Source organism: Heteronotia binoei, chromosome 11 (assembly GCF_032191835.1).
Source record: "Heteronotia binoei isolate CCM8104 ecotype False Entrance Well chromosome 11, APGP_CSIRO_Hbin_v1, whole genome shotgun sequence".
NCBI lineage: Eukaryota > Metazoa > Chordata > Lepidosauria > Squamata > Gekkonidae > Heteronotia > Heteronotia binoei.
Window position 1 is genome coordinate 598,357 of NC_083233.1, and position 70,193 is coordinate 668,549.

Sequence of the window (70,193 nt, forward strand, 5' to 3'; positions counted from 1 at the left end):
TCTACATCCAAGTTATATCTGAGGCTGCCCATTTGTCCACAGTTTATCTTCTAGTGTCATCTTACATTTCTTAGAGTTCCTTGTTCAGCCATTCACCAAAGCAGAGAGAAAGATCCAAAATCCTTTTTACGGATGGCTTTCCAAATCCAGATTCGACGATTGAAGTGCAGTTTTTCTCTTCTCGACATGGCCCGCCTCCTCAACCACCAAAGAAAGAGTTCATCACCATTTCCCCTTCTATAGTTGATCTTATTAGTGCTCAGCATCCAGTGAAGTTTTAAAAATGTGTCAGACGGGGCCATTTTCTTTTTCCTTTGTTTGTTTCACATAATAACAGTTTCCCCTTCTGCTTTCACTGCCACCGATTCACTCTTTTTAGTGCAGGACTCCTGTAGATTTGTGCTTTCATTAGCTGTTAGATCCTCTTCACTCAAATAATTAGCTATAAGCATGAAGTAATCTTTAAGAAGCTGCGTGAGTAAAATGAAATCTTTTAAAGATCTGAAATTTGCACTGATATCTTTTCCATGTGCCATTTCATTAAATGATGCCATTTTAAAACTCAGATTGTGCATAAACTCAGTCTCTTAAAATCAGATTATTTTTTTGCTTCTCTCTTGTTAATTCTTGTTCTACAGCAACTTTAATGGAAGTTGTTAAGAGACATTCTTTCAGCTACAAACAGATGAAGACAGAACTTTCTGTATTTCCCTTTTGTATTCAAATCATATTGCAGATTCTTGATGATCTTTGTAATATATATCCAATTAAAATCCGAGTCAATTTTAATGTTTATATTCAAACCAGTTTGAACAGTTAAGACGGCTCATCACGTTCCAAGGCCTTTTGAAGTAATCCTTGAGCTAGTCTATTGATATGTTGTGACCCATCGGGGGGGGGGGGTAGAGTTAGAAAAAAAACCCCTACTTGTTAGGCAGAGTTGTTGCTTTAGAAGTGGAGAAATGTTGCTTTAAAGGATGTACTGGAGAAAGTGAAAGCTTAAGCAGTCGGGAGTTCTTTTTCTGCTGATATCAGCTTTCATAGCCACAGAGCTTCAAGACGCATGACGAGTCTTGGGTGCCATTGCCTTTGGCCCCACCCCCTCCCCATGGAATTCCCATGCTGAAGAGAAAGCTCTACAAGCCCCCTCTTTTGGAGTAGCACTTTGATGATACCCCTCCAACAACCAGATTCAGAGTTGCTGCGGAGAGCATCTGCAGACAACTCTGAAGCCAAGATGACGGATTCTGGAAGTCCGGTGTGTAGAGTTTACAAGATTAGTTGCACCTCTGCTTGGGCACCCTGAACGGACACTCAGTGATTCAGAAATATAAGATGTTAAAAGAATTGTAAATTGATACAGATACATCAGGGTCAGATGCACATATTAAAGAGGATCTGTATTCTACAGCGGGACCAGATCTGAAGATCTGTTGGGTTTTCCAAACTATTATTTATTTAAATTTCTATCCCGCCCTCTCCTCAAGCGGACTGCGATTGTTCCATGGAATTCTGGGCAATAAGTCAGTCTTATAAAGTTGTGAGGAGAAGTTACAAAAGGGATAAATATGAGGGCCAATTTGAAGAGTCAAAATGAGGGAAAAATGGTCACTAATAATAAAATCTCCCAATGTAAAAACTTTGACATAAGGTTTCAATAAAGGAGAGATTAAGATGTAATCAATTACACTATAGGCCTTCAGGGAGACAAAGGTGAATTCTCCCAAATTTGGGTAGCCAATCAGACCATTTAACCAAATTCTGTTGTATTGCATACAGAATTTGGCAAGACAAATGTCTGCTGAATTTAGAATACTATTCTGGAGGCTTTCAACGGTGGTTGCAATTTCAGTTGTAAGAATATAAAGTCAGAGTGTATTTTGCCTAAATTAGTGAGAATTCTCCTTCATTTTATAGGACTGTTGATCCCACAAATATTAAGAGATGTAACAGGCATTGTGTATTTAAAAAGCAATACATGATGGTTAAACTCTGTATATGTTTTTGTATGGTGTAGATAGAACAAAAATATTGTTCCCTGAGTGTGTGTTGAGTAGTGCTGGGGTCCCCCAGCTCCCCCGGGGTTTCTTCCAAGGCAGCCATCACCCCTAGATGCCCCCACCTGTTCTTCCCACCAGGACAGAGGTCTTAGAATGGGAGGGGGTTGGGTTGCTTCACAATCTAGGTCCTCCTCCCTGGCTTGATGCTTCTTGGCACCCTTTTCTCTCTCTCTTTCTAGTCTCAACACCAACATCAGCCTCCACTTCTCATTGACCTCTCAAGTGGCCTCCTTTTATTGTTTTTCCCTGTCCTCTCCCCCACTTTGACTTCTGTGTTGTTGCTGAGTTGCCTCCTTTCTGCTTGTGCTGCCATGGCTCTGTGAGTGTGTCCTGCTTGCTTGCTGCACCACTCCTATTAGCCACAGGGTATTGATGGAACTCTGGGACAGTGATGCTCTATTTTCTTGGTGCTTGGGGGGGGGGCAACAGTGGGGGTGCTGTTAGTGTCTTGGTCCCACTGATGGACCTCCTGATGTCACCTGTTTTTTTTTTGCCACTGTGTGACACAGAACGCCATTGGTCTGATCCAACATAGCTTCTCTTATGTTTTTAAACTCAGTCTATTTTATTTTAAGCTTACCCAAACAAGATAAACTGTAACAAACGTAGCATGCACACAAAAAAGAACTCTTCGGGAACAGCTATAATTACATGCAAAGAGCCACAGTTAATTCAGTCAATCCTTAGCTTGCTTTTTATAATTAGGGAGGGCATTCAATCACATTTCCTCTTCTGCATTGGTTTCCCAAAGTCAGCAGGCAGTGGGATTTGCAAGGCTTGTAGAAGCAATCTCTGCGACTCCAGATTTGCCGCAATGCAGGATCTTTCTTGGTGGATTACTTGGATTTTTATACGATCTCTCCATCTGTAGGCAAAGTGAGACTGCCTCAGCGCTTCTTCAGTCGGCTTCAACTCATGTCTCTTGGCAAAGACATCAGATGGAAGGTCTGGAAACGGGTGATCTTTTAAAGCAGGGGTGGCCAACGGTAGCTCTCCAGATGTTTTTTTGCCTACAACTCCCATCAGCCCCAGCCATTGGCCATGCTGGCTGGGGCTGATGGGAGTTGTAGGCAAAAAACATTTGGAGAGCTATCGTTGGCCACCCCTGCTTTAAAGGATAGGGAACCTTTCTTCCTAGCAGCATCTAAAATTACATGGCGAAATCTCACATCTAGGATTGTAGCAATAACATCTCCAGGACCCCTAAGCCTAGGATGATGCAGTGGACCCAGTCTATATGCATTCTTAACAGTTGGGGCTACACCTTCCTCTAAGTGCAACTCACTGGAAAGTCATCACATCAGGAAGGTTGAAAAGTCTGTGGTCAAGTTCGTTGAGTCTTCAACCCCACTACATTTTTGGTTAGTTTAGTGCACTAAAGTTTTTAAGGCTGTAACTATAAATTTAAGGTGGCCATTTTCTATGTGGGGATCTTGGAAGCCATTTTGTAGGTTAGTACCAATATAATAAGCAGTCAGCTGAGACTTTGCCAAGTGAAATTTTAAACTCTGCAAATTGATTTGAAAAAGGTTTAATGGTGGCATTAATATTTTATAAGAGTGTGTGCTCCATTTTAGTAAATAGCATGGCAAGGTGATCATCTATTTCTGAGGGAACTGGAGGGCTTACCACACTTGCGTCTGTGGCCATGTTGTCTTTCTCCTCATTTTTTTGTTCTTTTGTGTCACTGATAAAAATCTAGGATCTCTTTGAGATTGTGAAATTGTGCCTATTTTGTCCAGTTTATTGCCCATATTAGGCTAAAGAAAAAATGGTTGAATGAGCAATTTTCAGGGTGTACAGCAGGGTAAGGCAGCAGAGCACATTATTCAGGCATCCATATCCTTCAATGTTGACACTACACACACCCCACCCCCCAGGAAGACTTTGATAAAATGAGCCTATGTCCGGGTGCTCATTGGGACAGACTTTTCTTTGTAATACTGTACTTTTTTACAATGTGACAAAAGATTTATATGATTCTTGATAAAAGTTTTACCAAATGTGTTAGCCAGCATATCACAGTGTTTGTTTGGGCCTAGCAGGAGTCAAGTTGCACCTTTTAAGACCAACCAAGTTTTATTCAGAATGTAAGCTTTTGTGTGCTAAGCACACTTCATCATGATGAAATGTGCTTAGAGAGCACATGAAAGCTTACGTTCTGAATAAAACTTGGTCTTAAATGTGCTACTTGACTCCTGCTTTGTTCAACTACTTCAGACCAACACGGCTGCCCACTTGGATTTGTATGGGCCTGTTCAGCAGCAGTTCCCTTAGGACAGCCAGTGTGGCGTAGCAGTTAGTGCTTCAGAGCAGGGTCTGCCAGACCCAGGTCCTTGCTGTGGAAGCTGACTGGGTGATTTTGGACCAGTCACAGACTTTCAGCCTAACCTACTCACAGGGTTGTTGTGCGGATGAAAAGGGGGAGAGAATGATGTCAGCTGCTCTGGTCATCCCCAGTGCAGAGGACTGCACTTTTCCCAGGTAGAGGCTGAAGAGAGGGGGGAGAAGATGGAAAGCTGAAGTCAGAGGAGCAGGTAAAGGTAAGTTGATGTTTGGTTGGGAAGGAGATAGGGTTGCCATCCCCAATTTGAGACTTCAGACAGGTACAATACCATTGACTCTACTGTCTAAATCAGCCGTCTCCTCCTAGAGAACCACTGTTGCCAATCTTCAGGTGAGGGCTGGGGATCACTCAAAATTACAAGTGTTCTCCAAATGACAAAGGTCACTTCTCCTGGAAGAAATGGCTGTTTTGCAGGGTGGATTCTGTGTCATTATACCATGCTAAGGTTGCTTCCCTTCTACTTTGATCCTCAGTGTGGGGAAAGACTGTCCTTTTCCTAGGTAGAGGCGATAGGTAGTGGGGAGGAGATGAAAAGCTGAATCAGATCAATTCATCTACAGAGAATTGAAGCACATACTCTATGGCAGAGGTGTCCAAACTTGCTTAATTTAAGAGCCACATAGAATAAACTTCAGATGTTTGAGAGCCACAAGGCATGAACGTGGCCTGACTTGCTCTGGCCTACCAGCTTTCAAGATGGTGCCCACATCCCCATCCGATTCACTGTGCAATCAGAGAGAGAGAGGAAGGGAGGGCATCAGGGAAGAATAAAAGCAGCCTTTGGCTGCTGGCACAACATATTAATTTATTTCAATTTTTAACTGATCTTTCATGGTAATAAATGGAACTACAAAATAAGTAGAACTACTTGTTTTCTGATTTTTTTCTTTGAAATGAAATAGTTTGGCAGGCATTCTCTAGCTCCCTCAATTGGAAACAAATGAGAGAGAGAGATGGAAAGAAATCACAGAAAGGAGTAAGGAAAGGGGAAAAGAGAAAGAAACAAAGAAAGCAGAAGGAGGTGTCAAGTCTGGCTTTAACTCTGGCTCAATCAAAGAGCATGCTGGGTAGAACTAAAGTAGAACCAAATGCTGCTAGCACTCCTGTCCTGTTCCTTCCCCCCTCCCTTCCTTAGAAGCTCTCCTTGCTTTGAAATGGTGATGTGTGAAAAGTCTTATCTGAACCTTCTCAGCCCAGGCCTGGGGGAGTCCTAGGAGCCTGAAAGAGCATCAAGGCTAACACGCCTAATCAGCATGAGAATGTATTGGTAACATCTATGTGTGAATGTCCCCTGCACAATTTTCCTGCCCGCAGGAATGCTTTTGAAGTACTCCTTATATGCAATGTATCTACAGTATGTTTCCAGTCTTTTCAAGTTCTGGCCTAGGCCACAAGTAACCAGCATCAATAAACTAGTTTCTTTGTATCTACATCAACTCGTTATTGAATCTGCAGACTTGACAGGAGGGAGGGAGGGGGGGGAAAGGAGAGAGAAAAGAAGGGAGAGAAAGATGGAAAGAAAGCAAATAGATGGGGGAAGGAGGGAGAGAAAGGAAGGCAGAGAAAGATGGAAACAAATAGATGTAGGGGGAGATGGAGAAGAGAGGTGGAAAGCAAGCACCTTTAACTTTAAATGTGTTCTCCAACCCCCGCCCCCCCATCAGCCAGCTTGGCTTGGAAAAGGGATTTAAAGAGACAAATGCCTTCTCTGAGCCCAGCTAGCCAGCTGCAGGACTTGGAGAACACTACAGGTGGAGGGGGGGAGGTAGAAAGGAAGCGACTTTAAGTGCATTCTCCAAGCCGCCAGCTTGCTTGGAGAAGGGATTTAAAGAGACAAGTGCCTTCTCTGACAGGGTAGTGTGGGCTTTGAGAGGCACACAATATGTGTAATGCCTCCGTATAAATCTATGGTGCAGCCTCATTTGAAATTCTGCATACAGCTCATCACCGTATCTCTAAAAGGACATAGCAGAGCTGGGAAAAGTACAGAAAAGGGTAACCAAGATGATGAGAGGGTTGGAGCATCTTCCCTAGGAGGGAAGGCTGAGGAGTCTAATGGGACTTTTCAGTTTAGAAAAGAGATGACTAAGGGGGACAGGATAGAAGTCTATAAAATTATTCATGGAGTGGAAGAACGTGAGCAAGAGAAGTTTTCATCTTAAAATACTAGAACTTGAGGGCATCCAATGAAGCTGATGGGCAGGAGGTTCAAGACAAACAAAAATAAATTCTCCTTTCCACAGAGAGTGATTAAAATGTGGAATATGAACATATGAAGCTGCCTTATACTGAATCAGACCCTTGGTCCATCAAAGTCAGTATTGTCTTCTCAGACTGGCAGCGGCTCTCCAGGGTCTCAAGCTGAGGTTTTTCACACCATTTTGCCTGGACCCTTTTTTGGAGATGCCGGGGATTGAACCTGGGACCTTCTGCTTACCAAGCAGATGATCTACCACTGAGCCACAGAGGATGGTGCAGTTGCCTCGGGAGTAAATAGCTCTAAAAGGGGATTGGAGAAGAGTCAGGGAGGACCGATCCATCAGTGGCTGGCCAGCCCCAAGGGAACGGAATCCCTGACCTGCTGCACCATCATGTTCTGTGCCCAGGGTATAAGCCAGGAGTGAGCTCCCCTCCCCCCACAACCCCCAGTATTTATCCCTCCTGCCTTGCAGACGACTGCACCTCTAGAGCCCAAGAACCTTCCAGCCCAACAGCACCTTCCCTTCCTTCCTTCCCAGAATGGCTGAGCTTCTGAATTGTCATAGTTGGGGGTGCTCTAAGTCAGCTGTGTCTTGATGACACTTACATACAGACACACACACATCTATTACTCCAGTAGGGGTCCCTGTTGTCTAATGATTTCCTGCAGCCCAGACAACTGCTATCCACAGAGGGGAAAATAAGTCAGATTTCTGGAACATGTGGAAAGCAAAGGTTTTTGGGGGAAATTAGTGGTGCCTTCGTGTACCTTAATGAAGAGAAGGATGTTGAATTTGAAAATCCAGGTTGCTAAGTTTTATAACCCACTGTCCAGCTACCCCAAGATGGCAATAAGGCTAAGTTCAATTTCTAAAACTGCCTGATAAATATTTAGTGCTTCCTCTTAAAGAGGGAGAAACGCGTTTTTTTAAACAAATATTTATACCCCATATATCCTCTTTGTCATGGGTGCTGGGGACCCTGCAGAGGAAGTGGAGCCTGCAGAAGAAACTGTGCCCCTGCCACCTGCACCAGTGCCCCTGCCTCCTGCTGGAGAAGATCCCAGCCCCCCTGCCTCGCCCTCTCGGGTGGCGCGTGTGCGTGACTGCCTCCGTCAGGACCTCAGGGATCGGAGGAGGGCGGCACGCTCACAAGCAAGACGCTCCCTGAGCCCTGAGTTTTGAGAGGATTCTGGCCCTTCTAAGAGCAAGGATGCTTGAGTTGTAACAGGATCCTGGCTGCCTCTCTGAGCCAGCAATTAGCCCAAATGGGCAACAGCCAGCAGAGAGCTATATAGCTGTAGGCTTTGGGAGGAAGCTTTGTGGAAGCAACTAGTCATCTCCCTGACGTTCTAGCATCCACTCCGGCTTGACTTTGGTTTCTGGACTCCCTGACTTTTGCTTGTGACTTCTGGACTCCCTGACCTCGGCTTCTGGACCTCGGACCTGCGATACTTGTACAGTGATTCGGATTTGGCGCCTCGGACCCTCCTGCTTACTGGCTACAGACCTCGGACTGCCCCTGGACTTTGCCTGACCCGGCCCCAGCCGTGACACTCTTAATATTTGAGCAGACTTCGGAGGATGGTGTGACTTTGTTCATGGGGTCGCAAAGAGTCGGACTCGACTGTGCGACTGAACAGCAACAACAACAAAATCCTCTTGACTCAAAGCAATACAAATTTACTTAGTTAACAGTATCCATCAACTGCTGCTAATTATTCCAATATTTCTGGACTGCTTTTTTCATCAGTCTCTGTCTTTTATTAAATAGCTTTATTTCATAGGTTGGGATTTTCTTCCAGGTCACTAGAGCATGCCATCCAAGGTTATGGGATCTTCAAAATCCATTCTTTCCCCTCCGGGCTGCCATTCATCATCCCTGGAATTATGCCAAGCAGGGCACTTTTTGCATCATGGGAAGTCATCAAAACTTGGCTTGGATCTCATCAAGGAAGCTGGTGGAAAGATCCACGTAGAGGCCAAGTAGAAACAGCATGAGGGAGGAGAGCTGGAGAGCCTCAGCCCCGTCTAGGGCCGGAGGCAGTTCAGCAAGTTGTGCCCCCAGCATTTCTGTGGTCTTAAGTGCATCATGACAGATCGCTCTATGCCTCACAGGGTCAAGGCGGGCACCAAAAGCCGTGCTCCCCATCAACTGGGGTGACCATTTCACAACCAGCTAGTGAAGTAGAACAAAAAGAGCCTTAAAACAATTTGTGCACAACACACTTCCAACAACCATCCAATTTGCAAAACACAACTCTTACCCCCTTTCCAGAGAACAGGAGAGAGCAGCTCATACTGAGTGAGAATCACAAACTGCACTGAGAAAGGTATTTTATTTTGATTCAGCAGCCAAATCCTTCCAAATAAATGTCCTCTCATCTTATTAAATATTAACATCTTGATAACAGGAAGTTTTAAATTTGATCTTCTAATCTGCTGCTGCAGTACTGCTCATACCCATGTGGGCATGCCCCTCACCAGGGCATCTGGCAACCTCCTGGCAAGCAGAGCCTTGCCTCTCCTCCCCCTCCCCCATTCAGACAGGAAGCCCTCGCCACACCCCGCATGGGAGGCCCTCTGGGCGACTGGCCAATGCTCTCTAGGTGAGCCCCTCCACAAGCCACTGTCAGCCCATGTTCTTCCGATTGCCATAGCCTCTGGGGTGCGTATCCTTCCAGTCGTCCCATTCTCGGGCCTTCCGGACGGCCTCTTCCTCCTCCTTTGCTTGCCCTTCTTCTGGGTCCTTCTGCTGCTCTTCTGTACCACCTGCTGGAGACAAAATCCGAATTCCAATCACAGCTCTCCTGAGCAGAAGAGAGGAGATCTTGTGAGGTCTGCACAGCATCCCTCCCCCAAACAACAAAAGCCCATCTGCTGAAATTATAAGAGGCCCTGGGCAGTCCAGCATCCTGCTTCACGTAGGAGCCAACCTGAAGGACCAACAAGCGGCCCTCCGCTGATGCTGCCCCCCCCCCTTGTACAGAGAAGTATCGACTCAACGCTCCTTCTGACCCTGCTTACTGTCCCTTGAGTAACAAAACACAAGGCAACAGGGTCAGACAACCAGGGGAAAAAAACCCTCTCTCCTCTCAACAAGCCCTATATGATCGGGGGCCTGTCTATCTTTGGGACCGCCTTTCTCCGCATGTTCCCCAGAGAGCACTGCGTTCAGGGACGCAACATCTATTGTCCAACCCCAGACCAAGGGAGGCCAGGCTGTGCTCTACATGGACCAGGGCCTTCTCAGTGGCAGCACCTGAAATGTGGAACGCACTCCCAGAGGCCATAAGGGCCCTGTGGGACCTCTCTCAATTCTGCAGGGCCTGCAAAACAGTTATTTCAAGAGGCCTTTGGCACCAACACTACTGAAAAACTGTGACCACTACGGCTCACTGCTACTAAAGGATGATCCCACCTAGGTTGTAGCTTAACAGCACCATAAAATGTTTTTAAAATGTTTAAATATGTTTTAATTGTATTTACTGTTTGAAGTTATTGAACTGACTGTTAGCTGCTCTGAGTCCACTTGCGGAGAGGGCGGGATAAAAATTTAAGGTAATAAATAATAAACAAAGTACAAAACTATACAAAGGAACAAAGTCCCTAAGTAGAGTAACACCAAGAAGAACAATATGAATATTATAAGTTTTTCAGAGTCTCGTAAACAATAAGGACTTCAAGAACTTCTTGCGGAGCATACACCTATATAGAAATTCACAGCACGACAACAATCAGTACATCTGGCTAAGTGCTCTAAGAGCAGGGGTGTCAAACATGCGGCCTGAGGGCCAAATCAGGCACTTGGAGGGTTCCTATCAGGCCCCTGAGCAACTGGTTGGCATCTGCTTCCTTCTCCCTATCTCTTGCTTCCTTCTGTATCACAGCTTGCTTTGCTGGGCTTGCTTAATCACATAGGCGCTACAGAGCAAAACCTCTATTTTCTCCATTGGCTGAGGCTCCTCCCTTGGGGGAGGAGGCAGAGCTTGCTTTGCCAGGCTCTCTCAATTGCACAGCAGAGTTGCTGAGTCAAGCCTCTCTTCCTTCTACTGGCTGAGGCTCTTCCCCCTCCTGGTCCCTTGGGGAAGGAAGGAAACGGAAGATTCTTTTCACTTACCGTGAAGTCTTCCTTCTCTGTGGTCCCGGAGTGGTCCAGTCCTTACTCTTGGGATCATAGCTCCTCCTTCTCGACAGCAGGGCTTAACAAACTTGACCCGGAGGGGAGGTGCTTGATCCTCAGAAACTCAGATCGTCTGCCAGCTACCACACCTCCCTAAGTATAACTCCAACATAAATAGGAGAAAGGAAACTTCCAGGGAACAAAAACACAACCCTCTCCTACACATATCCTGAGCCCCTGTCTAAAGGACTCTATGGCGGAAAAAACCCAAACCTAACAGTGTACTACACCGGATTCAGTTACGACTTCCAACCCCGAGGTCCCAGGTCAAAGCTGAAACCCATTAAACACAACTGGGTGGGTAGGACTGGACCACTCCGGGACCACAGAGAAGGAAGACTTCACGGTAAGTGAAAAGAATCTTCCGTTCTCCAGTGGTCCCAGGAGTGGGCCAGTCCTTACTCTTGGGACGTAAAAAAGCCGTGTCCCAGGGCGGGCCTCTCAGCTTTGCCCAGAGACCACGTGTTGGAGGACTTTCCTTCCAAATGCAGCCTCAGCCGAGGCCACCTTATCAATCCTGTAGTGCCTAGTGAAGGAGTGAACCGACTTCCAAGTAGCCGCCTTACACACCACCTCCAGGGACGGAAAAGCCCTATAGGCCCCTGAAGTAGCAGCCCCTCTAAGTGAATGAGCCGTCACCCCTACCGGGGGCTCCAGTCCTGTTGCCTTATAGGCCTCACTAATGCACCCCCTGATCCACCTGCTAATGGTGGAGGCCGATACCTTGCGCCCAGTGTCTGCAGCCCTGAAAGAAACAAACAAGGAATCAGACCGGCGAAAGTCCTTGGTTCTGTCCAGATAGAAGCTAAGGGCTCTACGAACATCCAGACAGTGCCATGCCTTCTCCTTCTCATGAACCGGATTAGGGCAGAAAGAGGGAAGCACAATGTCCTCTGCCCTATGGAAACGGGAATTCACCTTTGGCACAAAGGCCGGATCAGTGCGGAGCACAACTTTATCCTGGTGGAATACACACAAATCCTTATGTATGGACAGAGCCTGAAGCTCTGACACTCTACGCGCCGAAGTGATACCCACTAAGAATACCACCTTAAAGGTGAGCAACTTCAGGCTGCATGATGCCATAGGCTCAAAGGGCTTGCCACAGAGCGCCTTCAACACCGTGTTCAAATTCCACGATGGAAATCTATGTACCTGTGGTGGATTAATCAAAGCCACCCCCTTCAGAAACCTCCGGATGTGTGGATGTGTTGAAATAGAATTGCCCTTCTTAGATCCCCTCACTCCTGCTATGGCCGCCACCTGTCTGCGTAGTGTACTGGTACTAAGGCCTTTCTCTAGTCCCTCCTGTAGGAAAGACAACACCACAGAGACCGAGGCCTGTAGAGGATCTTCCCCTTTAATCCCACACCAGGCATGAAAAATCTGCCAAGTGACATTATAGCTTCTGTTAGTTGAAGCCTTTCTAGAGGACAACATGGTGTCTATTACTGGAGTGGAATAACCTAGCCTAACTAACTGCTGCCGCTCAATCTCCAAACAGTGAGCTGAAACATTTCTGGTTGCGGATGCTGCAGGCAGCCCTGAGAAAGTAGATTCCACCTCGTAGGAATCTGCCATGGCTCTACTATTGACAGTCTTTGCAGTTCCGGGAACCAGGCTCTCCGAGGCCAAAAGGGGGCCACCACAATCACCTCCGCTTTCTGTTCCTGGACCCTCTGCAAAAACCTTTGGAGGACTTGGAACGGAGGAAAGACATACAATAGAGTCTTCGGCCAGTCTGAATTTAGAGCATCGATAGCAACTGCTCCCCTGCTTCTTGTCCTTGAGAAGTACTGTGGCACCTGATGATTGTCGTCCGACGCAAACAGGTCTACACTCGGTGTCCCGAATCTTTGACAAATCTCGCGAAATGTCTCGTGGTGAAGTGACCATTCCGACTGGTTCAGCGCCTGTCGGCTCAGCCAATCTGCCACCACATTGTCTTTTCCTGCCACGTGTGTGGCTTTGATGGACAGAAGATGACCTTCTGCCCATCTGAAAAGGGCCTCCGCTTCGTCTTGTAGCTTTCTGTGCCTGGTGCCGCCTTGGCGATTTACATAGGCTTTTGCCGTCATATTGTCTGTTTGTATCAGGACGTGAGTCCCGACCACCCATTGTCTCATGTGAAGCATGGCCAGACGTATGGCTCTCAACTCCAGAAGGTTTATGCTTTCCCTGGCTTCCTGGTCGCTCCACTGACCCTGCGCTACTGCTCCTGACATGTGGGCTCCCCAACCGAAAAGACTGGCGTCTGTGGTCACCACCACTCTCTTGGGTTCCCTCATCTCCTGCCCCAAGGAAAAAAGGCCGGGAGCCTGCCACCACTCGAGGGCTCTCGATAGGTCGGCTGGCAGTGTCAGAGAGATCAGGCTTCTGGCACCTATTTGCTTCTGAAAAGGTAAAAGAAATTTCTGAAGTGGCCTCGTATGAAAACGTACCCACTGAACTATGTCCTGGCACGAGACCAGCATTCCCAGTAATTTTGCCAGTAGCATCAGTTTGACTCGCTTCCTTTGCTTGACTTCTGCCATCAGCTGTAAAATCTTTGTCTGTCTCTCCGGAGTCAGAAAGACCTTGTTCTTGTTGGAATCGATCTGAACACCTAGGTGCGTCAGAGACTGGGAAGGAAGCAAGAAACTCTTCTGAATGTTTATGACGAACCCATGCGCCCTGAGCAGCCTCATGGTCAGGTCGAGGTGTTTCTTCGTCTGCTCCGCCGACGGGGCCTTGACCAGAATGTCATCCAGATAAGGAAAAATCGACACCCCCTGTAACCTGAGGGCTGCCACCAGAGTGACCAGAACTTTTGTGAACACCCTGGGAGACGACTTGAGCCCAAAAGGCAAGGCTCTGTATTGGAAATGGCGCCCGTCGTAAGAGAAACGAAGAAACTTCCGATGACCCCTGGCGATTGGGATATGAAGATAGGCTTCCGACAGATCTATGGAGGCCATGAAGTCCCCCCGCTGGATGGCAAGAAGTATGGACCTCAGTGTCTCCATCCGGAACTTTTTTGTGATAACCAACCTGTTCACCCACTTCAGATCCAGTATCGCCCGAACATCCCCATTCTTTTTGGGTACCACGAAAAAGACTGAGTATGTGCCTTGAAATTTCTCTGACGGAGGTACCGGTTCGATGGCTTCTATCGAAACTAGATGGTCGATGGCTAGCAGTAGTGTTCGATGCTTCTCGGGAGACTGTGATCTTTGTACTTCCAAAAAATGGTGTCGGGGGAGGGAGTAAAACTCCAGAGAGTAGCCGTTGGTCACTGTGTCCAACACCCATCTGTCTGAAACTGTTTGATGCCACACATGGGAGAATCTCTGAAGTCGTCCCCCTATCTGACTTGTGTCCGTGGACTCGTCCCAGTCACGCTGAGGTGGGCTTCTTTTGGCCTTTAGCGGGCTGATTCTGTTTCCCCGTGAAGGAAGGTCTACCATCTCTAGGCTTCAACTGCCACTTTGTTCTGTATGGCTTGAAGGATGCTTGCCTGGACTCTCTCCTATTGCCACGAAAGGACTGAAACCTTTGTCTCGTCCTGTTATCTCGTTGTTTGGATGGCAGAACTTTTTTCTTATTTCTGTCCTCAATAAGGTATCTATCCAAACCTTCTCCAAAGAGTGAGGACCCTTTAAATGGAACTGCAGCAACCTTAGCTCTAGCCGAAGGATCCGCATCCCAATTTCGTAGCCAGGTATTTCTTCTGGCCGTAACGCTACAGGCCATAGCTCTAGCTGACAGCTGAACCGCTTCCAGAGTAGAGTCTGATGCAAAAGCCGTGGCTAATGTTATCTTTTAAAGAGAGTCCTTGACGTCCTTAGGCAGGTCATCCCTCTTAGCCAGGTCAGATAGCCAAATATATGAAGCTCTACAGAAGAGAGACGTGGTGGCTGACACCTTCAAGGAGCTGGCTAAGGCTTCAAAATCCCTCCGCAGAGCCTGCTCAATGCGTTTATCCGTAGGGTCCCTTGGCATTCCATCTGCATCCATCGGGAGTATGGAATTAGAAGCCAAACTATTGACCGGGTCATCCACCACCAGTAACTTCAGCCTCTTGTGTTTTAACAATTTATTGATATCATATGGTAACTTCAGCCTCTTAGCCGCCTCTGGGATGAATGAAAAGAACTTGGAAAAATTAGAAGAAACTGTTTTCGGCTTGGCCGGGTGCTCCCACTCTGACCTGATAATAGAAAAGAAACCTGACGGCAATGGCTCCTGTAGGGGTTTGGCCCCTGATTTTGGAATGATGTCTTCCATACCCAAAGGAAACTCTGTATCCTCCTCATCTTTGCATTTGGGGGTGTACTGAATCTGCAGCGTTCTAATCACCTTTGGGAGTAAGCGTGTATACACGTCCGCAGGAAAAAGTTTGGAATGAGTAGAGGCTACCCCCTCCTCTTCCTCAGAGAGTTCCCCAGTATCTGGAGATGAAGAGGCATCCGATAAGTCAGAATCCTCTTCCTCTTGATCAGAGGGACAGGAGCGTATCTCTGTCCTGCTGCGCTTAAGAGGTCTAGGGGAAAAACTTTCCTCTTCCTTATCAGCCTCTAAGTGTTTAGTCTTGGATGTTCTTTTGAGTGGGGGGGTTGGAGTAGCCACAGAGGCTGCCTGGACCTCCTTTCTAACCAGTTCTTGTATCCAGGATAGAAGATTTGACTTTGCCTCATCTGCAGAAATATCATCATGATGAACTTCTGCCCTTTCTTCCTGTGCTGGTGAATCAGCCAGCTCCAAATCACAAGTGCCCTCCTCCATTACAGCTCCCCTGGGGAATCTGGTGGAAGCGGCCATCTTAGAATGTCTGGCCCTGCAATAACAAAAGAAGGCACAACCAAAATGGCTTCCATTCCCGCCAAAATCAGCCCCTCCATACACTCCTTTCCCCCACCAGCTCAACACTGGGATCCTCTCAACAAAAAACCAAACATTCCCTTGTTTTGTTTCCTTCCCCTTTTCCCAATGGCCAAATACATAGCCAGACCTCTCTATACCAGAGAGGCTAAGGGATAGGGAATGAATGGGAGGGGGGAAGGGGGGGGGAAGCGCTGAAAACCAAAACTGGCTGCCAGTAGCTCCCAACATAAAACTTTCCTCTTCTGGAGGCTTCCTGGGGATGGGATCATAAGGTCTAGGTCAACTGACCTCCTCTAATCCCCCACCACTCTGCAGAGCTTTCCCAATGCAAGCCTTACCGCTGCTGGGTTCCAAACGCTTCTGCCTCCGTCCTTCCAGGAGGGCTGCGTGTTAACACGAGTCCTCTCCCAGCTGCTCGCTCCCTCTCTCCTCCTCTCCCTTAATTCCTTTGTCCCCAAGGCCCCTGGGTTTGCCAGAGTGCCTTTGCAGGGCGACTGGGAGAAGGAACGATCAACAGCCTTCGGCACGTCCACCAGGCTGGAAAGAGCAGAGGGAGGGCTTCGCGCGCTCGTGCCTCACTCCGAGGCTCCTCTGGCGCCGTTGGAAAAAACGCGGGAGGAAGAGAACCTCCTAGAACGGCCACAAGAGGGAGCTCTTGCCTTCCCTTCTGCCGTCCAGGAAATTTTCAATAGGTATGTTCCTCTTCTTCTTTCTTCTTTATTTCTTTCTATAATTTACCGGGCCAGGAGCCACAAAGGGGCTCTATAGCACGTCCTGCTTCGATGGCAGGGCTAAAGAAACTGAGTTTCTGAGGATCAAGCACCTCCCCTCCGGGTCAAGTTTGTTAAGCCCTGCTGTCGAGAAGGAGGAGCTATGATCCCAAGAGTAAGGACTGGCCCACTCCTGGGATCACTGGAGAAGAGCCAGAGCTTCCTTTGCCCAGTTCCCTGGATCCCATGGAAGAAATACAAAGAAAGCACCTTCAATGATTGCTAATGTTTTAAGCATGTTTTATTTTAAGGTTTTTTTAAAAAAAAATCTTTGTTTTTGTGTTGTTTATAAAGTTTATATCTCTGCTACCTCATAACAAATGAGTTTGACACCCCTGCTCTAGAGAGTTCTAAGGGAAACAGTGACTGGCTCCAGGTCACCCAGCAGGCCTCCCGTGGAGGACGAAGGGGTTGGGGGGGGGGGGGAATCCAGCCTGGCTGGCTCTCAACCATCCTTATCCCCACTGCTGTTAACCCGCCCCCACCCCAGCAGCAACATTTCCATTTGCACCAACCAAGCTGATTTTTCCCCAGCAGGCAGGCTCTGCTCCTCAACGCGCTTAATGATTCTCTTGGACCACTGGATTCTAATAACTGATCCAGAATGCACATTAGTCTTGCTGGCCTGCAATCTCTTAGTTCTCTTCTGGGCCCCCTTTTTTTTTGAAAAAAAATGAAGTTACCATTGCTGCTTTCCAGTCCTCTGGTACACAGGCCCATGTCAGCAAGAGGTTCAAACATCAGTTAGAAGTTTACCAGCATTTCACATCTGAGTTCTTTAAGAGCCATCTGGACCCGGACACTTACTTTTAATTTTGCATATTAACCCTAGAATTTCATTTGCATTGTATGTGATGCTTGTTACCTTCACACCAGAAAGGGAAGCCACCCCCCATTGATGAGATGCCTGTCTGGAATTGAGACTGGCAGGTAAGATCCCCTCTGTAGCCTTTCCTCCTCTACCACCAGCACCACCTGCTTGTTCTGCTCCGACACCAATTACCTGTGGCTGTCTGTGAGATGCCCTGGTCAGGCAAGGCGCCTCGCTTGCGGTGCTGCTCATACCATTCGTCCACCGACATGGTGGCCAGGCTAGGGTAGCCGGCTCCAAACACCCTGCCAAATAGAGCCAGGTCAGAGTCGCGATTTGACACAAGCACAAAAGGTGGGATTGTTGGGGTCACCAAGGAGAGCGGAGGAGCCTGGTGCAAAGCCAGCAACTCTGAAAGTGATTGCCAAAGCTGCTAAAATGTACTAAGCGACATACAACGCCCCCACCCCCCCACAACAGAGTGGGGCATACTTTGCCTGTGCGGCATCCCGGGTGAGGAGGAACGGCTTCATTGGAGGCCTGGGAGCCCGTGAGGGTTGAGTGGCTGCAGCACCCTGGAGGAAAAGAAAGCATTTCTACACAGCTCTTCCACCCATGGAATAGGCAGAGGCTTCCAAGCAAGGCCCCTTGCAGCCCCCCCTTATGCTCTCTCCAATTCTCTGCCCCCCCCCCACCCTTCACTCAGTGGGTCACAACTTCCTCCTCCCTTCATTGGCCCAATTGAGGGGGGGGGGTCATTATTTAATGTTTCATGAAGCTATTGCACGCATTTCCCTACTAGCTGCAATATATATATTTATATTTAATTTTCTGTGTATACTTACCTTTCTCTTGCCAAAGCTAAGGAAGCAATATTCAGCACAACATTTACAAAGCGGCTCTGAGGCACAAGAACTGGTTTATCATATTGTAGAATAAAGTTTGAAGAGGTACCTGAAGACTTGTGCTTATTGTCAAGCATTGTCTATTTCTTTATTATTAGAGTTACCAAAGTATAGAAATGTTACTAACCATGAATTGAGCCTATGCACATCAAAGTAGAGAACCCCCCTTTGTTCCTTTTGCTTTTACTAACAAATGCAGGAATGTAATAATAATAATAATATTAAATTTATTTTTATATCCCGCCCTCCCCCGCCAAAGGCAGGAATGTACTCTTTGAAGATAAAACCTCCTCGGACTAATTCCTATGCCAGCAAGGCTGGAACCCAGGATGAGCTGATCGCAATAGAGATAAGGAAGTTACAGTGAGAAGTTTCACACGTGAATGTAGAATTGACATGGATTATCAATAAACCAAACTTCATTTCAAAATTCAAGGACGGGTTACTTTGAGATCTAATGCTTGACATTTTGGAACTGATCCTTTATTAAGAGTTTATCTGCTCTGGCAACTTTTAAGCCGGATGGCTGAAAAAGGGCCGGATAACAGAGAACCTATTGATCCATTCGAAGGAGTAGAGGTGAAGACCCACCCACCCCCCCGCACATCATTGGAGCTTGGAGGACTGGGGGGGTACAACAGTTGTTCATCACCCCTCGGAAGTGGGAGCCACGTAGGTCTACCACCCTGATGGACGAGGCACCAGCATGCCACAAAATCATCCTGGTGAGACCCGGACGAGGTGGTAAAGGCGGTGGGAACCCCGGCGAAAGAAAGGAGGAGAGCCCTTGTCGAGATGAGGACGAACGGGGTGGCCCGCGGTCCGATGACGACCGTGCTGGTGGGTCTGAGTCGGAGGGGGAAGATGGGAGCCCCCCAAAAGAGACAGGCATCCTAAAGACAGTGAGGGGTGAGATGACCACCATGGTGAGGAAACTAAGGGATGAAATCCAAGCGAACGCCACCTTCATGGCGCGAGAGATGCAGAGGCAGATTGACCGACTGCTGATGTGGGACTTCGGGAGAGCTCCTCCGGCTCCACCCGCAGTACTAGCCCCGCAAGTGCCACCAGCAGCACCAGCACCAGCGGTGCCCCAGTGGTCCCAGCATCAGCAGGGCTGCCAGCCCTGCGACCCCCACTCCTGGGGCCCCAGGACTATGGGAGGGGCAGAGAACTGGATTCCACTTTTGACAGGGATCCTTAAGAAGTGGAGTACTTCACCATCCAAGCGAATAGCTACATGCATTACTGGGGGAACACCTTCCCTGATGACTTCAGCCAGGTGGATTACCTCGGTTCCAAGCTGAAGGGAGCAACCAAAAGATGGTATGTGAGTCTATACGAGACAAGAGGGCCAGAGCTCGACACCATGGCTGGGTTCCTGAAAGCCCTATTGACCCAGTACGAAGACCCCCTTCAAGAGACTAGAGCCATCATGGCCTTGCGCGACATGCAACAGGGGGCAAAATCAGTGAGAGAATACGCTGCCGACTTCAGAGCACAATCTGCCAAAGTTCGGGGTTGGAGCGAGATGATGAAGATTGAGACATTCCAGAGAGGGCTGAATGCGAGCCTACTGGATCGGGCCCTGCAGCAAGCCCGCCCCACCAATCTCGTGGGCTGGGTACAGCTGGCAGGGGAGGTGGAGACCAACATGAAACGAGTGGCCCTACAACACCAACTGCAGCAAGGGAGTAAGGGGGGATGAGAGGCTCGGTCGGCGACTAAAGCAGATGAGAAGAAGGGAGTGACCCAGGGGGGAGCCACCAAGAACACTTCAACCCAACCCAAGGAGCTGGTCCGGGGAAGCACCGCAACCTCGATGGTGCTAGACGAGGATACTATAATTCTAGACGACTTGAGTGAAGAGTCGTGGGAGATGGAGTAGGCGGGAAACGAGAGCGACCTGCACCAAGGTGCCAGGAGGTAGGTCGTGGGTCTAACGGCACCATTGCGGGTGAGAATAATTGGATTTTTGTTTTTTGTACCATTGACTCTGTTGAACCACAAGCTCAAACGCTTTATTTATGCCCGGGCCCTAATAGATTCAGGATGCACATGGGAAATTATCACCCCAAAATTAGTGGATTCCCAGAAACGAAAAGATGTGTGTGTCCGTAGAGGAGGTCCAAACGATCCCAAGAGAATATAGAGACCTGAGGGGGGTGTTCAGCGAGGAGGAGGCGAATGAGCTTCCCCCGCATTGAAGCACCAATTGCGCCATCGAGCTGATCCCCGGACAGGAGATACCTAAAGCTAAACTTTACCCCATGGGGTGGGCCGAGAAAGCCGAACTGAGAAAATTCATAGACAAAAACCTCAAGAGAGGCTTCATTAGACCGGCCACTGCCCCACATGCGGATCGGGTACTGTTTCGGAAAAAGAAGGACGGGAGCCTCAGGCTTTGCACTGACTTTCGCGGGATAAATGGGATTTCCATGTCCAACGCCTATCCCATTCCTGTGATCAAAGATCTGTTAAGTACAGTGTCCGAAGGATCCATTTTCACCGTTGGATCTGAGGGATGTGTACTTTAGAGTACGGATTAAAGAGGGGGACGAGTGGAAAACTGCCTTTAACACACCAATGGGGCAGTTTGAATACCTGGTGATGCCGTTTGGATTACAGGGGCCTCCGGGGGTGTTTATGAACTTTATAAATGAAGTCCTGAGAGAGTACTTGTACAAGGGGGTGGTGGTGTACCTGGATGACATCATTATTTACTCAAAAGACATGGCATCCCATGTGCAATTAGTGAGGAAGGTGCTCACTACCCCTGAACAAACAAGTTGTATGCCAAACTGTCCAAATGCGAATTCCATCAAACAGAGTTGGACTATTTGGGGTTCAGAGTGTCCGGGAAGGGGCTGGCCATGGACCTGGCCAAAATACAAGCGGTGCTAGACTGGGATTCCCTGAGGACACGTAGACAGCTACAATCTTTCCTCGGATTCGCAAATTTCTACAGAAACGTCATTCAGGGGTTCGCCCAGGTGATGTTACCCCTGACAGACTTACTTAAGACTAGGGGGAAGGGTCCCGAAGCAAAAAAACCAGTGACAAAACTAATTTGGACTCCCGCCTGTCAAAAGGCATTTGAGAAGCTCAAACGGTTGTTCATAAGCGAGCCAGTGTTAACCCATCCAGATGAGCTTAAGCCTTTCGTGGTCCAGTGTGACACCTCCAATGTGGCTGTTGGAGCAATATTAATGCAGAGAGACTCGGAAGGGAGGTTACGGCCATGTGCTTACATTTCCAAAAAGTTTTCCCAACAGTGCAACTGATCGGTGTGGGATAAAGAGGCGTTTGCAGTGACTTTTGCATTAAAAAGTCTTGGCTGGAGGGGGCGAGAGTGGAGGTCTTGGCTGGAGGGGGCGAGAGTGCCATTCAAAATGTGGACAGACCACAAAAATTTAGAGATGCTGACAGGGCGTAGGAAACTGACAGAGAAGCAAATCCGGTGGGCAGGATTCTTTGCAAAATTCGACTTTACCCGAGGCACATCCCCGGGTCGAAGAATTTCTTGGCCGACGCTCTATCTCGATTGCCCCAACACGAGAGCCAAAAGGAGGAGGTAGTGGATTCTATCATCCCTCCCAGCACCGTAGCGGGCGCGGTGACCACTTGCTTGGGGAGGAAAAAAGAAATGCCGGAACCGTGGGGGGGAGGGACAGACTGATTGAAGAAACCAAACGGGAGGGGGAAGAAAGACCCGAAGGACTGATAAAGGGGGCCGGTGAGTTTTGGTACCATGATGAGAAATTATATGTTCCAAAGACCCTGAGGCAAGAAGTGTTACAACATTGTCACTGTAATAAATTGTCTGGCCACTTCGGGTACATGAAAACACTGCACCTAGTCAACAGACAATTTTGGTGGCCGCAAATGAAAAAGGACATTTCTGAGTTTGTGAGTACTTGCCCAGTGTGTATAATGAAATGAGGTGGGAAACCCCCTGGCCTTCTCCAGCCCACCCCTATGGCGGAACACCCTTGGTCTGTAGTCTCTATAGATTTTATAGTGGAGTTGCCGGTCTCCCAAGGTCGGACCGTAATATTGGTGGTAGTAGATACTTTCTCAAAACAGGCACATTTCATTCCTTGCAAGAAATTTCCTACAGCAAAAAAGCTAGCCTATTTGTTTTTACAACACGTGGTTAAAGTCCACTCCTTCCCGGATACGGTAATTAGTGACCATGGCCCGCAGTTTGTTGCCAACTTCTGGCGGAAGTTCTGTAAATTAACAGGCATGGAGCAAGGATTAAGCTCCGCCTACCACCCACAGACAGACGGGCAGACGGAACGCGTGAACGTGCTTCTGGAGCAGTACTTGCGGTGCTATGTGAACTATCAGCAGACCAACTGGGTGGAGCTATTGCCGTTTGCAGAATATGGGTACAACAATAGCCTCCATAGCTCAACTAAAGCAACCTCCTTCAAGGTCGTGAATGGCTATGAAGGGGGCTTCCGGTTTGAGGCACTGACAAGAACTACAGCCCTCTGAATAAGGGGGATTTTTAAGCCTTTGTTCAGGGTAGAAAAGACCCCCCTGCGGGGTCTCTGCCCACTAATCTTAGTCAGAGATTAGACCAGGATGACATCAGAACACCTTTGCCATTGATCTCGGCTGAAAATTGGCAGCTGAAACTGCCTTTTTGAAGCTTGGGAGAGCCGGCAGGAAGAAGGGAACATCTTCTATTCATCTACAAAGGTTTAAAAGCCATAATTTTGGCTTAAGTCTGTCGGACCTTGTGGAGAAACACCATCTTAGAGTGTTGGTGCTTCATTGGCAGGGATCAGTAAATTCCTCAGCAGGCTTTGTAGCCTTCCCCTCACTCCCCCCCTCCCTTCCAGAGCCAAACCAACAACTCTAGGGGGAAAGCCTCCTAGAGCGGCAGGAAGTTCTTTTGTTCTTGGCATGTGTTAGGCAGGAAGAGAGGGCAGATTTGAACTGGGGCTCGAGCGAGCATGTGGTGAGCATGGAGGCTCCTGCCTGGGAGGCCCCAGGCAGGCAGACCAAGTAAGTAATTCTCAAGACAGGACAAGTGTAGACCAGGGACAGTAGAAAGCGTTTATAAACACCTTTCTTTTGTTATGCTGTTTGCTGTGCGTGTGCTGTGCTGTGCTAACTTTTTAAAGGCAACTGTTTTTGTTTTGTTTTTCTTTCCCTATCTTTTTCTATTGTAAATAAATAGTTTTTCTGTTTTAAATGCTGGCAGTCAATCTCTGTACCACATAGATCCCCAAACCGCTTTAGACCACGCTGTGTTAGGAAGGGGGCCCCGGAGGAGGGGGAAGGCATGCAGTTGGATAAGGTGCCAATCCTCCAGGGGTGCCCCAAAGAAGCGCTGAGGTCTCTGTGAAACCCAAGTGCAGGGTGGCAGAGGACCTGGAGGCCTAGCCTCATAGCGGGAGAGGGGGATTGGGAGTCCTGTTCCTCTCAATCTGAACCCCGGGACTGAGCAGGTGGTGGCAGCGCGCCCAAGGGGCAGGAGGAGAAATAGCTCCCTCCAGGAGTTGGCGACTCAATAGGGAGCTGATGGGACCGGGTCTGAAGGCAGAATCGGGCCGGTTCCGCCACAGACCTCATTACCTTGTGGGACTGATTTACGTTTTAAAGATCAAGAAAGGACGAAGGTGCAAGAACATAGCTGCCAAGGTACTTTGATTTATATCTCTGCTCCAGGACGTTTCTAAGCTAATTTTAAAAAGTGTGTTCTAAAAATAGTCTGGACTGAGGCGAAATAAGGGGGAAGATATTTATTTTTATTTTATTTTATTTTATTACTTTGCATTTATATCCCGCCCTCTCCGCAAGCGGACTCAGGGCGGCTTACAGTATCATAAAAACAATCAATCAATAAAGATCTGCTTAACTGGGACGCTATTAATCTAAAGGCTTCAATAGAATTTGGAAAAGAAGGAATTGTTTTGAATACCTGTGGTTAATGACGCAGACTTCTGTGTTTCTCGCTCCGCACTGGCAATCAACATAACAAGCTTCAAAGACTGTGATATCTGGTGGATGAGACTAAGCAGCATGACCCAGGAAGTAATAGGTTGTTGACGAATGAAATAAAGATTACAAGGACTACAAAGATCATGACAGTTGAACCAGGAAGGAGATAAGACCAAGACGGTCCTCACTAGGAACTCTCTTTAACCATAGAGAAACAACGATCGCCATTTTAAAAGGAGGGAAAACTGCCAAATTTGTTAAAAATCAATATCTCAGCCCAGGAAGGGGGGAGAAAAACGAAACTGGTTTTGTTTTAAACAGCAGGCTCTAAACTACTGGACTGGGTGTTGAATTTGGACTTGGAGACTTTTTAAGTTTTGGTGAGGTTTTTATGTCAGAAGGAGGAGTAACACGTGCAAGGGCTCACTCCTTTGACAAGATGCAAAGCCAATTTGATACCTTGAAAAGCCAGGATCATGAAAGGTGTGGATAAAATGCTAACGACCTTTAAAAAAGAAATTAAAAAGGATATTGGAGATCTTAGAAAGGACCTTGAGGATTTTAAAGATGAACTGGGTATAGTCAAGAATAGAGTTAAAGGGGTTGAAGAGAAAGTGGATACACATGCCTCTACCCTGCTAAAACTTCAAGAGAAAGTTACAATCCATGACTGTAAATTAATGGAAACACAAGTGCGTCTGAGAGGGCTACCTGAAGGGGATGAGACGGATTTAACGGATTATATGGTGAAAATCATTGCTGAATACTTAGAAGAAGACCCTGAAAAATTCAGAAATATGTTGGATGATGCTTACAGAGTTAACTCAGCATATGCAAAAGGTAAAGGCCTACCAAGAGACATTGTTATTAGATTAAGGTCCAAAGATATAGCAGGAAAAATCTTAAATAAAGGTTTTCAAAAAGCCTGGATAATAGAAGGGAGCAAAGTCAAAATAATGAAAGAGCTACCAAGACAGGTGATAAATGACAGGAAGAAGTACAAGAGATTAACAGAGAAACTGCGCGCGGAAGGTACAAGATACAGATGGATTTTACCTGAAGGTCTTGGCTTTGAACAGCATGGAAGAAGGATTACAATAAAGAATGAGCAAGAGATGTATAGCTTTTTTGAAGAGAATAAAGAATCCGCATCATAATGGAGTACAAGTTACTATCTTGGAACATAAATGGACTAAATTCACCACAAAAAAGAAAAGCATCATTTCATTGGATTAAAAAAGAAAGATGTAATATAGTTTGTCTACAGGAAGTTCATATACAACAAAAGGACTATAAATTTTTGTGGAACAAGAATTTGGGATTGGAATTTTTTTCATTGGCAGAACAAAAGAAAAGAGGGGTAGTCTTTTATATTAAAGAACATTTAGAACCAAAATTGATATTTAAAGACAAAGAAGGAAGATATATTGCAGTGGAAGTGATGATGGAAGCAAAAAAAACCGTTGTTAGGATATGCGCCCAATGGAGCAAAAGATAAGTTTTTTAAAGACATTAATCGGCAGTTAGACGAAATGTCATATGATCAGATTTTGATGATGGGTGACTTTAATGGGACAATACAAAATAATATAGACAGATCAAGCCTAAAGAAAAAGGACAAAGAAGGAAAACTACCAAATTCTTTTTTCGAGTTGGTCATACAAGAAAATTTGGAAGATATTTGGAGAAAATTTAACTCTGAAGTAAGAGACTATACCTTCTTTTCAGCAAGACATAATTCTTTTTCCAGAATTGATATGTTATGGGGTTCTAAAAGCCTGGGCCTCATAACTAAAAAAGTGGAGATTCTACCAAAGGTTTGTGCAGATCATAATCCAATATGTTGGACTACAAAATTGCAAAAGAAAACAAGAAGATGGAGAACTAATGAGGACCTGCTACAAGACAAAGACATTGTGACGTTCCTAGAAAAAGAAACTGCAGCGTTTTTTTCAAATAAATTTGACTGACGACGTGGAAATTCAGACAGTTTGGGATACTTATAAGGCAGTAATGAGAGGACTATTATTTACACTGAATAATAAAGATAAGAGGGCCAAAGAAGAGCGGTTACTAGGCCTACAAAATGAAATAAAGAAAAAAGAAGGGGAGCTAAGAAAAAGGCCAGGAAAGAAGAAGCTAATTAAGGAAATCACAATATTACAATCCCAAGTAAGACATTTGTTGAACAAAGAACTAGAATGGAACCTAAAAAGTTTGCCACAAAAATCGTTTGGAGCAAATAAACCTGGGAAGTATCTAGCTTGGCAACTGAAGAAAAAGAAAGAAAATAAAACTATCAACAAAATTATGGTAAATCAAAAAGAGATAGTTGATCAAGAAGGAATTAAAAGAGAATTTTTAAATATTATGCAAATCTATTCAAGGGTGTGAAAATCAAAAAAGGAAAAATGGAAGAGTACTTATGAAATATCCAAATAGCACCCATGACTGAGAATATGAAAAAGACTTTGAATGATCCAATAGAAAAAAATAAAATTGAAGCAGCAATAAAAGCAATGGAAGAAGGAAAAGCTCCTGGGCCAGATGGGTTTACAACTAAATTTTCTAAAGTTCTGAAAGATGAGATAGTACCCAAACTGCAGAAATTGTTGAATATGATGAGGAAAAGGGAAAATTCCAAATACCTGGAAGGAGGCTATAATTTCGTTGATCCCTAAAGAAGATAAAGATGTTACAAATGTAAAGAACTACAGACCAATTTCGTTATTAAATAATGACTATAAGATTTATACAAGAATTTTGGCAGAGCAATTAAAGCAATATCTGATTAACTTTATAAAAGAAGATCAAGCTGGATTCCTCCCTAAAAGGCAAATAAGAGATAATGCAAGAGCCGTTATTAATATTGTGGAATATTATGAGAAACATCCAGAAAAAGAAGCCACTTTATTTTTTGTGGATGCAGAAAAAGCCTTTGATAATTTGAACTGGGACTTTATGTCTGCAGTAATGGAAAAAATAAATTTGGGGGAACATTTTGTAAGGATGACGAAAGCAATATACACAGAACAATATGCAAAACTGTGTGTAAATGCAGATCTTACAAAAGAAATGAAGGTGAGCAAAGGTACAAAACAAGGATGACTCTTGAAATTTTATTGCAACAAGTTCAGAAGGATAAAGAAATAGAAGGATAAATCAGAGGATTTTCTTATAAATATAAAGCATTTGCAGACGATATTGTGTTTATAACTGAGAATCCGATTCAAGTGATACCTTTGTTGTTAGCTAAGATAAAAGAATACGGAGAAATAGCAGGATTGTATATAAACAAAGAGAAGTCAAAGTTCTTATGTAAAAATATGCAACCAAATAGACAGAAAAAATTGCAGACTTTGACAGGATGTGAAGTTACCACTAAAGTTAAATATCTGGGCTTAGAAATAACTACGAAAAATATTGACTTGTTTAAAAATAACTATGAAAAGCTATGGTGTAAGATGGACAAAGACTTGATGAAATGGAACAGACTTAACTTGTCCTTGTTGGGCAGGATTGCTGCAATTAAGATGAATATTTTGCCAAGAATAATGTATTTGTTCCAAACCATTCCAATTGTGAAGGATAGCAAACAATTTAACAAATGGCAAAAGAAGATCTCGGATTTTGTTTGGGCCGGGAAGAAACCAAGGATTAAGATGAAAATCTTAACAGATGCTAAGGAGAGAGGAGGTTTTCAGCTTCCGGATTTAAGACTGTATCACGATGCAGTTTGCTTGATTGGATAATGCTGTTAGATAAAAAGCTTTTATGGTTAGAAACTCATGGGAATAAATTCGGCTGGCACGCTTATCTATACTATGGGAAAAATAAGGTGGACAGTCTTTTCTCTCACCACTATGTTAGAAACAGCTTACTAAACACTTGGATAAAATATAAAAAATATGGTGATGAGAGAAAGCCGCTTTGGATAGTGCCAGCAGAAGTAATAAAAAAAATGACAGCTGAATCTGATGAAGAAAGAGCGATGTCATATAATCAACTGCTAAAAATTCAAGGTGACAAAGTTGAATTAAAGTCTGCAAAAGAATTAAGCAATAAATATGATTGGTTTCAAATGCAACAAATAAAAAGCTTGATGGAAAATGATATAAAATCTGATGGAATTAGACGTGAACAAACAGAATTGGAAAGGGTTCTGCTTGGAGACAATGAGAAATTAATATTGAAAGTATACAAACTATTACTGAAATGATCTACAGAAGAAGAAGTAGTAAAAACTCAAATGATTAAATGGGCAATTAATGTGAACAGAGAAATACAAATGGATACATGGGAGTACCTTTGGAAGAACTCGATGAAAATATCAACATGTCAGAATATTAAAGAGAATTGTTTTAAGATGATGTATAGGTGGTATATGACTCCAAAAAAACTGTGGTGGACTTGTGAAAAAGTGAAAAAGTTTTGGCAGATGATACAAGAAATTTCTAAAATTTTGGGATATAATTTTAAGAAAGTTGCAGAGACTTTTCTGCTTGGATTACAAATAGAAAAATTTCCAAAAGAAGATAGGACTTTAATTTGGTACTTGCTTTCAGCTGCTAGGACATTGTATGCGGAGCTGTGGAAACAAGAAAAAATACCAGAGAAATGGGACTGGATCGTCAAAGTTTTATCGTGGAGTGAGATGGACAAATTAACAAGAACTTTAAGAGACTATGATTTGGACGTTTTTAAAAAGGAGTGGAAGAAATTTAGAGGATATCTAGAACAAGAGTGGAATGTAAAAAGACATTGGATAATTTTTTAATACGAATGTGAGAAAAGAAGGATATTGAACTTTGATTGATTAAGGGTACCTTTATAATTGAATTTAAATATATAACCTCGGCGGGAGTCTAGTTATGGAGGGAGGGGGGATTGAAAATACCATGTGGGTTAGACTTAGCAAGGATATAATTAGATATTATAACCATGTTATCAATACATTGTTTTAAAAATGTGAATGGCTATGAAGGAAAGCCCTTTCCCCTATTACCCAGTTGCAAGGGAACCAATCCACCTACTTCTTGTTAACAGTGGGGGGAAACTTTGGGAAACGGGTGGGCCATCATCCAGGAGAACCTGGAAGCAGCCAAACGGGACTATAAAGCTCAATATGACAAAAAACATACCCCAAAGTGGGACTTTAAAGTACGGGAAACTGTGTTTTTGTCCACCAAAAACTTACCCTTACCACAAACCTCCAGGAAACTCGCTTACAAATACCTAGAGCCATTCAAAATCAAAAGGGTAATAAACAAGGTGACAGTGGAATTGGAGTTACCAAAATTGTTTAGTAAAATTCACCCTGTTTTCCATTGCAGCCTTCTTCGGCGAGATCCGGGGGCTACGAGCTGGCACCCCCGCCCACCAGAGCCCAAACCTATTCAGGTGAAGGGTCAGTCACCATGAGGTGCAGGAGATACTGGATGTTAAAGAAAAAAGAGGGATGCTGTATTATTTAGTTCGTTGGAAGTATTTCCCCCCCAGTTGTGATGAATGGGTGAAATCATCCGATCTCCGAGCCCCCCTCCTCCTGAAAAGATTTTACCTACTGCACCCAGACAAACCTCGAGCAAGAGTTTAGGGGGGGGGGCAGTATGTCAAGCATTGTCTATTTCTTTATTATTATACCAAAGTATAGAAATGTTACTAACCGTGAATTGAGCCTATGCACATCAAAGTAGAGAACCCCCCCTTTGTTCCTTTTGCTTTTACTAACAAATGCAGGAATGTACTCTTTGAAGATAAAACCTCCTTGGACTAATTCCCATGCCAGCAAGGCTGGAACCCAGGATGAGCTGACCACAATAGAGATAAGGAAGTTACAGTGAGAATGCTCTCTACATGGGGCTACCCTTGACGCTAACCTGGAGACTGCAGCTAGTGCAGAATGCTGCGGCACGGCTGTTAATGAGGCTGCCGCGATGGGAGCACATTCAGCCAGTGCTGAAAGAGTTGCACTGGCTACCTGTTGTGTTCCGAGTTCGCTTCAAGGTGTTGGTATTGACTTTTAAAGCCCTTTATGGTCAAGGACCTGCTTATCTACGGTACCGCCTTTCTCCATATATCCCCCAGAGAGCACTGCGTTCAGGGGCAAAAAACTCACTGTCCGCCTCCGGACCAAAAGAAGCCAGGTTATGTGTGACAAGATCTAGGGCTTTTTCGGTGGCAGCACCAGAACTTTGGAACACCCTTCCGGAGGCCATAAGGGCCCTGCGGGATCTGTCTGCGTTCCACAGGGCCTGTAAGACCGAATTGTTTAAGCAGGCCTTCGATGCTTAACTGAAAGAGGGCTGCCACTGGACATCATATAGAATGCTGGTGATCGCTGTTCGAAAATTCAATGCCGCCTATATTGTACTGATGCAGCACCACAGAACTGGTTTTAAAAATCGAAAATGCAAATTATGGTTTTATATGTTTTATTGGTTTAATTGTATTGACATGATGTTGTGAGCCGCCCTGAGTCCGCTTGTGGAGAGGGCGGGATATAAGTCGAACGTAATAAATAAATAAGTTTCATACGTGAATGTAGAATTGTTTAAGAGAATGTAGAATTGTTTATAGAACCTTTGATGGGAACCTTTGATAGAATCTTTAAGTAGGCATTTTACTGTTACACTGTATCAGTTCCAATACCTAGCTCGGCTGAGCCACATGGATTATCAATAAACCAAACTTTGTTTCAAAATTCAAGGACTGGTTACTTTGAGATCTAATGCTTGACATTTATGCATGAACGCTTACTGTACCTTGAATGCAACTCTGTTGGTCTTAAAGGGGGCCCTGGAGTCAAACTCTGTCCTGCTGCTTCAGGCCAAAAGGGCTGCCCCTCACCTGGCTCTATCCCCTTATGTCAGGGCTGAGAGCTCCCATGTCCCAAGTGGAGAAAGAAGACAGAGGCACCTAGCCTGAGACCAGCCAGTCATCCTGTCAACCAGCCTGATCAGGGCCCACTGGGAGGGCCAAGGCCCTCCCAAAGACTCTGCCCGACCAGCGTCTCAGGCCCAGCCTGTCAGGTCTGCTTTAACTTTGGTCAGGCCTGCACTCAATCTTTGGTTCAGGAGAGAAGCATCCTGGGTAAAGCCATACTGTATTCCAATGCTGCTAGCTTGAACTCTCCTCACCCCCCTCCTTTCCTTTGTTATGTAGTTGTGCTTTGAAATGGGAATATGTGAGATTATCGGGCCTTCTCAGGCTGGGCATCGGGGGAGGTTGGAGCCGAATAGACGCTCAATGCCAAAGCAGGCCTGAGAACGAAACTGTAACATCAATGTGTGAATGTGCCCTGCATAGTACCCCTCCCTCAAGAATCCCTTTGAAGTGTACCTTATATGATGGCATTCTACTGTATGATCTTTAGTCTTTCAATCTCCTTGTAGTCGAGAACCATGATATCAATAAACTAGCTACTTTGTTATCAACAAAGACTCGTTATTGAATCTGCCGACTTGACACAGCCCACATCCTGTGGCAAAGCCATTCATGGACTGCATCGTTTGCATCTGTAGGACAGAATCCTTTCTTCATAAAAAGTCTTAGGGCGTTTTCACACTGACCTTAATCGGCAGCGACGTCCCTCTTCACCACGCAGCATCTGCGTGGATTTCGCACCAATTGCTGCGGAGCACCCGGAAGAGCCGCAAAGTCCAGCGGCTTTTGTGGCGCAAATGGAAACCGCCAAAAACCAGTTTCCATTTGCGCCGCAAAAGCCGCGGGACTTTGCGGCTCTTCCGGGTGCTCCGCAGCAATTGGTGCGAAATCCGCGCAGATCCTGCACGGTGAAGAGGGACGTCGCTGCCGATTAAGGTCAGTGCGAAAACGCCCTTAGATACAGAAAGCGATCATAGCCACGAAAGCCCAATCCCCATTGTGCTGGTTTTCTACAAGGGCAGTTTTTCCCCAGGACGCCACTGGCCGTTCTCCACCAGCAATCTGGAGAGGTACAGCCAAGAAACATTGAGGCAGGAGCCCACCAGCCCCCCCCCCCTTGTGAAAGTCTGGAAGGATGGTGTGTTGAATAAGTTTTCCCCTGCAGAACATTATTTTGACTCCTAAATAACCTGCTGAATGCTAGAACTTTCCAAACAATTTTGGGTCAGTTAATCAGCAAGCAGAAGGAACCAACTAACCGTCTACCCCAGAGCCTGGTCCTCGCTCCACGTATTTTCAATCTGAGACACAAAATCACAAAACTCTGTTCTAGGGAATGAACGACTACTGCAAACATGGATGCCATCAGTTCCACCTGACATCCATAACCGGATAAGCATCACCAAGAGCCCTCAGGATTTGACTAACCACATAAAGCACAGGAGATGGATAATAAAATACAAACAGGCAGCTAGGCAAACCTGGTGTTTAAATGGGGCAGAATACCGGGACCTGGAAGCCATGGTGGCACAGCCTGCCAGGCTATTGTCCATCTCTCACAGGAATGCGAGCATTGTGCATTCCCAGGAGCCGTGACGGAGCTCTGTAAGGGGACTGCTGAATGGGCCTGCATCCCTCTTATACCAACCTGGCTACCTCTTTTCTATAGCGATATTCTTCCTGCATGTAATTCTGCTCTGTGACAAACACATCACCAAATGGCCAGAGGCCGAGATGGGCTGCCCCTTGCAGAAGACCTGCTAGCCTCTCGAGCATCCCCACCTGCTTCAAGGCATCTCGCCGGCTGAGCACTGCGATTTCTTGGTCAATGCTTTCAATCTCCTCCAGGCTGACAGTGACCCACATGCTTATTTGCAGCAAGTAGTACTCCCGGATCTGCTCCTCCTCTGCTTGCCCGCTCTCCACGCAGGCCTTCAGGGCGGCCAGCCGGTTCTCTGCCTCCTTCTTCTGCTTATACCTGAGGGGCAGAGAGGGAGGAAGGGCAGCCACCAGGCTGGGCATCCACCCCCAGACGAGACAGGCACCCGGGAAGGGGTGTCAGGGGTCTGGCGCATTGGAGAGGGAGGCTCACCTCCGGATCGTGGCCTGTGGGGCGGCTGCCCTGGGGACTGGGGGGGGGGGGTTCTGGTGCTCCCTCGGGGAGTCATGGGGGGCTTCTCTGCTCTCCTCTGGATCGTGGCCTGTGGGGCGGCTGTGGTGGCTGGAGAGGGGGCTGGGGGGGCTCCTGCTGCTCCCTCTGGGAGGGGGTAATGGGGGGGCCTTCTCTGCTCACCTCTGGATCGTGGCCTTTGGGGCGGCTGCCCTGGGGACTAGGGGGTTTCTGGTGCTCCCTCGGGGGGGGGGGGGGTTAAAGGCTTCTCAGCTCTCCTCTGGATCTTGGCCTGTGAGGCAGCTGCCCTGGGGACTAGGGGGCTTGTGGTGCTCCCTCTGGGTGGGGGGTTAAAGGCTTCTCTGCTCTCCTCTGGATCTTGGCCTGTGGGGCGGCTGCCCTGGGGACTAGGGGGTGTCTGGTGCTCCCTCGGGGGGGGGGGGTTAAAGGCTTCTCTGCTCTCCTTTGCATCGTGCCCTGTGGGGCGGCTGCCCTGGGGACTAGGGGGTGTCTGGTGCTCCCTCTGGGGGGGGGGTTAAAGGCGTCTCTGCTATCCTCTGGATCTTGGCCTGTGGGGCGGCTGCCCTGGGGACTAGGGGGTGTCTGGTGCTCCCTCGGGGGGGGGGGTTAAAGGCTTCTCTGCTATCCTCTGGATCTTGGCCTGTGGGGCGGCTGCCCTGGGGACTAGGGGGTGTCTGGTGCTCCCTCGGGGGGGGGGGGTTAAAGACTTCTCTGCTATCCTCTGGATCTTGGCCTGTGGGGCGGCTAATCTGGGGACTAGGGGGTGTCTGGTGCTCCCTCTGGGGGGGGGGGTTAAAGGCTTCTCTGCTATCCTCTGGATCTTGGCCTGTGAGGCAGCTGCCGTGGGGACTAGGGGGTGTCTGGTGCTCCCTCTGGGGGGGGGGGGGGTTAAAGGCTTCTCTGCTCTCCTCTGGATCTTGCCCTGGGGACTAGGGGGTGTCTGGTGCTCCCTCTGGGGGGGGGGGTTAAAGGCTTCCCTGCTCTCCTCTGGATCTTGGCCTGTGGGGTGGCAGCCCTGGGGACTAGGGGGCTTGTGGTGCTCCCTCGGGGGGGGGGGGGGTTAAAGGCTTCTCTGCTCTCCTCTGGATCTTGGCCTGTGGGACGGCTGCCCTGGGGACGAGGGGGTGTCTGGTGCTCCCTCTGGGGGGGGGGGTAAAGGCTTCTCTGCTCTCCTCTGGATCGTGGCCTGTGCGGGGGGGCTGCCCTGGGGACTAGGGGGTTTCTGGTGCTCCCTCGGGGGGGGGGGTTAAAGACTTCTCTGCTCTCCTCTGGTTCGTGGCCTGTGGGGCGGCTGCCCTGGGGACTAGGGGGCTTGTGGTGCTCCCTCTGGGGGGGGGGTTAAAGGCTTCTCTGCTCTCCTCTGGATCTTGGCCTGTGGGGCGGCAGACCTGGGGACGAAGGGGTGTCTGGTGCTCCCTCTGGGGGGGGGGGGTAAAGGCTTCTCTGCTCTCCTCTGGATCGTGGCCTGTGGGGCGGCAGCCCTGGGGACTAGGGGGCTTGTGGTGCTCCCTCTGGGGGGGGGGGGTTAAAGGCTTCTCTGCTCTCCTCTGGATCTTGGCCTGTGGGGCGGCAGACCTGGGGACTAGGGGGCTTGTGGTGCTCCCTTGGGGGGGGGGGGTTTAAAGGCTTCTCTGCTCTCCTCTGGATCTTGGCCTGTGGGGCGGCTGCCCTGGGGACTAGGGGGTTTCTGGTGCTCCCTCGGGGGGGGGGGTTAAAGGCTTCTCAGCTCTCCTCTGGATCTTGGCCTGTGAGGCAGCTGCCCTGGGGACTAGGGGGCTTGTGGTGCTCCCTCTGGGTGGGGGGTTAAAGGCTTCTCTGCTCTCCTCTGGATCTTGGCCTGTGGGGCGGCTGCCCTGGGGACTAGGGGGTGTCTGGTGCTCCCTCGGGGGGGGGGGTTAAAGGCTTCTCTGCTCTCCTTTGCATCGTGGCCTGTGGAGCGGCTGCCCTGGGGACTAGGGGGTGTCTGGTGCTCCCTCTGCGGGGGGGTTAAAGGCTTCTCTGCTATCCTCTGGATCTTGGCCTGTGGGGCGGCTGCCCTGGGGACTAGGGGGTGTCTGGTGCTCCCTCTGGGGGGGGGGGGGTTAAAGGCTTCTCTGCTCTCCTCTGGATCTTGGCCTGTGGGGCGGCTGCCCTGGGGACTAGGGGGTGTCTGGTGCTCCCTCTGGGGGGGGGGGTTAAAGGCTTCCCTGCTCTCCTCTGGATCTTGGCCTGTGGGGCGGCAGCCCTGGGGACTAGGGGGCTTGTGGTGCTCCCTCGGGGGGGGGCATTAAAGGCTTCTCTGCTCTCCTCTGGATCTTGGCCTGTGGGACGGCTGCCCTGGGGACGAGGGGGTGTCTGGTGCTCCCTCTGGGGGGGGGGGTAAAGGCTTCTCTGCTCTCCTCTGGATCGTGGCCTGTGCGGGGGGGCTGCCCTGGGGACTAGGGGGTTTCTGGTGCTCCCTCGGGGGGGGGGGTTAAAGACTTCTCTGCTCTCCTCTGGTTCGTGGCCTGTGGGGCGGCTGCCCTGGGGACTAGGGGGCTTGTGGTGCTCCCTCGGGGGGGGGGGTTAAAGGCTTCTCTGCTCTCCTCTGGATCTTGGCCTGTGGGGCGGCAGACCTGGGGACGAAGGGGTGTCTGGTGCTCCCTCTGGGGGGGGGGGGTAAAGGCTTCTCTGCTCTCCTCTGGATCGTGGCCTGTGGGGCGGCAGCCCTGGGGACTAGGGGGTGTCTGGTGCTCCCTCTGGGGGGGGGGTTAAAGGCTTCTCTGCTATCCTCTGGATCTTGGCCTGTGAGGCAGCTGCCCTGGGGACTAGGGGGTGTCTGGTGCTCCCTCGGGGGGGGGGGGTTAAAGGCTTCTCTGCTCTCCTCTGGATCTTGCCCTGGGGACTAGGGGGTGTCTGGTGCTCCCTCTGGGGGGGGGGGGGTTAAAGGCTTCCCTGCTCTCCTCTGGATCTTGGCCTGTGGGGCGGCAGCCCTGGGGACTAGGGGGCTTGTGGTGCTCCCTCGGGGGGGGGGGGGGTTAAAGGCTTCTCTGCTCTCCTCTGGATCTTGGCCTGTGGGACGGCTGCCCTGGGGACGAGGGGGTGTCTGGTGCTCCCTCTGGGGGGGGGGGTAAAGGCTTCTCTGCTCTCCTCTGGATCGTGGCCTGTGCGGGGGGGCTGCCCTGGGGACTAGGGGGTTTCTGGTGCTCCCTCGGGGGGGGGGGTTAAAGACTTCTCTGCTCTCCTCTGGTTCGTGGCCTGTGGGGCGGCTGCCCTGGGGACTAGGGGGCTTGTGGTGCTCCCTCTGGGGTGGGGGGGTTAAAGGCTTCTCTGCTCTCCTCTGGATCTTGGCCTGTGGGGCAGCAGACCTGGGGACTAGGGGGCTTGTGGTGCTCCCTCGGGGGGGGGGGGGTTAAAGGCTTCTCTGCTCTCCTCTGGATCTTGGCCTGTGGGGCGGCTGCCCTGGGGACGAAGGGGTGTCTGGTGCTCCCTCGGGGGGGGGGGGTAAAGGCTTCTCTGCTCTCCTCTGGATCGTGGCCTGTGGGGCGGCAGCCCTGGGGACTAGGGGGCTTGTGGTGCTCCCTCTGGGGGGGGGGGTTAAAGGCTTCTCTGCTCTCCTCTGGATCTTGGCCTGTGGGGCGGCAGACCTGGGGACTAGGGGGCTTGTGGTGCTCCCTGGGGGGGGGGGGGTTTAAAGGCTTCTCTGCTCTCCTCTGGATCTTGGCCTGTGGGCGGCTGCCCTGGGGACTAGGGGGTTTCTGGTGCTCCCTCGGGGGGGGGGGGGGTTAAAGGCTTCTCAGCTCTCCTCTGGATCTTGGCCTGTGAGGCAGCTGCCCTGGGGACTAGGGGGCTTGTGGTGCTCCCTCTGGGTGGGGGGTTAAAGGCTTCTCTGCTCTCCTCTGGATCTTGGCCTGTGGGGCGGCTGCCCTGGGGACTAGGGGGTGTCTGGTGCTCCCTCGGGGGGGGGGGGGGTTAAAGGCTTCTCTGCTCTCCTTTGCATCGTGGCCTGTGGGGCGGCTGCCCTGGGGACTAGGGGGTGTCTGGTGCTCCCTCTGCGGGGGGGTTAAAGGCTTCTCTGCTATCCTCTGGATCTTGGCCTGTGGGGCGGCTGCCCTGGGGACTAGGGGGTGTCTGGTGCTCCCTCTGGGGGGGGGGGGTTAAAGGCTTCCCTGCTCTCCTCTGGATCTTGGCCTGTGGGGCGGCAGCCCTGGGGACTAGGGGGCTTGTGGTGCTCCCTCGGGGGGGGCATTAAAGGCTTCTCTGCTCTCCTCTGGATCTTGGCCTGTGGGACGGCTGCCCTGGGGACGAGGGGGTGTCTGGTGCTCCCTCTGGGGGGGGGGGGGTAAAGGCTTCTCTGCTCTCCTCTGGATCGTGGCCTGTGCGGGGGGGCTGCCCTGGGGACTAGGGGGTTTCTGGTGCTCCCTCGGGGGGGGGTTAAAGACTTCTCTGCTCTCCTCTGGTTCGTGGCCTGTGGGGCGGCTGCCCTGGGGACTAGGGGGCTTGTGGTGCTCCCTCGGGGGGGGGGGGGGTTAAAGGCTTCTCTGCTCTCCTCTGGATCTTGGCCTGTGGGGCGGCAGACCTGGGGACTAGGGGGCTTGTGGTGCTCCCTCGGGGGGGGGGGTTAAAGGCTTCTCTGCTCTCCTCTGGATCTTGGCCTGTGGGGCGGCTGCCCTGGGGACGAAGGGGTGTCTGGTGCTCCCTCTGGGGGGGGGGGTAAAGGCTTCTCTGCTCTCCTCTGGATCGTGGCCTGTGGGGCGGCAGCCCTGGGGACTAGGGGGCTTGTGGTGCTCCCTCTGGGGGGGGGGTTAAAGGCTTCTCTGCTCTCCTCTGGATCTTGGCCTGTGGGGCGGCAGACCTGGGGACTAGGGGGCTTGTGGTGCTCCCTGGGGGGGGGGGGTTAAAGGCTTCTTTGCTCTCCTCTGGATCTTGGCCTGTGGGGCGGCTGCCCTGGGGACGAAGGGGTGTCTGGTGCTCCCTCTGGGGGGGGGGGGTAAAGGCTTCTCTGCTCTCCTCTGGATCTTGGCCTGTGGGGCGGCAGACCTGGGGACTAGGGGGCTTGTGGTGCTCCCTGGGGGGGGGGGGGGGTTAAAGGCTTCTCTGCTCTCCTCTGGATCGTGGCCTGTGGGGCGGCAGCCCTGGGAACTAGGGGGCTTGTGGTGCTCCCTCGGGGGGGGGGGGGTTAAAGACTTCTCTGCTCTCCTCTGGATCTTGGCCTATGGGGCGGCTGCCCTGGGGAGTAGGGGGTGTCTGGTGCTCCCTCTGGAGGGGGGGGTTAAAGGCTTCTCTGCTATCCTCTGGATCTTGGCCTGTGGGGCGGCAGCCCTGGGGACTACGGGGTTTCTGGTGCTCCCTCAGGGGGGGGGGGGTTAAAGGCTTATCTGCTCTCCTCTGCATCGTGGCCTGTGGGGCGGCAGCCCTGGGGACTAGGGGGCTTGTGGTGCTCACTCGGGGGGGAGGGGGGTTAAAGGCTTATCGCTTCTCCTCTGGATCATGGCCTGTGGGGCGGCAGCCCTGGGGACTAGGGGGCTTGTGGTGCTCCCTCGGGGGGGGGGGTTAAAGGCTTCTCTGCTCTCCTCTGGATAGGGGCCTGTGGGGCGGCTAGCCTGGGGAGTAGGGGGTTTCTGGTGCTCCCTCGAGGGGGGGGGTTAAAGACTTCTCTGCTCTCCTCTGGATCTTGGCCTATGGGGCGGCTGCCCTGGGGAGTAGGGGGTTTCTGGTGCTCCCTCGGGGGGGGGGGGGGTTAAAGGATTCTCTTCTCTCCTCTGGATCTTGGCCCGTAGGGCGGCTGCCCTGGGGACTATGGGGCTTGTGGTGGTCCATCGGGGGGTGGGTGGGGGGGGTTAAAGGCTTCTCTGCTCTCCTTTGCATTGTGGCCTGGGGGGCGGCAGCCCTGGGGACTAGGGGGCTTGTGGTGCTCCCTCGGGGGGGGGGGGGTGGGGGGTTAAAGGCTTATCTGCTCTCCTCTGGATCTTGGCCTGTGGGGCGGCTGCCCTGGGGACTAGGGGGTTTCTGGTGCTCCCTCGGGGGGGCGGGATTAAAAGCTTCTCTGCTCTCTTCTGGATCGTGGCCTGTGGGGCGGCTACCCTGGGGACTAGGGGGTTTCTGTTGCTCCCTCTGGGGGGGGGGGGTTGAAGGCTTCTCTGCTCTCCTCTGTATCTTGGCCGGTGGGGTGGCTGCCCTGGGGACTAGGGGGTTTCTGGTGCTCCCTCTGGGGGGGGGGGGTTAAAGGCTTCTCTGCTCTCCTCTGGATCTTGCCCTGTGGGGTGGCTGCCCTGGGGACTAGGGGGTTTCTGGTGCTCCCTCGGGGGGGGGGGGTTAAAGGATTCTCTTCTCTCCTCTGGATCTTGGCCTATGGGGCAGCTGCCCTGGGGAGTAGGGGGTTTCTGGTGCTCCCTCGGGGGGGGGGGGGGGATTAAAGGCTTCTCTGCTCTCCTCTGGATCTTGGCCTGTGGGGCAGCTGCCCTGGGGAGTAGGGGGTTTCTGGTGCTCCCTGGGGGGGGGGATTAAAGGCTTCTCTGCTCTCCTCTGGATCTTGGCCTGTGGGGCGGCTGCCCTGGGGACTATGGGGCTTGTGGTGCTCCATGGGGGGGGGGGTTAAAGTCTTCTCTGCTCTCCTTTGCATTGTGGCCTGGGGGGCGGCAGCCCTGGGGACTAGGGGGCTTGTGGTGCTCCCTCGGGGGGGGGGGGGTTAAAGGCTTATCTGCTCTCCTCTGGATCTTGGCCAGTGGGGAGGCTGCCCTGGGGACTAGGGGGTTTCTGGTGCTCCCTCGGGGGGGGGGTTAAAGACTTCTCTGCTCTCCTCTGGATCTTGGCCTATGGGGCGGCTGCCCTGGGGAGTAGGGGGCTTGGGTTGCTCCTGGGGGGGGGGGGGTTAAAGGCTTTATCTGCTCTCCTCTGGATCGTGGCCTGTGGGGCGGCTACCCTGGGGAGTAGGGGGTTTCTGGTTCTACCTGGGGGGGGGGGGTTAAAGGCTTCTCTGCTCTCCTCCAGATATTGTCCTGTAGGGCGGCTGCCCTGGGGACTATGGGGCTTGTTGTGCTCCCTCGGGGGGGGGGGGGGGGTAAAGGCTTCTCTGCTCTCCTTTGCATTGTGGCCTGTGGGGCGGCAGCCCTGGGGACTAGGGGGCTTGTGGTGCTCCCTCGGGGGGGGGGGGGGGTTAAAGGCTTATCGCTTCTCCTCTGGATCTTGGCCTGTGGGGCGGCTGCCCTGGGGACTAGGGGGTTTCTGGTGCTCCCTCGGGGGGCGGAATTAAAGGCTTCTCTGCTCTCCTCTGGATCGTGGCCTGTGGGGCGGCTACCCTGGGGACTAGGGGGTTTCTGGTGCTCCCTCTCGGGGGGGGGGGTTAAAGGCTTCTCTGCTCTCCTCTGGATGTTGGCCAGTGGGGAGGCTGCCCTGGGGACTAGGAGGTTTCTGGTGCTCCCTCGGGGGGGGGGGGGGGGGTTAAAGTCTTCTCAGCTCTCCTCTGGATCGTGGCCTGTGAGGCAGCTGCCCTGGGGTCTAAGGGGTGTCTGGTGCTCCCTCGGGGGGGGGGGAGTTAAAGGCTTCTCTGCTCTCCTCTGGATCTTGGCCTGTGGGGCGGCTGCCCTGGGGACTAGGGGGTTTCTTGTGCTCCCTCGGGGGGGGGGGTTTAAAAGCTTCTCTGCTCTCCTCCGGATCGTGGCCTGTGGGGCGGCTACCCTGGGGACTAGGGGGTTTCTGTTGCTCCCTCGGGGGGGGGGGGTTAAAGGATTCTCTGCTCTCCTCTGAATCTTGGCCATTGGGGAGGCTGCCCTGGGGACTAGGGGGTTTCTGGTGCTCCCTCGGGGGGGGGGGGGGGGTTAAAGGCTTCTCTGCTCTCCTCTGGATCGTGGCCTGTGGGGCGGCTGCCCTGGGGACTAGGGGGCTTTTGGTGCTCCCTCGGGGGGGGGGGGGATGGGTTAAAGGCTTCTCTGCTCTCCTCTGGATCTTGGCCAGTGGGGAGGCTGCCCTGGGGACTAGGGGGCTTTTGGTGCTCCCTCGGGGGGGGGGGAGGGGTTAAAGGCTTCTCTGCTCTAATCTGGATCTTGGCCTGTGGGGCGGCTGCCCTGGGGACTAGGGGGCTTGTGGTGCTCCCTCTGGGGGGGGGGGGGTTAAAGGCTTCTGTGCTCTGCTCTGGATCTTGGACTGTGGGGCGGCTGCCCTGGCGACTAGGGGCCTTGTGGTGCTCCTTCGGGGGGGGGGATTAAAGGCTTCTCTGCTCTCCTCTGGATCGTGGCCTGTGGGGCAGCTGCCTTGGGGACTAGAGAGCTTGTGGTGCTCCCTCTGGGAGGGAGGGGATTAAAGGCTTCTCTGCTCTCCTCTGGCTCGTGGCCTGTGGGGCGGCTGCCCTGGGGACTAGGGGGCTTGTGGTGCTCCCTCAGGGGAGGGCATGGGGGCTTCTCTGCTCTCCTCTGGATCGTGGCCCGTGGTCTAGGGGGCTTGTGGTGCTCCCTCGGGGGGCTTCTCTGCTCTCCTCTGCATTGTGGCCTTTAGGGCGGGGTCTAGGGTGCTTGTGGTACTCCCTTGGGGAGGGGGCAAGGGGGCTTCTCTGCTCTCCTCTGGATCGTGGCCTGTGGTGCGGCTGCCCTGGGGACTAGGGGGCTTGTGGTGCTCCCTCAGAGGAGGGCATGGGGGCTTCTCTGCTCTCCTATGGATCACGGCCCGTGGGGTGGGGTCTAGGGGGCTTGTGGTGCTCCCTTGGGGGCTTCTCTGCTCACCTCTCAATCTTGGCCTGGCGGGCGACTGCCCTGGGGACTAGAGGGCTTGTGGTGCTCCCTCGGTGGAGGGCATGGGGGCTTCTCTGCTCTCCTCTGGATCGTGGCCCGTTGGGTGGGGTCTAGGGGGCTCGGGGGGGGGGGCTTCTTTGCTCACCTCTCAATCTTGGCCTGGCAGGCGGCTGCCTTGGGGACGAGGGGGTTTCTGGTGCTCCCTCAGGTAGGGCATGGGGGCTTCCCTCCTCTGGATCGTGGCCCGTGGGGCGGGGTCTAGGGGGCTTGTAGTTCTCCTTCAGGGGCTTCTCTGCTCACCTCTCAATCTTGGCCTGGCGGGCGGCTGCCCTGGGGACTAGGGGGCTTGTGGTGCTCCCTCGGGAAGGGGGCATGGGGGCTTCTGTGCTCTCCTCCGGATCGTGGCCCGTGGGGCGGGGTCTGCTCACCTCTCAATCTTGGCCTGGCGGGCGGCTGCCCTGGGGACTGGGGGGTTGTGGTGCTCCCTCAGGGGGGGGGGGCTTCTCTGCTCACCTCTCAATCTTGGCCTGTGGGGCGGGGACTAGGGGCTTGTGGTGCTCCCTCGGGAAGGGGGCATGGGGTCTTTTGTGCTCCCCTCTCAATCTTGGCCTGGCAGGCGGCTGCCCTGGGGACTGGGGGGCTTGTGCTCCCTCGGGTAGGGCATGGGGGCTTCTCTGCTCTCCTCTGGGTGGGTGCCCTGGGGACGAGGGGGTTTCTGGTGCTCCCTCGGGGGAGGGCATGGGGCTTCTCTGCTCTCCTCTGGATCGTGGCCCGTGGGGCAGAGTCTAGGGGGCTGGGGGGGGGCTTCTCTGCTCACCTCTCAATCTTGGCCTGTGGGGCGGGGACTAGGGGCTTGTGGTGCTCCCTCGGGAAGGGGGCATGGGGTCTTTTGTGCTCCCCTCTCAATCTTGGCCTGGCAGGCGGCTGCCCTGGGGACTGGGGGGCTTGTGGTGCTCCCTCGGGTAGGGCATGGGGGCTTCTCTGCTCTCCTCTGGGTGGGTGCCCTGGGGACGAGGGGGTTTCTGGTGCTCCCTCGGGGGGGGGGGCTTCTCTGCTCTGCTCTGGAGTGTGACCCATGGGGCGGGGTCTAGGGGGCTCGGGGGGTGGGCTTCTCTGCTCCCCTCTCAATCTTGGCCTGGCGGGCGGCTGACCTGGGGACTTGGGGGCTTGTGGTGCTCCCTCGGGTAGAGCATGGGGGCTTCTCTGCTCTCCTCCGGGTGGGTGCCCTGGGGACGAGGGGGTTTCTGGTGCTCCCTCGGGGGAGGGCATGGGGCTTCTCTGCTCTCCTCTGGATCGTGGCCCGTGGGGCAGGGTCTAGGGGGCTGGGGGGGGGCTTCTCTGCTCACCTCTCAATCTTGGCCTGTGGGGCGGGGACTAGGGGCTTGTGGTGCTCTCTCGGGAAGGGGGCATGGGGGCTTTTGTGCTCCCCTCTCAATCTTGCCCTGGCGGGCGGCTGCCCTGGGGACTGGGGGGCTTGTGGTGCTCCCTCGGGTAGGGCATGGGGGCTTCTCTGCTCTCCTCTGGGTGGGTGCCCTGGGGACGAGGGGGTTTCTGGTGCTCCCTCGGGGGGGGGGGCTTCTCTGCTCTGCTCTGGAGCGTGACCCGTGGGGCGGGGTCTAGGGGGCTCGGGGGGTGGGCTTCTCTGCTCCCCTCTCAATCTTGGCCTGGCGGGCGGCTGACCTGGGGACTTGTGGTGCTCCCTCGGGTAGGGCATGGGGGCTTCTCTGCTCTCCTCCGGGTGGGTGCCCTGGGGACGAGGGGGTTTCTGGTGCTCCCTCGGGGGAGGGCATGGGGCTTCTCTGCTCTCCTCTGGATCGTGGCCCGTGGGGCAGGGTCTAGGGGGCTGGGGGGGGCTTCTCTGCTCACCTCTCAATCTTGGCCTGTGGGGCGGGGACTAGGGGCTTGTGGTGCTCTCTCGGGAAGGGGGCATGGGGGCTTTTGTGCTCCCCTCTCAATCTTGGCCTGGCAGGCGGCTGCCCTGGGGACTGGGGGGCTTGTGGTGCTCCCTCGGGTAGGGCATGGGGGCTTCTCTGCTCTCCTCTGGGTGGGTGCCCTGGGGACGAGGGGGTTTCTGGTGCTCCCTCGGGGGGGGGGGGGCTTCTGTGCTCTCCTCTGGAGCGTGACCCGTGTGGCAGGGGCTAGGGGTTTGGGGGGGGGCTTCTCTGCTCACCTCTCAATCTTGGCCTGTGGGGCGGGGACTAGGGGCTTGTGGTGCTCTCTCGGGAAGGGGGCATGGGGGCTTTTGTGCTCCCCTCTCAATCTTGGCCTGGCGGGCGGCTGCCCTGGGGACTGGGGGGCTTGTGGTGCTCCCTCGGGTAGGGCATGGGGGCTTCTCTGCTCTCCTCTGGGTGGGTGCCCTGGGGACGAGGGGGTTTCTGGTGCTCCCTCGGGGGGGGGGGGCTTCTCTGCTCTGCTCTGGAGCGTGACCCGTGGGGCGGGGTCTAGGGGGCTCGGGGGGTGGGCTTCTCTGCTCCCCTCTCAATCTTGGCCTGGCGGGCGGCTGACCTGGGGACTTGGGGGCTTGTGGTGCTCCCTCGGGTAGGGCATGGGGGCTTCTCTGCTCTCCTCCGGGTGGGTGCCCTGGGGACGAGGGGGTTTCTGGTGCTCCCTCGGGGGAGGGCATGGGGCTTCTCTGCTCTCCTCTGGATCGTGGCCCGTGGGGCAGGGTCTAGGGGGCTGGGGCTTCTCTGCTCACCTCTCAATCTTGGCCTGTGGGGCGGGGACTAGGGGCTTGTGGTGCTCTCTCGGGAAGGGGGCATGGGGGCTTTTGTGCTCCCCTCTCAATCTTGGCCTGGCAGGCGGCTGCCCTGGGGACTGGGGGGCTTGTGGTGCTCCCTCGGGTAGGGCATGGGGGCTTCTCTGCTCTCCTCTGGGTGGGTGCCCTGGGGACGAGGGGGTTTCTGGTGCTCCCTCGGGGGGGGGGGGGCTTCTGTGCTCTCCTCTGGAGCGTGACCCGTGTGGCGGGGGCTAGGGGTTTTGGGGGGGGGCTTCTCTGCTCACCTCTCAATCTTGGCCTGTGGGGCGGGGACTAGGGGCTTGTGGTGCTCTCTCGGGAAGGGGGCATGGGGGCTTTTGTGCTCCCCTCTCAATCTTGGCCTGGCAGGCGGCTGCCCTGGGGACTGGGGGGTTGTGGTGCTCCCTCGGGTAGGGCATGGGGGCTTCTCTGCTCTCCTCTGGATCGTGGCTCGTGGGGCGGGGTCTAGGGGTTTGGGGGGGGCTTCTCTGCTCACCTCTCAATCTTGGCCTGTGGGGCGGGGACTAGGGGCTTGTGGTGCTCTCTCGGGAAGGGGGCATGGGGGCTTTTGTGCTCCCCTCTCAATCTTGGCCTGGCAGGCGGCTGCCCTGGGGACTGGGGGGCTTGTGGTGCTCCCTCGGGTAGGGCATGGGGGCTTCTCTGCTCTCCTCCGGGTGGGTGCCCTGGGGACGAGGGGGTTTCTGGTGCTCCCTCGGGGGAGGGCATGGGGCTTCTCTGCTCTCCTCTGGATCGTGGCCCGTGGGGCAGGGTCTAGGGGGCTGGGGGGGGGGCTTCTCTGCTCACCTCTCAATCTTGGCCTGTGGGGCGGGGACTAGGGGCTTGTGGTGCTCTCTCGGGAAGGGGGCATGGGGGCTTTTGTGCTCCCCTCTCAATCTTGGCCTGGCAGGCGGCTGCCCTGGGGACTGGGGGGCTTGTGGTGCTCCCTCGGGTAGGGCATGGGGGCTTCTCTGCTCTCCTCTGGGTGGGTGCCCTGGGGACGAGGGGGTTTCTGGTGCTCCCTCGGGGGGGGGGGGGGCTTCTGTGCTCTCCTCTGGAGCGTGACCCGTGTGGCGGGGGCTAGGGGTTTTGGGGGGGGGCTTCTCTGCTCACCTCTCAATCTTGGCCTGTGGGGCGGGGACTAGGGGCTTGTGGTGCTCTCTCGGGAAGGGGGCATGGGGGCTTTTGTGCTCCCCTCTCAATCTTGGCCTGGCAGGCGGCTGCCCTGGGGACTGGGGGGCTTGTGGTGCTCCCTCGGGTAGGGCATGGGGGCTTCTCTGCTCTCCTCTGGGTGGGTGCCCTGGGGACGAGGGGGTTTCTGGTGCTCCCTCGGGGGGGGGGGGGCTTCTGTGCTCTCCTCTGGAGCGTGACCCGTGTGGCGGGGGCTAGGGGTTTTGGGGGGGGGGGGCTTCTCTGCTCACCTCTCAATCTTGGCCTGTGCGGCGGGGACTAGGGGCTTGTGGTGCTCTCTCGGGAAGGGGCATGGGGGCTTTTGTGCTCCCCTCTCAATCTTGGCCTGGCAGGCGGCTGCCCTGGGGACTGGGGGGCTTGTGGTGCTCCCTCGGGTAGGGCATGGGGGCTTCTCTGCTCTCCTCTGGGTGGGTGCCCTGGGGACGAGGGGGTTTCTGGTGCTCCCTCGGGGGAGGGCATGGGGCTTCTCTGCTCTCCTCTGGATCGTGGCCCGTGGGGCAGGGTCTAGGGGGCTGGGGGGGGGGGCTTCTCTGCTCACCTCTCAATCTTGGCCTGTGGGGCGGGGACTAGGGGCTTGTGGTGCTCTCTCGGGAAGGGGGCATGGGGGCTTTTGTGCTCCCCTCTCAATCTTGGCCTGGCAGGCGGCTGCCCTGGGGACTTGGGGGCTTGTGGTGCTCCCTCGGGTAGGGCATGGGGGCTTCTCTGCTCTCCTCCGGGTGGGTGCCCTGGGGACGAGGGGGTTTCTGGTGCTCCCTCGGGGGAGGGCATGGGGCTTCTCTGCTCTCCTCTGGATCGTGGCCCGTGGGGCAGGGTCTAGGGGGCTGGGGGGGGGGCTTCTCTGCTCACCTCTCAATCTTGGCCTGTGGGGCGGGGACTAGGGGCTTGTGGTGCTCTCTCGGGAAGGGGGCATGGGGGCTTTTGTGCTCCCCTCTCAATCTTGGCCTGGCAGGCGGCTGCCCTGGGGACTGGGGGGCTTGTGGTGCTCCCTCGGGTAGGGCATGGGGGCTTCTCTGCTCTCCTCTGGGTGGGTGCCCTGGGGACGAGGGGGTTTCTGGTGCTCCCTCGGGGGGGGGGGGGGCTTCTGTGCTCTCCTCTGGAGCGTGACCCGTGTGGCGGGGGCTAGGGGTTTTGGGGGGGGGCTTCTCTGCTCACCTCTCAATCTTGGCCTGTGGGGCGGGGACTAGGGGCTTGTGGTGCTCTCTCGGGAAGGGGGCATGGGGGCTTTTGTGCTCCCCTCTCAATCTTGGCCTGGCAGGCGGCTGCCCTGGGGACTGGGGGGCTTGTGGTGCTCCCTCGGGTAGGGCATGGGGGCTTCTCTGCTCTCCTCTGGGTGGGTGCCCTGGGGACGAGGGGGTTTCTGGTGCTCCCTCGGGGGGGGGGGGGGCTTCTGTGCTCTCCTCTGGAGCGTGACCCGTGTGGCGGGGGCTAGGGGTTTTGGGGGGGGGGGCTTCTCTGCTCACCTCTCAATCTTGGCCTGTGGGGCGGGGACTAGGGGCTTGTGGTGCTCTCTCGGGAAGGGGCATGGGGGCTTTTGTGCTCCCCTCTCAATCTTGGCCTGGCAGGCGGCTGCCCTGGGGACTGGGGGGCTTGTGGTGCTCCCTCGGGTAGGGCATGGGGGCTTCTCTGCTCTCCTCTGGGTGGGTGCCCTGGGGACGAGGGGGTTTCTGGTGCTCCCTCGGGGGGGGGGGCTTATGTGCTCTCCTCTGGAGCGTGACCCGTGTGGCGGGGGCTAGGGGTTTGGGGGGGGGGGCTTCTCTGCTCACCTCTCAATCTTGGCCTGTGGGGCGGGGACTAGGGGCTTGTGGTGCTCTCTCGGGAAGGGGGCATGGGGGCTTTTGTGCTCCCCTCTCAATCTTGGCCTGGCAGGCGGCTGCCCTGGGGACTGGGGGGTTGTGGTGCTCCCTCGGGTAGGGCATGGGGGCTTCTCTGCTCTCCTCTGGATCGTGGCCCGTGGGGCGGGGTCTAGGGGTTTGGGGGGGGCTTCTCTGCTCACCTCTCAATCTTGGCCTGGCGGGCGGCTGCCATGGCGACGAGGGCGGCCTGCTGGGGTCGGGGGGCCGCAGGGGGCGGGTCGGGGGCCTCCTGCTGCTGGGGGTCCTGGGCGGGCGGGAGGGCGCCGCGGTGGAGGCCGTAGTCGCGGCAGAGGCGGAGGAAGGCGAGGAAGGAGTCGCGGGCGCGGCGGAGGTGCTGCAGGCGCTGCTGCTCGAGGTCGGCTCCGGGCGGGCTGGTCTGGCGGAGGACGAGGGCGCCGAGCAGGGCGGGCACCAGCATGAAGCGCAGATCGGCCGAGGCCACCTCCTCCAGCTCCTCCTGCCGGCTGCGGGGGGGGGGGGAGAGAGAGATGGCAGGAGGAGGGGGAGGAGGCGCCTCCCTCCCCCCCCCGTGCCGCGGGGCATGTGCAGAGTGCTCGGCGGGGCTTCCTGCCTACCTGAAGAGGTCCAGCTGGGCCAGGGCGTGGGCGGCGCGCTCGAGCAGGGCGATGCCGCGGCGGACCTTGGCCTGGAGGGCGGGGGCGCCGGAGGAGGGCTCCGTGCTGCCCTCCACCTCTTCCAGCAGCCGCCACCCGCCCCGCAGCAGCTCCCACAGCGGCTCCGAGCCCTCGGCCGAGGACCCCGGCGCCGCTTCCTCCTCCGCTGCAGACGCCGCCGCCATCTCGGCCCGCCTGGGCCGGAAGGGGGGGAGCCGCGCCTGGAAGCCCCGCCCCCGGGAAGGCCAACAGGGAGGGGGCGTGGCTGAGGCTGCGCGGCCAGGGAGAAGCTCCGCCCCCGCCTCAGCCCGGCCTCCTCCCAGGCAGGCCCCGCCCCCTGGTCTTCTGTAGGGCGTGGCGGAGGCCGGGCTGCCCGGGGCTCTGGCTCCTCCTCCGCCTGCTCGCGGGGCGGGGCCTCCGGCAGATCGCCAGAGCTCTGCGAAGGGGTTTTCTCTTCCGGGGCCCCAGCTCTGCCTACCCCTCCCAGGGGGCCTCCAGCTGTTGCTGCCCCCGGGTGGGCGGGACACTCTCCTAGCCCCTCCCGCTGGCCTTCCCAGGGATCCTTGGGACTCCCCTGGAGAGTTGGCAATCCCTCCGGGATTCCCTGCCCCTCTCCTCGTGGGCCAGGAGAACTGTGTGGTTCAGAGGGACTCAATCTCTTAACGTTCAAAAGATTTATTTAAAGATATACAGGCATTAAATCCAAGCAGGCCAGAACCGCTGCATCTCTCTTCCTGCTTAAACTCCTGCCCCGAGTGCAGGGTAGGCCCCTTTCTGAATGACATTTGGATAAGATGGCCGCACCTGCTCGTCAAAAGAGAGTGGGCAGAGCTGGGTCCCCTCCTGCTAGCTTTCCTGCCCCCCAAACACTCACACAAGCAGTAGTTCCTGCCCACGAACTGCTTTTCCCTCGTGCAGCATTGTGGGACAGGCCCTGATGGACTCCTGTCTTCTCTAGGCAGCTGCCCTCCTCAGACCGCTGGTTGCATGCAGGAGGGGGGAAAGAGGAGGAGACTAGGCCGAGGGGGGAGTGTGGTGGACAGTTTCTCCCCCTTCCCACTCACAGTTGAACACAAACAAGCTGGCATTTCTCTATAAGGATATTGGTCTGTAGCTAGAGCAAAGAAGTGGGCCTTCATACACTGATTCTGGCAGGATGCCCAAGTTTTGAGCACCTTCTGCACCTCAAGCCAGAAGTGACATCTGTTCATTACTGAAGGGAGTTCATACCATTTCTCAGGGGGCCATCATCAGGCCTGGGGAGGGGGCCTTACCATTCATATTCATGAGCGCTGATTCATTTTCCAGGGCTGCCAAAATTCTTGCTTACTCAAAGCTGCATCTCTCCTTGCTGTGAGCTTTTGTCTTGGGTCTCTTAGCTGGCAGTTCTGACAGACGTCGTCATTGGATGGGTGGGGACTGCCATCTAGATTGGACCGCCTGGTATTTGGACCCGGGCAATGGCAGAGCAGGTTGGTCATATCTGAGGACGGCTCCAAGGACTTCTTTGGAGCTGCTGATGACTCAGATGGGGAATCCGTGGGTTTCCAGGCTTCCCTCCAGATTGCTGCATTCAGGAGGAAAGCAGGAGCACACTTTACAAGGAGAGATGTTGTGTCCCTCCCCAAGCAAAACAGACACACAAATTGGGTTCATCTGTTTGAGCCATTTTGGCACTGTACCAGGCACATTTTTTATATAAAACTCTTTGCACCATCCCACAATCAGGGCCAGGGAGAAAACAAGTGGCCCGCCACACAAATGGAGGGGAAACAGTGGAGTCGACCTGGGAATATACTCCAAAGAAGAAATCCTCTGGAGTCCTAGAAGTGAGAGAACTGGGTGTGAGGCTCATGGTGACCTCTGGGCCAGGTAAACAGAACAATCCATTCCAGCCCACAACGCCCCCTGGAGGCTTACAACTACAAAAACCTCTCCATGGTGGGCCTGCTCATGGGAGACTGCACAGAAGAGACTGGATGATGAACATGTGGTTTTGGGATGTTTCCCTGCATAGCTCAAAGTGCCTCTAATAGGCTACCAGGAACTGTGAAGCAAGCTTGCAAAACAAGGTTTAGAGTTTATTTAAGGAACTTTCAGAGGCACCAAGAAGACCGCAGAGGCACCAAGAAGACCGCAGACTGGCAGCCTGCAGTGGGGGGCGGGAGCAGTTGGCCAGGCTCAGCCCCACAGACAAACCAGGGCCAGACAAGCCACAGCCAATTCCGTTGGCAACCGCAGGACAGCAGGCGGAGCAAAACCCTGCTTGTGGGTGCTTCAGACTCAGCCTGGAGGAGTCGCTGCTGGGGCTGGGGGAAGAGAGGAGGGGGGCAAACATGAGGAAGGCCCTTTCCCTGTGGACTTGCAGGCATGCTCCACAGGAGCCCCCCCCCCCAAGCAACAAGGCAGATGCTCTGGCCAGACTGCCCACATCCTCCTGGGGGGGGGGGTGGCCCGAGGGGAGGGTCACTTGCCTGTCCACCATGGCTGTAAACAGTGCACAGGTGTTCAAGAGAGCCAGCCTGGGGTTTCAGTGGTTTCCATGTCAGCCCTGAGGATGACCTGGCAAGCCCGAGTTTGAATCCCCCCTCTGCTCTGGACATTTGTTGACTGACCTTGGGCCAGTGATGCACTCTCAGCTGAACCTCCCTTACAGGATTTTGTGAGCATGAAAAGGAGAAGGGAAGAGTACTGCAGCCCCTCAGGGGGAAAGCGGAGGATCTAAATGAAGTAGAATAAATCAAGCCATACATTTATTTACATCATAAAATTATTGATCTAATTAAGAGTTTATCTGGCTTGTCATTAATAACTGTTTTTGTCCCCGAGGACTGGAAGGTGGCAAATGCATGAGGTCTAGAGGGAGCGCTGGGGTCACGGGTAGGGGTATGTATTCGGTTCGGCCGAACTGCATAGACCACCAAATCACCCCTGATTCGGAAGTATACGGCACCGTATACTTCCGATTCATTTTCAGGCCATTAAACGGGAGCCGTATATTGCTCCACGTATACTTCTGTATAGATATTCAGAAGTATACGGAAGTCAATGGAAAAGGCGGGAAAGGAGCTTCTGCAGCCTCAGGGGAGCTGCTTGCTTCCTTTCCCACCTTTGGAAGCCTTTTCCCGCCTCTCCCATAGCCTCCCTGGGATCAGGGAGGGAGGGGGAGGGGGAGAGGAGCCCCAGCAGCCAATCCAAAGCATGCATTTGCAAAATGCATTGCGAATGCATGCTTTGTAGGGCTTTTGTGTAGCTGATGGCTGGGCTAATCCCTCAGCCATCAGCTACATTGTTATTCTTTTGTTTACTTGGGTATCCAAGTAAACAATGTTCTCTGACCAATCACAGAGCAGTGCTATTTTTTGAAACTGCTCTGTGTAGGGTCAGAGAACATTTTTAAGGAGTCTGCCTGGTTGGTCTCCATTCCATTACTGTTGTGTTGGTGTTAGAGAGAGATTGTGCTGCGCTGACCCTTGGCCACAGCTGCTGCTGCTCTCTTTCAGCCTTGCCGAACCTGCCTTGAGAAGAGAAGACGTCTAAGGTAAGACAGTCTTGGGTTCTTGTTTTTATTTTAGTTAGTAAAAGGACTTTTTAAGACTCAGAGTCCCTTTACTTCTCCAGATTTGGGTGGGTGAGTACTGGGTAGCTTATTTGGGGTTAGGGGGTTCTGCTGGGGGTGGGGGCGTGGGGTGGGGTGGGGGGTTTGCCAATTTGCCCATATCTTACTTTAGTGAGAGAACTTTTAAAAGTGCAGTGTCCTTTTACTTTTCTTGATTTGGATGGCTTGGATTTCTTGGGGTTAGGGTGAAGGTTTTTTTGGGGGGAGGGGTTGGTAAAGTTCCTATGTTGTTAAAAGTTAAGTTTTTTACTGTTTTAAAAGGATTCTGTGTTTGATTTGTTGCTGCTGTGTGTCAGACGATGGAGGTTCAAAGTAAACGGACTTCCATTTGTTGCAAAAGTTAAGACGGTTATTTGATATCTCAAGGTTCTGAACGGGCAAGCATTGCAACTGATATTGTTTAGTGAGAAAGACACAGTTTTAAACACTCACATCAAAGAGTTTCTAAACAATACTACATTCTCACACTTTTGAGCTACAAGTAACACCTTCTCTACTTCTTATCGCTTGTGGTTCCTTTTCTCACAGAAGAGCCCTGCTGGCTCTCCTTGAGGCATGCTATCTTCAAAGAACTGTTGCTTTTGCTAGTACTATGCAGAGGAATTCACAGCGGGAATTAGTAACATCTGTAGAGCAGTTTGATATGCAAGGTCTCTGTCTCATGGTTCGTAGCCAATGCTCAAAATGGGGTTAGCCATGTCAAGATGCAGGTTACAGTTTAATCACATTCAGCATAATATCATATTAAGATTCTCCAATGTCTGACATACTGCCCCCCCTAGGCTCTTGCTCAGGGTTTGTCTGGGTGCAGTAGGTAAAATTTCTTTAAAAGAGAAGGAGCTCGTAGGTCGGTTGACTTGACCCATTCATCACAACTAGTAGGGAAGTACTTCCAGCGGACCAGATAGTACAACACCCCCCTTTGGATTTTTGAGTCCAGCACCTCCTGCACCTCATGGTGACTCTGACCCTTCACTTGAAAAGGTGTTGGCTCTGGAGGGCGGGGGTGCCAAGACGTAACTCCAGGATCCTTGCAAAGAAGACTGCAATGAAAAACAGGGTGAATCTTACTAAACATCTTAGGAAGGTCCAGTTCTACTGTCACTCTGTTTATCACCCGTTAGATTTTGAACGGACCCAGGAATTTATACTCCAATTTTTTGCAAGTCTGCGGCAGAGGGAGGTTTTTAGTGGACAGGAACACACTCTCTCCTTCTTTGAAATCCCACTCGGGGGAGTGCTTCCTGTCAAAGTATGCTTTATAGTCTCGTTTGGCCATTTCTAAGTTTTCTTGAATGACCGCCCAGCCCTTTTTCACTCCTTCCCACCATTGCTGGCAAGAGCTAGGTGGCGCTGTCCCCTCAGGGCTGGGAAGCAAAGGGAACGGCCTGCCTTCGTAGCCATTCACTATTTGAAATGGCGAGGCTTTGGTGGAGCTGTGCAGACTGTTGTTGTAGCCGTACTCTGCAAATGGGAGTAGCTCTACCCAGTTGGACTGCTGGTAGTTTATATAGCACCTTAGATACTGCTCGAGAAGACTGTTTACACGTTCCGTCTGTGTCAGCAAAGGGTTCATTGAAGTTCCAAAATGATCAGACTCGTCTTTGTTAAAAAGTTTCATTTATTGATTACAACAATGTTACTCTCTACCGGGATTCATTGAAAGTGATAAGGGATAGCTTGAAACATTGGCATATATGGGTACACATCAAAGGAAGGGTCTTTAAACCATTTCTCATAATAAAACTACAGTCAGTTCTGTAAGTGATACTTTCACATGCCGCCTTATCTCTTCCTGGAGATGGCTGCGCTCTCCCCCCTGGTGATGTCCTTGCTCCGTTTAGGAGGCGCCAGAGAGGCTAGCTTGGCGCTTTGCACTTCAAAGGTTTTACTGGCCTTTGGAGTTCTGGCAACCTCAGTTCCCACCCCTCCCTCTTCTCTGGCAGTGCACAGGGGTTAGTAAGGTATAGGCTTATTCAGCAATGGGGGTTAGTAAGATGAAATACATAGGATAACACAGTATAGTTGCTTCAATGAATCACAAGCTGACAGTCTGTCCGTCCATCTGAGGGTGGTAAGCGGAACTCAAACCTTGTTCTATCCCCGCCATTTTACAAAACTCCCGCCAGAAGTTGGCAACGAACTGCGGCCTGCGGTCGCTAATGACCTTGTCGGGGAATGAGTGGAGTCTAACCACGTGATGGAAAAACAAGTAGGCTAGCTTCTTGGCTGTTCGTAATTGTTTGTAAGGAATAAAATGCGCCTGCTTGGAAAAGGTGTCCACCACCAGCAGCACTACTGTTTTTCCCTGAGACACCGGGAGCTCCACTATAAAACCCATCGAAACCACTGACCAAGGTCAGTTAGCGGTGGGAATAGGGTGCAGTAGTCCCGGAGGCTTTCCCCCCCTCCGCTTGGCCATGATACAGATGGGGCACGATCCTACAAACTCAGAGATGTCTTTTTTCATTTGAGGCCACCAGTATTGGTGATTTACTAGAAGCAATGTCTTTACATAGCCGAAGTGGCCGGCTAGCTTGCTGCAGTGACAATGCTGCAGGACCTCTGATCGGAGGGACTTTGGCACATAAAATTTCCCTTTGTAGTACCAACCCCCCCCCCTCTCCCTTTAGTATGCCATCCGGCCTCCCCTCTCCCTCCTTTTCTGTTTCTTCGATTAGTTTGCTGACCCCCCATGGTTCCGGCCGCCCGGTTTTCTTCCCGGACCAGGTGGTCACTCCCCCGGCCACAGCAGAAGGAGAGGTGATTGAATCTATGACCTCTTCCCTCTGGCTCTCGTGCTGGGGCAGGCGCGAGAGAGCGTCGGCCAAGAAGTTTTTGGAGCCAGGTATGTGCCTAAGCACAAAGTCAAATTTCGCAAAGAATCCCACCCACCGGATTAGCTTAGCCGTTAATTTTCTCCGGCCTGTTAGGGCTTCCAGGTTCTTGTGGTCTGTCCAGATCACGAATGGTACCCTAGCCCCTTCTAACCAGGACCTCCAAGTCTTTAGGGCATATGTTACAGCGAACGCCTCTTTGTCCCAGTTGCGCTGCTTATGGGAGAATTTGCGCGAGATGTAGGCGCATGTTCGGAGTCTCCCCTCCTCATCTTTTTGCATTAATATGGCTCCTACGGCCACGTCGGAGGCGTCACATTGGACCACGAAGGGCTTTAGTTTGTTCGGGTGGGCTAGCACTGGTTCACTAGTGAACAGCCTCTTAAGTTCATTGAACACAGCTTGGCATCTAGGGGTCCACGGCAGCTTTGCCCCCGGTTTCTTGGCTTCCGGCCCTTTCCCTTTCATTTTTAGGAGATCAGTTAAGGGCAGCATTACCTGGGCGAACCACTGTATGGACCCCCTATAGAAATTTGCAAACCCGAGGAATGATTGGAGCTGGGGGGGTTCCCAATCTAACACCGCCTGAATCTTGGCTGGTCCATTGCTAATCCCTTCCTGGACACCCGAAATCCCAAGTAGTCGAGTTCCTTTTGGTGGAACTCACACTTTGACAGTTTGGCGTATAGCTTGTGCTGATACAGGGTTGTCAGTACCTTCCGCACCAGGGGTACGTGAGACGTTAGATCTTTCAAATAGATAATGGTGTCATCCAGGTACACCACCACCCCCTTGTACAGGTATTCCCGTAACACTTCATTTATAAAGTTCATAAACACCTCAGGCACCCCTTGCAAGCCGAAAGGCATCACTAAGTACTCAAACTGTCCCATGGGTGTGTTGAACGCCGTTTCCCACTCGTCCCCCTCTTTGATTCTGACGCGGAAGTAAGCGTCCCTTAGGTTTAATTTGGCAAATACAGACCCCTCCGACACTGTACTTAACAAGTCTTTGATCAGGGGAATGGGGTAGGCATTTGACATAGAAATCCCGTTTATCCCGAGAAAGTCTGTGCAAAGTCTCAGACTCCCGTCCTTCCGGAAGAGGACCGGGGCGGCATGGGGGGCAGTCGCTGGCCTAATGAACCCCCGCTTCAAATTTTTATCGATGAATTTCTGTAATTTGTCTTTCTCGGCCCACCCCATCGAATACAGTTTGGCTTTGGGTAATTCTTGCCCGGGGATTGGTTCAATCATGCAGTCTGTGTCTCAGTGGGGTGGCAATTCATTGGCCTCCTCACTAAACACTTTGCGGAGGTCTCGGTACTCCTTTGGGATGGAGCAGACCTCCTCCACCCACACGCATGTTTTTTCGTTCACCGGGGGTGGCATTGGCCCCCATCGCCCCTGCCAGTGGTGGTGGGTGCACCTCCGATTGGTAAAGTCTATCGTCTGTGCTTCCCATTGTATGTCCGGCTGGTGGCAAGCCAGCCAACCCACCACCACCACCACATCAAAAGACAAGGAGGGGGCAATGATGAAGACTTCCACCTCCCAGTGTCCCTGGATCCCCACTGGCAGCCCCTGGGTCTCTTCCGTGCAAGGCTCCCCCCTCATAGCTGTCACGTCCATCTGTTCAAATTGGATCGGGTGGGGGAGTGGGACCTTAGACAGTCCTAGGGCGTCCACTCATCTCGGGGTGATGATTTCGTGGGTGCAGCCTGAGTCTACTAAGGCTCGGGCGTGCATGAACCGCTTCAGTTTCGGGTTTAATAAAATCACTGGTACAAAGAGCAGGGCCACCGTTATTCTCACCTGTAGTGGTGCCGTCAAATCCATGACCTGCCATCCGGCACCTCTCAGTGCAGGTCACTCCCGTTTTCCTCCAGCTCCGGCTCCCAGGATTCTTCGCCCAAGTCCTCGGTTATTATAGAATCCTCGTCAAGTGCCATGGATGTGGCGACGCTGCCCTGGCTGGGCTCTTTAGGCTTGCTCCCGGTCTTCTTCTGGCCAGCAGCAGTCGGTTTTGGAGTCAGGGGGGGAGCGCGGGGCTTCTCCGGGCAATTGGCTGCCAAGTACCCGGGGTCACTGCATCAAAAGCACCGGCGCCCAGTGGTCGCTTTAGGGGTCCCCCCCTGGGGCGCGGCCTTCTTGGGCTCAGTCTTAGTCCCTGTTTTGGTCTCCCGTCCCCCTCTCACCCCCTGTTGCTGCTGCAGGGCCACATGCTTCAGGTTGGTCTCAACCTCACCGGCCAGTTGTATCCAACCCACTAGGATTCTCCAGCCCACTAAGATTCTCCAGTGTCTGACACTGTGTTGTGCTGCTGCTGTTCCTTTTCTCTTCTGGTTCTTGGGGGGGGGGGGGTTCTGTTTGGCCTAATTTTCATTGTTTAAAAGGCCACTTTTTTAACAGTTGAGTTTGTTGGCCTTCTGTTTGGATCTAGTCTCTATTGCTGCAGGTTTTGCATCCTCCTGTCCTGTTGTCCCTTTTCCTGGTTCTGGCTTTAGGGGGGGTGTTGTTGACTGATTTGGCCTGAGGTTTCTTATTGGTGAAAAGGCCACTTTTTAACAGTTGAGTTTCTTGGCCTTCTCCTGGTTCCCTTTTCTGGTTCTGTTTTTTTTTTGGGGGGGGGGAAGCTGGCACCTGGGTGAGAGACTCAGAACCAGCAGGCTTGTTGTGCTTGGCCAGCTCTCCCCGTGTTATTTGGGGCAGAGCTGGAGAGCTGGCATTTGTAGATTATGTGTTCTGTGGCAGGGAAACTGGCACCTGGGTGAGATACCCAGAACCAGCAGGCTTGTTGTGCTTGGCCAGCTCTCCCTGTGTTGTTTGGGGCAGGGCTGGAGAGCTGCATCTATAGATCATGTGTTCTGTGGCAGGGAAAGTGGCACCTGAGTGAGAGACCCAGAATGTCAAGACATGGAACTTCAAACAGAGACGGATCATAATGTTGCAAAATTAATCCATTTATTTGAAAACAGCCTAGTAGAGAGGCAGATTGAGTTTGATACCTTTCAAGGCTGAAGCCAGCCTTTTGTACATTTCAAAAGAAGGAAACAATACACCATTTTCACACTCCCAGAGACAGTCGGTGCTTCCCATACCCCTTATCTCCTTCCCAGGAAGGAGATTCACCAGTCACCTTGAATATGTTAACTTCAAAGGCCCCAGATGGTTTCTAGGCCGAGTGTGAAATTCTTCTCCTTGCGGTTACAGATTGCTTTGGAAAAAGATGCCTGTTACTGTTCTCACGGTTAGTAAAGCAGGGGTAACACTAGAATACAATATGGCATTAGTCATGTCAAGCTATTCTAATCTGCAGTTCATTCCATGCAAGTTACACGTCTGACACAGAACCAGCAGGCTTGTTGTGCTTGGCCAGCTCTCCCTGTGTTGTTTGGGGCAGGGCTGGAGAGCTGGCATCTGTAGATTGTTTGTTCTGTGGCAGGGAAGCTGGCACCTGGGTTAGAGACCCAGAACCAGCAGGCTTGTTGTGCTTGGCCAGCTCTCCCCGTGTTGTTTGGGGGCAGGGCTGGAGAGCTGGCATCTGGGTTTGCTGCAGCCAGGTCTGCAGAGCAGACCTTGAGCAGATTGTGTTTTGTGTGGCAGTGACGTTGGCAACTAGGTTTATATTGGTTCCAGGACTGCAGGGTTCATAGAGTAGATAGAGGGATGTAGTGCATTTGGGTCCTATAGAGATTCTCTGGTGTGAAGTTAGGTTTGGCTTTGGGTGCCCCAGGAATTGGACCCCCCGTCCAATTTTTTTTTTGGCCTTGTGGGTTTTGTGTGGGACAGTGCCCTGAAGCTGCACAGCAGTTTGGGGGGCTCTCCTCAAAACCTCCTGCTCCCCAGAGCCACTTTTCCCACGACAATTACAGTGAGGAAGTGGCTCTAATTGGTTTTTTCTCACCATTGGGAGCAGTGTTCCTTTTGGGGTGCCCACAGATGGATGCAGTCTTTTTGGGCCAGGGGGGTTTCACGCTGTGGAGTCCCCTGAAGCTGCGCTGCAGTTTTGGGGCCTCTCCCTCAAACCCCCCTCTGGCTAGAGCCACTTTCCCCAAAGCAATTATAGTGGAGGAAGTGGCTAATAAGGCTTTCACCATCATTGGTGGCAATGGGCCTTTTGGGGAGCCCAAAGACAGGGACCCCCTGGCCCAATCTTTTTGGGACTTGGGGGTTTTATAGGGGAGAGTTTCCTGCGGGTTCCCTGCAGTTTTTGGGGCTCTCCCTCAAACCCCCTGCTCCCCAGTAGCCTCTAATTATGCCCAATGTTGCCATTGATTTCAGTGGCCCATAGGGTATAATGGTGGAATAGGAGCACCTTCTTTGGGTGCCCCTGGAATGGGACCCCCTGGCCCAATCTTTTTGGGACTTGGGGGGTTTGTAGGGGAGAGTCCCCTGCAAATTTGGGGGCTCTCCCTCAAACCCCCTCTCCTCCAGGGGGCTTCCAATATACCCTATTTTGCCATTGATTTCAGTGGCCATAGGATATAATTGGACCATATATTCGGAAATAGCCGTGCATCTACCGTATATGCGGCTATTTCGAGTACGGTAATAGGAAATACTCGGTATTCCGTATTTTTTTTGGCCCCGTGTATTTCCGAATCCGTGTAATTCCTTTTTTTTTTTTTTTTGCACACCCCTAGTCACAGGCTGGTTAGCCAAAGGTGTGTTCCAGGTCAATCAGCAGAAACGGTTGTGAGAGACCAACTGAGCCTCCTGGGGAAGGGAGCCCGGCTTCTGCAAAAGTAGGGCCAGCAGGAAGGGGCCAAGGGGTGCAGCCTGTCAGCCCCCTGTTGTCCTGGTGGGGAGGGGCACTGTTCCTGGACTCAGTGGGGATCATCCTCATTGTATGGCAGTGTGTGGAATAGCCAGGAGATCCTCAGAGTCTCTGGCAGCCAGAAGTTCAGGCTCTTTTAGCATTATGCACCCCTAGGTGGTGAGCTAGACTTGTTTTTCAAGGCAAGAGAGGTGTCAGAGCTGGTCTGCCATTGCCTGCCTCTGCGTCACACCCCTGGTATTCCTTGGAGGTCCGCCTTCCAAATACTAGCTGGGGCCCCTCCTGCCTGCTTCTGGCATCGGGTGGGATTGCTATCCGGGCCAGGGGGCTTGCTGTGGGTTTTCCTTGCACAGCTCTGAGCCCTTCTCTGGCTGGAGTGGTGGGCGGGGGGCAGCTGACTCCCACCATGCTCCTGGTCCAGAGCAGGAAACTGTGCCAGTGACACTGGGGGAGGGGGGTTGCCAACCCATCTTCTGGCCTGCCTCCTTTCTTTCTCCTTTGGGGAGAAAGAAATCCCCAGCTGCTCCTGTAGAGTGGGACACTCGTGACTTCCCAACAGACAAGGAACACCACAGGAAAGTTTTGCAGAGGTTCTGGGCAGCACTCGCTGGTGGCGGCAGCAGAGTCTCCCCTCCCCAAAGGAACAGAAACCTCTAAGGACTGAGATGGCCTCCTGATCAGAGAGCAGCCCTTTTCAGGATGTAGCTCTGATCCCAGGCAAAGGAAACCAAGGGGATCCAGATGAAAGGCCTTGTGCAGATTCCTGTCAGAGGTCCCTGCTCAGCAAAGCAGACCCAAGACTTGGAGACTTGCTTTCCGGCCTCCAGCCCCTTTCTGGCTGGCCCAGGGTTGCGCGGGGGGGGGGGGGCGGGTCCAGGCCCTGCAGGCCCTGCAGCAACTCCACAAAAGTCCCAACCCCTCCAGCCATACTCTGGCACAGGCAGCTGCAGGCTGGCACAACAGAGGCTCCCTAGGGAAATAATGCCCACGGCACAGGGGGAAATAATGCCCACCCCCTCTGTGCCTTGGCAGTAAAACTGCTACTCTGAGGCTCCCCTCCCCATTGAGTGCCCCCAGAGGCTGAAATGTTCTCCTACAGGCGTCTCAGTTTCATGAATCACAAATCACCAGTTATTACAATACTCAAAAAAAGAGTTGGGTTTTATACCCTGCTTCTCACTACCCACAGGAGTCTCACAGCAGCTTCCAGTCTCCTTCTCTTCCTCTCCCCACAACAGACACCCTGTGAGGAGGGAGGTGAGGCTGAGAGAGCTCAGAGAGAACTGGCTGCACGGTGGGGAATCAAAGCCCTTCAGACACACCCCTCTCCAGATCACTGCGGCTGGCTCAGCAGAGCTCTCATCTTCTCTCACTCACATGCAAAGTCACTCAGTTTCCCCCAGAATTAAACGTTGTTGGTCTTAAAGGTGCCACCAGACTCAATCTTAGTTTTCATTTCTGTTGTTAACTCTTTTATTATCTGTATGCTAATTTGCTGCTATTTGCAGACTTTTATCAATGGTGTTATTCCAACTTGAGCTTGACGCCTTCTGCCCCTTGACTCTAATGAGCTCTTCCAGGCAACTAACATGCCCCACCTCTTTGCAGCAACTGAGGGAATTTGTTTCTCAGGAAGGGCCCGTCTACAAGCACCAAGTCTCTCCAGTCTTGCTAATGCCCAGGAGAGAACTTTGCTGGGCTCAAACTTAGTTCTTCCATCTGTTTGCTAACTCTTGCATTTGTCTGTTGATTTGCTGCCGTTCCCAAGTCAACCAATTGCTTTAATCCAGTCTCAGCTATGCTTACCACCCCCCCCCCCTTCTATCTATCTATATGTGAGGTTTGAGGACATCTGTCTCGTCCCTGAGGAAGAGTGTGTGCCCAGAATGAAACCTGGTTGGTCTTCAAGGTGCCTGCCTGGACTCAAACTTTGCTGTTGTTTCAGCCTCACCTGAGTTAAGCGAACTGTCTCTTCTTCTCAGTAATGACCTGAGGCTTGGACACTTTTAAAAAAGGAATAAATCATTCAACTATCCAAATTCAGAGTCATGCATCCAAGTTCTTAGAATGATTATTTCTGTCTAGTAATTTTCTGAGGGGAAAAGTGAAAAACAGGTTGCTTACCTGTAACTGATGATCTTCGAGTGGTCATCTGTGCATTCACACCCTTGGGATTCCAGGCGCCTGCGCTGGCTCCAACTGGTATTGAAAAGCTCCAGAATAGATCTTTATGTCCCAACCACTGGGCATGCCCACGGCAACAACTGCACATGCCCAGTAGGCGGGGCAGCAAGATCCCACCAGTTTCCTTCTGACCGCTGAAGCAACTCCAATAAACCTCTGAAGAACTGCCAGCGGAGGGGAGGAAGGGCGGGTGGTGTGAATGCACAGATGACCACTTGAAGATCATCAGTTACAGGTAAGCAACCTGTTTATCTTCTTTGTGGTCTCTGTGCATCACACCCTTGGGAGAATAGCAAGCTAAAGCTTACCTGGAGAAGGGAGCTGGCACTAGATGACTGCAGCCTGAAGCACCGCACTCCCCACACGCATGTGGTCTGTCACACATGCATCCAAGGCATAATGCTTCACAAAGGTGTCTGGGGTTGCCCAAGAAGCCGCTCTGCAGATGTCGGTAAAGGGCACCCCCTTGAGTAAAGCAGTGGACGTAGCTATAACACATGTAGAATGAGCCCTAGGAGGTCCCGGCAAAGCACGTTTGGCTTGTAGATACACTAACTTAATAGACTACACAATCCATTTAGACAGTCTCTGAGAGGAGACTCGCTTTCCCTTAGATGGACTGGAATGGCACACAAACAGGCTGGGTGGTAAACGAAACTCCTTAGTTCTATGGAGGTAGAACAACAAGGCGCACTTGACATCAAGCGTATGCAGGGCTTTTTGTTCTGGATCCTGCGGGGAAGGAAGAAAAGGGCAGTAACAAAGTCTCGGAATGTAGATGGAACTCCGACACCACCTTAGGTAAAAAACGAATGTCTGAAGCAATGACGACTCGTTGATCATGAAACCACAGGTATGGAGGGTCTTATCTGAAGGCTGAGAGCTCCCCAACCCTCTTAGCGGACATGATCGCCACCAGGAATGTCACTTTCCAGGAAAGGAGGTGAAGGGAACATGAAGCCAACGGTTCGAAGAGCGATGCATAAGACCTCTGAGAACCACAGAGAGATCCCAAGCAGGGACGACATGATGGCCCGGTGGATGCAAATGAAAAAGACCCTTCAGGAAACACGTTTCTGGGTGAGAAGACACAGTATAGCCCTCAATCTGAGCGTGATGCGCAGAAATTGATGCCAGGTAAACCTTGATGGAGGAGTATGATAGACCAGAGTCCAGCAAATGTAATAGAAATGAAAAAACTGTGTGAAGACTAGGCTGATCCAGAGAGAGCCGAGAAGAAACAACGAATGAAATGAAACGTTTCCATTTTAAGCTGTAGGACTTCCTAGTGGAAGGCTTTCTGCTGTTTAACAAAACAAAGTCAATTCTATCAGAAACAGAAGCTAGGTGATGAGCCAAGCTGTCAGTTTCAAGTGAGAGATGTCGTGATGGTACGTCCGTCCCCTGTTGATGAAGAGGAGATCCGGCTCCTGTGGGAGATGATAAACCCGTCTTCAGGATAAATGAAGGAGAACCGGAAACCACAACTGCCGGGGCCACCATGGGGCTATCAAAATGCAACTGGGCTGTTCCCTCTTCATCTTGACCAGCACCCTGGATAACAGAGGGATGGGTGGGAACATGTACAGGAAGTCGTGAGACCAATCAAGAAGGAGGCCATCACCCTCCGATAGAAGGTCCAGGACCCCCCCAAGCGCAAAAGTGATGACATTTGCGGTTGTGATGTGTGGCAAAAACATCCATCTCTGGGTGGAATACAGCTTGGAGATAAACTGGGTTCAACTCCCACTCGTGTAACTGCGCTCCCCCCCTGCTTAGATAATCTGCCTGAACATTCAAGGTTCCTGGAATGTGAACCGCAAGCAGGGATATCACCAGAGCCAAATGTCTATGGCAAGGCAACACAGCCTCCGTGATACTGTGCCTCCCTGACGATTAAGATATGCCATAGCAGTTGTATTGTCTGTCATTATCGAGATGGATTTTCCTTTCACTAGAGGTAGGAAGGACTGAAGAATGAACCAAATTGCTGTCAGCTCTAAATAATTTATATGATCGGCCCGTTGTAGTGAGTCCCAAGTGCCTCCCACAGTTAGGCCTCTGAGGTGGGCTCCCCAGCCCAGGAGGGAGGCATCAATCGTCAACATCTCTGTAGGAAGAGGGAGGCGAAAAGGAGCACCTTCTAGAAGATTGGGAAGATTCTCCCACCAGATGAGGGAGTTTCTGACTGCCTGTGGCAGCACGCGTGTGGGCGGGTGACAAGACGGTTTGAGCACTCTGAGAACCCATAACTGGAGCAGTCTCATATGCAGCTTTGCCAGAGATATAACCGCAGTCGTAGCTGCCATCAGCCCCAATAGCCTCTGAATGGAATAGGTGGAGACTTTTCCCGAGGCCCCGATGCTGCATGCCATAGTTGATACGAGTCTGTGCCCTCGCACCTAGGAGGAATGCTCTGCAGACAGTGGAGTTGATAAGGGCCCCGATGAAAGGGACTCTTTGGCAGGGAACCAGATTGGATTTTGGAAGGTTTAAGCAGAGGCCCAGCGATGCTAATGTCTGTAGCGTTATTTGGATGTGATGCGACAGCAGGGAGCTGGAATTGACCACCAACAGCCAGTCGCCTATATAGGGGAAAACAGTAACCCCTAACAGGCGAAGATAAGCCGCAACTACTACCATGACCTTGGGAAAAACTCTGCGGCCATGGACAGGCCAAACGGAAGGGCGGTATATTAGTAGTGGTCTGCATCCACTGCAAAACGGAGGTATTGATGGTGCCCCTGATGTATGTACAGATGGAAATATGCGTCCTTGAGGTCGATGGTAGCCATCCAAGAGTTCTCCTCCAACAGCGGAAGGATTTGCAACAAGGTAGTCATCCTGAACTTTTTGTAGGCAATACAAGTGTTCAAGCCCCGGAGGTCCATAATAGACCGAAGGTCCCCATCCTTCTTTGGAACAATGAAATAAAGGGAGTAGAACCCGTGTCCTTGAAGAGCTTGAGGGACAGGTTCGATAGCCCCCTTCTCCAGAAGAGATTGGACTTCGGTCTCCGAGGGCGGTGTGATGATGACGTGTGGGATGGGTGGTAACTCTTGGAACTCGATCGTGTACCCTCGAGCAATAATTGTAAGAACCCAGGAGTCCGGTGTGATAATCTCCCAGGCGTGGAAAAAGGGGGATAACCGAGTGCCTCCAGGGGCAACAGTGAGTGGTAGGGCAACAACGGGGGAGTCAAAGACTCTGCTTGGGGTTGGTAGGTTGTTTTGCATGGGATTGTTGAACTTTACCTTGAAATTTCTGTTTCGCTGGGAACGACTTTCCCTGTTGAGAATGGGATCTGTTCCACCAGGGTTGATCAGGGGAGGAATGGCTCTGAGATCTGCGGGACCATGGACAGGAGTATGGCTTCTGCCGGAAGGAACATGTGGAGGAAGAAGCACTCAAGGTAGTGGAAGCTTTTATGCTCTTATCAAGGCCCTGTAAGGTGGTATCAGTTGAGGAATGGAACAGGCCCGAGCCGTCGAACAGAAGGTCCTCAATGGCAGATCTCGTGTCATGATTGAAAGTGGTAGACCTAAGCCATGCATGTCTATGAAGGGCGACAGCAGACAACAACGTTGCCAAAGGTGTCAGCTGCATGCTTCAAGGAGTTGAGCTCATGCTTTGCTACCAACATGCCTTCCTCTGTATCTTCTGCAGGGAATGGCAATTTTTTTCCAGAAGATGCTGAAGAATAGTAGATACCTGATCCCATAAAGCAAACTGATAACGACCCAAGCAAGCGAAATAATTGATAGATTTGATTCCTAAGGACGCAGTGGCGTAGAATTTCCTACCAAATGCGTCTATCTTCTTTCCCTCTTTGTCAGGAGGAGAGGATGCACAATGCTTGCCCTTGGACGACGATGTGACCACCAGGGAATTGGGCTTAGGATGATTAAATAAGAATTCTGCTCCCTTTTCTTGAATTTTATACATGTGGTCAAGATGTTTAGTGGAAGGAGGAGGAGCTAGAGCCGATTGAAGCAATGCCACCTGGAGCCTCGCGGCTTGGTTTTTCCTGGTTTGCTTACTAAATTTTAAGCAGTGACCACAGGAATCAGTGCGGTGCCCCTCTCCCAAACAAAGCAGGCAAAGGGAGTGACCATTAGTCAGGGCGAGCTTGCTACCGCACTTGAGACACCTCTTGAAAACCCCCCACATAGACGTAAGTCCTATTGACCGGAGGCTGAATGCCCACCAGCGGGAAAGAAGGGGGGAGGGGGGGCCGAAGCTCGAACTCACGAAGACAGGAGGAAGACTTTTTTTTCAGAACACAACGAAGAGAATACGGAAAAGAGGAACTGGAACACGACGAGGAGTGATGAAGGAGCTAATAACTCTAACAGCAACCAGAGAGCCGAAAGTAGGTCCAAACAGCACTGCAGTCAGAAAAAAACTGGCAGGATCTTGTTGCCCCGCCTACTGGGCATGCGCGGTTGTTGCCGTGGGCATGTCCAGTGGTCGGGACATAAAGATCTATTCTAGAGCTTTTCAATAATAATAATAATAATAAAATTTTATTTATATCCCGTCCTCCCCGCCGAGGCGGGCTCAGGGCTGCTAACAACATTTCATAAAATTATACAGGGTTTAAAATCACATTAACTTTAAAACATTCCAATTAACAGATTTCCAGGTGCTAATTCCATTTATAAATGATAATAGCGAAGTCACCCACAGCAGTCTCTCAGCCAGCAAAAGCCATCCTGAAAAGAGTGGTCTTGCAGGCCCTGCAGAACTGGTCAAGGCACCGCAGGGCTCGCACTTCTTCCGGGAGCTGGTTTCATAGGTTTGGAGCTGCAATGGAGAAGGCCCGTGTACGGGTGTTTTGAAGTTTAGCCTCCTTTGGTCCAGGGATAGTCAGTTGGTTCTTCCCTGCTGACCTCAGTGCTCTCTGGGGTTCGTTTGGGGAGAGACGGTCCCTCAGGTAGGCAGGTCCTCGGCCATATAGGGCTTTAAAGGTAATAACCAGCACTTTGTAACGAACCCAGTAGGTAACTGGCAATGTGACGGAAAACAATGGGTTAACCCATTGTTTTCCGTCACAGGCAACCAGTGCAGTTCGCGTAGCCCTGGCTGTATGTGCTCCCACTTCGGGAGCCCCAATATCAGCCTAGCTGCCGCATTCTGCACCAGCTGCAACTTCCGGGTTCAGCACAGAGGCAGCCCCATGTAGAGGGCATTACAGTAATCCAATCTTGAGGTGACCGTTGCATGGATCACTGTTGCTAGGTCCCGGCGCTCCAGGAAGGGAGCCAACTGCTTTGCCCGCTTCAGATGGAAAAACGCTGACTTAGCAGTGGCTGCTATCTGGGCTTCCATTGATAGTGAAGGCTCCAGTAGAACTCCCAAGCTCTTGACTCGGTGCGCCGCTTTTAGAGGCACACCGTCAAAAACTGGGAGACGTATTTCCCTCCCCAGGGCGCCGCGACCCACGCAAAGGACCTCTGTCTTCGTTGGGTTCAGCTTCAGCCCACTCAGCTTAAACCAAGTTGCCACGGCCTGCAATGCCAGGTCCAAATTCCCTGGAACGCAGTCAGGCCAGCCATCCATTAGCAGATAGAGCTGGGTGTCGTCTGCATATTGGTGACACCCAAGCCCATACCTCTGGGCAATCTGGGCAAGGGGGCGCATATAATTATTAAATAGCATCGGGGAGAGAACTGCTCTCTGCGGCACCCCACAATCAAGTGTGTGCCTCTGGGACAGCTCACCCCCAATTGCCTCCCTTTGTCCCGACCCTCAAGGAAGGAGGAAAGCCATTGTAAGGCTAGCCCCTCAACCCCTATGTCGGTGAGGCGGCGGGTCAGTAGCTGATGGTCGACCTTATCGAATGCGGCCGACAGATCTAATAACATCAGCACCGCCACGCTGCCTTGGTCCAGATGCCGCTGGAGGTCATCTATCAAGGCGACCAGCACTGTCTCCGTCCCATGACCTGGACGAAAGCTGGACTGGCAAGGGTCTAGGACGGAAGAGTCATCCAGAAAACCCTGCAACTGCAACGCCACTGCTTTCTCAATAATTTTACCAAGGAACGGTAAAAACATCACATCATCTGCAAAGGCTCTGTATTTATAGGAAAAACCTTTCAACTTCAATCCCTCTATTTCACTATCTTCATCAATTTGAGTCAACAAGACCTCTAGGGTCATTATAAACAACAATGGAGATAGAGGGCAACCTTGTCTTGTGCCTTTGCTGATCTTCAGTTGTTCAGTTAAGTCAGTATTCATACAGAGTTTTGCCTGTTGTTCTGTACATATTGCTTTAGTCATCCTTATAAAATCATCTCCTAATTTTATTTTCTCCATAACTGCAAACATAAAGTCCCAGTTAAGATTATTAAAAAGCTTTTTCCACATCTGCAAAAAATAAAGCCACCTCCTTTTCTGGATGTTTTTCGTAGTATTCAACAATGTCTATTACATTTCTGATGTTATCCCTTATTTGCCTCCTAGGGAGAAAGCCTGCTTGTTCTTCCTGAATATAAATGTTTAAATGCTGTTTGAGTCTTTCCGCTAGAATTCTAGCAAATATTTTGTAATCATTATTCAGTAGTGAAATCGGTCTATAGTTTTTAACATTCGTGGAGTCTCTTTCTTCTTTCGGTATTAATGAAATAACAGCTTCTTTCCAAGAATCTGGTACCTTCCCATCTTCTCTAATACAGTTCATCAACTTTTGCATTTTGGGTACTAGTACATCCGCCAAGGCTTTATAAAATTTTGCTGAAAAGCCGTCTGGACCCGGAGCTTTCCCTAATTTCATTGAACAAATAGCTGCTTTTTCCAGAGACTTCACTACTTCCCCTTTTTTCAACAAATCTTCTGCTCTTTCTCATAGCCTTCGCTGACCACATTAGTGGATTGTGGTCTGCACCTATTTTCGGAAGAATTTCCATCTTATTTGTAATAAGTCCCAGGTCCTTCGTGGACCATAACATATCAATTCTTGAGAAGGAGTTATGCCTTGCTGAGAAAAAGGTATAGTTACATACATTAGGATTAAACTTTCTCCAAATGTCTTCCAAACTTTCTTGCTCTGTTAAATCAAAGAAGGACTTTGGTAGCTTCCCATCTTTCTTCTTTTTGTTTCCAGATCTGTCCAGAGAGTTGTTGATGGTTCCATTGAAATCTCCCATTAACATAACCTGTTCATAAGTCACTTGATTAAGTTGTTGCAAAATGTCTTTAAAGAAAACATCCTTCGCCCCGTTAGGGGCATATAAGCCCAACAACAACGTTTTTTTTTTTTTTTCATTTATCAACACCTCCACTGCGATGTATCTGCCATCATTATCTTTAAAAACCAGTTTAGGTTCTAGTTCTTTTTTAATGTAAAAAACCACTCCCCCTTTTTTTTCTTTAGCTAATGAAAAAAATTGTTCTCCCAAAGCCTTATTCCATAAAAATTTATAATCCAATTGTTTAATATGCACTTCTTGTAAACAAATTATATTACATTTCTGTTTGTTAATCCAATGAAAAATTGCCCTTCTTTTTTGTGGTGAATTAAGTCCATTTACATTCCAATAAATTAATTTGTAATCCATAATGTTTTCTCAGTTATTCTGTACCTTCAAATTCTTTATTGTCCACAAAAAATTCATTCATTCCTTGAGTGTCAACTATTATTTTTCGCAGTCTTTTATATTCAAAGCTGAGACCTTCTGGTAGAATCCATCTATATCTTATGCTCTTCTCTCTTAGCTTGTCCGTCAATTTCTTAAATTGTTTTCTGTCACTAATAACCTTTCTCGGCAGCTCCTTCATTATTCGTACTCTGCTTTCCTCCCTCACCATTGGGGTTTCAAATTGCTTGCTTAAGATCCTTCCCACCATGTCTCTCCTGGTAAACTTCACTACTACATCCCTGGGTAGTTTATGCTTTCTGGCAAATTCTGAATTGACTCTATATGCATAGTCACATAAACACTCCATCTCCTCCAGATCTTCTTCTAAAAATTCAGCTATAATTGTGACAATATGAGTCTTCACATCCTCTTGTTCATTCTCAGGCACTCCCCTTAGCCGAATCATGTTCTCCATCAACTTACAGTCTTGTAGTATTGCTTTGTCTTGCATTTTCTTAATGGTGGCATCTTGATCTCTAATTTTCACTTCTATCTCACCAGTCTTTTTTAGCTATTGCTTGAGACTCTTTCCTTAGGCCATCAATTTCCTTCTTAAATTCTTTCTTTACCTCTTCAGCACTGGAGTTTATTTCCTGTCAGAACTTGTAACTTTATTATTGCTAGCTTAATGTAGAACCAGTATAATTGATGGTTGGCAAGTATGCATAGAGTGGACCTGAGCGTTGAACCAGACCGACCCCATATTGTAACCTTTCTTAACCTGAAGTGCCTGAGTAGTAGTTAACCCTGCCCCGATGGTATCCAAAGTATTTGGGGGCTGTGGACTGAATAATGTTGTATCTCTGTACTTTCTCACACTGACACCCTTTGAAGCCGAATCGTGTGGCCTTCAGAGTAAGGAGGCAATGTCTTTGCTGATAGCACTGGTGGGAAGACAGATGTGCCTGTAACGGTGTGAATTAAAGCTTTGTGGGTTGTTTGTTTTAC

At 51.7% G+C, this 70,193-nt stretch overlaps 1 protein-coding gene across 1 annotated transcript; it reads right to left on the reverse strand.

The window, feature by feature from the left end:
* Positions 1-8,267: 8,267 nt before the first annotated feature.
* On the reverse strand, positions 8,268-48,366 carry IGBP1 (immunoglobulin binding protein 1). The gene is made up of 6 exons (XM_060250188.1): positions 48,143-48,366; positions 47,708-48,031; positions 32,763-32,958; positions 17,725-17,807; positions 17,425-17,537; positions 8,268-9,377 (listed from the first exon to the last, which is right to left on the reverse strand). Exons 1-6 carry the CDS (start codon positions 48,364-48,366, stop codon positions 9,238-9,240), a joined length of 1,080 nt encoding a protein of 359 aa, XP_060106171.1. The 3' UTR covers positions 8,268-9,237.
* Between the last annotated feature and the right edge of the window lie 21,827 nt (positions 48,367-70,193).

Excerpts from the sequence above, each read along its gene's own strand:
- IGBP1 (XM_060250188.1), bottom strand. The coding sequence starts at position 48,366 with ATGGCGGCGGCGTCTGCAGCGGAGGAGGAAGCGGCGCCGGGGTCCTCG. Across the intron at positions 32,959-47,707 it reads CGCCAGGCCAAGATTGAGAG|GTATAAGCAGAAGAAGGAGG; the intron begins GTGAGCAGAGAA and ends TCTGCCCCTCAG. Across the intron at positions 17,808-32,762 it reads GGCGAGATGCCTTGAAGCAG|GGTGCTGCAGCCACTCAACC; the intron begins GTGGGGATGCTC and ends CTTTTCCTCCAG.